We start from the raw sequence: 70,701 nt of genomic DNA, 5'->3' as shown, positions 1-70,701 counted from the left end.
GGACAGAAAGGGATATAGACTGGTGAGAGACAAAGAGAGGAGGTTGAGAGGGAATTCATGATTAATAAATAGACCTTTTCGCTGATATATATAGCATGGACGCTCACCGTTTGTGCTGGTCTGGGTTTTCAACTCCCTCTGGGCCATAAGACAGGCAGCTGCGGTTCTCCTCATAGTCGTGCATCACTTCAATCTACAGGAACCAGAAGGAGACAAGCCCTTTGAAAGCCCATCACTGACAGGGTCTTAAAGAATGTTCTGGGTTTAAATGTAAAATGAAAGGGGAAAGAAAATCTGTCATCATTCACTCACCCTCATGTTGCTCCAAACATACTTCATTTTCTTTCTTCCATGGAACACAAAAGGAGATCATTGTCAGAGTATGAGTTTCAGTCACCATTCACTTTCATTGTATGGAAAAAAGATGCAATGAAAGTAAATTGTGACTGAGACATTCTGCCAAACATGTCCTTGAAGGTGAGTAAATGATGACAGAATTTTCATCTTCGGGTGAACTATCCCTTTAAGGTCTATCAACAGTTGTCGAATACCACAGAGAAACATTTTGAATCAAGAAACAAGTAAAAATGTGCTATGCGCTTACAGTGGAAGTCTATGGGGCAAATCTACAAAGGTTGTCCCATAGACTTCCATTGTTTTACGCTTGCCCCATAGACATCCATTGTTTTACACTTGCCCCATAGACTTCCATTGAAGGACCATTTCTGTACACATGTTTATTTCTTTGATTTTGAGATTAAACAAGAACAGTCAGTCAAACCTTCTTAGTGCTGGTACTTTTCCGTGAGGCTCTTTTACCAGGGAGTGCAAGATCAAAAGAAAACCTCAAACTGGAGTTTACATCAAAGCCTTACCAAAAAAAAGAAGTAACTGTTAGTCCAAAAGAGACAGTTTACCATGAGCAAATGCAGTTGTAATAGATGTCACTCTTACAGTAATACCACTATAGACATACTGTGTTTGGGAGAGAAAAGAGGAGATTTGCAGCGTGGTGAGTTCTCAGGCCTTGGAGCGACCAGCTGGATGGGTCTGACCTGAATATCAGCCAGTTTCCTCAGACAGGCCTGTCTGTTCTGGATCATTCCTTGCACTGTGGATAACTTCTCTGTGACAGCTTCTATCTGAGACTGACAACAAAGAGCAAGAGTGGAAACAGGGGTTCAGAACTTTATGTGTGAGGAATTGGACACTGAATTTTCATTTAGCCCCAGACTCTGTATCCTGGGTGATGGGACGACTCTTAAAATTGGGGACAGATATTTAAAAAGTTGGGTCCTAGACGGAGTAGGAAAATCATCCTCAGGGGATGGAAGTCGGCTAGGGGCACCCTCATTTAGGGAGTGGTGCGGGGAGATGGGCGAGGTGGCGGTGTTTGAGGAGATGTTTTTTAGAAGGCTGGGGAAATGGGATTTGTTTGTCAGGAAGTGGGGGGTTATTTGGCTTTTTTGGAGGGTTCTCGAGGAGGGGCTGTGGAGAGGGATTTGTAGTTTATGTTGTCTGAATGTATATCTTGTTTTTTTTATTTATTTTTTTTATTTTGATGCTCTAGTTGTTGGTGACCACAATAGTGCACGTTTGTGTTGGGTGGGGTTGGGGGGGGGTGGGGTGGTAATGTGAATAACTGATTCTGTTTTTTATGTTGTGTTTGTATGTTTTTATGTTTGGAATCAATAAAATTGTTAATAAAAAAAATAAAAGAATGGAAACAGGGGGTGAGAAGAGACTTGAAAGTAGTTGATCAATGGTGAAATCTATATTTGTATGTGTGGAAAAGAAGAAATGAGCGAGGAAAGAGAGAAAGTATTGTAGAATTCCAGAGTTTAGTTTCATTTAAGTATCAACTTTTTCTCAGCTGTTTCTCCTAAATTTCCCCAAGACAAATAAAAATAAAAGCAAATGAGACTGTTATTGGTATACAGCACTATAAAATTAATCTGAATAGCATAAATGTTATGAAAAATGTTCATAAATGTGTCATAATGTGACATTGCTGAGATTTTCACTGAAACTATAAGGGAGACTAGCGATGAAGCGATGCAGCGATGTATCGGCCCATCATCCATATCGGCCAATAAAATCAATTATCTGTGCTATTTGACATCGGCAGATTGTTTCAAAACAGCAGGTGATCAAGGCCGATTATTTCCTGGATGGTTGGACAATTAGCCTACAACTCTGTGTGTGCTGTGTGTGATAGAAATTACTTCGAATTGGTTGACAATGATGGCAGTTTTCAATTGCATTTTGTAAGCTTTTGTAAAACTTTTAACAAAACTAACGTAACAAAACTAACATTCAGAAGAGGAGCTTATTAAGAATTCAGTTAATAATGTTAATAATAATAATTAATTAAAAATTAATTGATAATTATTAATAATGTGCTTTTGGTTTCAGTGTTTGTTTATTACTGAGACCAGTTACTCTGAAACATGGAAGGAATGAAGAGACAAATAGAATAACGTTTAAAAAAAATTAAAACTCTTTCGAAGTTGTATCATTAATTATCAGTGATTTGAAACAAGGTAGCATAAAAAATTAGAACCACCAAACTATCTGTCTTGGCAGATGCTGTTCTAAATAATCGGTATCAGCACATACATTTTGTATCATGCATCCCTAGGGGAGACACATGTGAGATGACTAGGGTCTTTTTTTTTTGTCTCCATTTGCTCTCCATTTAATCTCATTGCCACCTGGAAACTCTTTAAATTATATAACAATTGTGAATGAAGCTGTACAATATGTGCACATTGCAGCTGTATATTTGCGCTGCACCTGTACTGATGCAAGTACCTGCAGCTGAGGTGTGAGTATGGCCTCAAACTCCAGACTAAGAATGTCCGGACTTGACCGCAGGATTGGGGGCGCCGTCTCCATCAATCTCTCTATGTCCTGCAGGGCTGCCTGCGCCCCCTCTTTGGACTGAAACTTATCCAGCAGTTGGTTAGCCAGCAGATAAGCCCCTTCATCACACCAACGCACAGTCTGTACATACACAGAGAAATGCAAAGTCTGTGTGTGTATGTGTTCTGAATACTTGTGCCAGTGTGCATGGATCTCCACTTAACAGCATCAGTAGGTTTTGCATAAAATGTATTTACATCTAGTCTGTGCATTTGCATATGCAGTACCTCCTCCAGCCGCACCAGAAGGTCTCGTGTACGTGTCAGAGCTGCCCGTTTGGCACGCAGAGCTGTTGTGAGCATGTCACAGTGATGCCGCAGTTCGTTACAGCGTTGAACTATTAGGGCAAGAGCGTAGTGATGACTCGCTGCCAGCTGATGCCCATGCAGAATAATAATCTGAGCACGGCCCATTTCTTCCTGCAGAAACAACAGCGCACTCTAAGCTATTAATGAAACAGTTTTCTTTGCTTGTATTTATGTGTATGAGTCTGTGTGTCATTTACTACAAAAGTGGAAGTCAGTGAAAGTCTACACAATTATCACCATCTGTGGGTCTGAAATTGATTACACCAAGGACATGGCGGAAGTTCAATTTCAGTGCAAATCAGCAGCCAATCTTATTAGCATATAAAGCAATATTTCTGCTTTGTAACTACTTGTGTTGTGCAAAACAAGCCACGAATGAGCATTTTAGCTGAACCGTGCACAATCTGATGTAATGATCGAAGAAGCGGGTTTCCTATTATCTTCCCATGAATGTCTGCTAATACAAAAGGGTCAGATATTCGATCTCGACCTCTGCTGTGATCTCCAGCATCTCCAGGTCTTTGAGCAGCTGCTCCGTCTGGGATACTGTTGTCCCCACAGCTGCGATGGCTTTCTCCTGTGTACTGAGTTTCTCCAGAATGGCCTCCATCTAAACATATCAAGGCAAGTAGTTTCCAGTTATGTGGTCAGTACTTTTATTTCAGGTTTAGCAGGCTTTGCATTAATCTACTATAATATCAAAGGAGAGGGGTTTTTTCAATAATCAATAAGGGTTTTTTACTCAGTTGTTCATTATCTTTCAAAACAAATGATGACCTCGTGGAAGCTCAGCTCGTATTGGAGTAGTTGTAGGTATTGTTGGAGCTTGAGGTGGTGCTTCTCAAAAAAGCCATCGAAAGCCATTTCCATGTCCCTTAGCTGTGCCAAGAGCCTGCAAGGCACAAAGGGAGTATCATACATTTTAACACAAACACCCTAGTTTTTAAATGACCCTTTAACATTTTGAATAATTGTTGGAAGCCAACCAGTCAAATGTCAGAGGGATACAACTTTAAAGGGGCAGTGTAAACAATTAAGCAATATAATTTTTATTGCTTTTAGACAAAGTTCAACAAACAAGTAAATAACTAACATTTCAGACAAAAATTGGTCATTTATTTCATACATTTCTTCTCTGCCAGTGAAAATAGTTAAAAAAAAAGTCAAAGCATCAATCAAACGCCGCTCTCAGCACTGCTTTCTCTGCTTAGTGGTGTTTTGAAAACAAATCAGTGTATTTGAACAAATCTTTTATGTGAACAAATCTCTTTGGAGACTATTTAGCAGAGACGCGCCACTTCTATTAAAATGATTGGATGAAACCGGAACGGCAAATGGTCAACAGATTTAGAAAAGGAAGTCCCATCTAAGGAAAAAGAGGAAATTACCTTTTAGATTCAGGCATCGCCTGTCAATCAGTTCGAGAACGCGCATGCGCATTAGCAAGACAAGCTGGGAAATTTTTGTTTTTTGTGTAATCTAAGGTAAAGAAGCACAATTTATGATACCAGTGTTGCCAGATTTGACTGCTGATTTAAAATATGTTCTTTGATTGTAATCTTGACCAACTGTTTTGTGGATTTCGGTCTTTCCCCATTCAAGTAGATAGGAGCTGCATATGTATGTCGCTTGTTTACAGAGAAAAAATAGCTGCCCAGCCTGCCCAAGAGCATTCCAAAGATGGCTGCCAAAGTAAACTGACTTGCTAATAAGACTTTGGTCTCTGTCATGGACGACTTGGTGATTCAATGACAACAAAAAAACACTAATTTGTCGCCACCTGCTGGCATAAAGAATCAATCTCCAGAAATGGTCACTGAACGAATCGGTGAATAAAATCAAAATCCCCACAACTACTGTATTTGTGTAAACACAGAAAAGCAAAGTGATACAAATAGTAAAGCATCCTTGTGCTGTTATAGAAAATGTTAGCCCTCATGGAAAGCCCCTTGACTTATCAAAGTCAATGACCTGAACTAACTGTTTTATATTATTTTGCCATGAATCAATTAATTACATAACTCTGCTTTAACTCTGCTGTTGAGTTATATGTACCTTTGCACTCTTTCTTTGTCTTGACTGATGTCTCTGTCTTCAGCTGCAGCACCCTCCGCTGCCTTAGAGGCCTCAAGGTTTGAGAGCAGTTGACGTCCCTCTCTCATAACTGACCTGATGTCGTCCTATAATTGTTTTAAAATCAAGTCTCATTCTCTTGTGAATTAAATGCATTCATTCATTCATTCAGTCAGTCATTCATTCATTTGTTTATTAACTTATTCAAATTATTCATTCAGTTATTAATTTATTCATTAATGTATATATTCATACAGCATACAAATTTCATGTCAGTGGAACAATATGGGCAATTTTAGGTGATATTTATATAATTTAGTTCAAACACAATCTAAGATTCCCTTAAGGTTTCCTGTTTTGGATGGAGGACACTTTAGCAAGGAGTTGTGAAACCACTATAACATATAATAATTAGGTATTTATGTACTGTATATTGTGCATTATATATGACCTTTTCTGTTGTAATTTCTAATATCATTGCTGTTATTACTATTTTTGCTTTATTATTATTATACTTGATGTTGTTGTTGTTGTTGTTGTTGTTGTTGTTGCATTCTTATTATTGTACAGCACTTTGGCTCAAAGTCTGTTGTTTTCAAATGTGCTCTAAAAATACACTTGACTTGACTTGAATACATATCCAATACCTTCATCTTCCTGTATTTCTCAGTGTGTGATCTGAGGAGATACTCGATTCCACTGGCTTCATCTGGCAGCTCCATTTCAGACAGCTCTGTGCCGAAGGTCTGAAGCAGCTGAGCTATTTCCTTCACTGTAACTGCAAAACTCTCTATGGCCTGAAGAGGACAGCACAGACAAATAATACACATTACTCAGCATTTACTGCAATTGTATGCATTCTTATTTAAAAAAACAAAACAAAAAAGCAATCACATTCACCACAATTTAGACCTACAAATGACAAGTAATGAATAGACAGTAAACAGTGATTATTCAGTAATAATTTGTCTCTTTTATTTTGTAAGTAAATTCGATTTTTTTAAGAATATAATGACAGTTTTGTTACAGAATAAGTGCCGTATTGTCTTCCTGTCTGAAATTAATGTGCTGCTACAACACACAACTGGATGCGTACCGTTCGCAGAACTATCCAATCGCTATGGCATTGCTCCAGGGTACCACCAAACTCAGTGCTCAGTTGATTTTCATCAATAAAGCGAAGTAGATCTGTTAGTGAGCTCAGCATTACCATCTGAATAGGGCAGACAAGAGGAAGCAAATTAATTAAGCATGTCATGTTTCATGAAATTAGAGTTAAAGAGTAAGAATCTATTTTTTAACCAGGTCAGTCGGGTTATAAGAGTGGAAGGGCCTCTTTGTGGAACAGTTCACCCAAAAATGAAAATTCTGTAGTTATTTACTCAACTTGTTGTCTTTTGAAACCTGTATGGCTTTCTTTCTTCCATGGGACAAAAAAATTGTTATTTACTGCAGAACGTCCAAGCTGACCTTTTCCATAAAAGGAAAGTGATTAACAACCATGGCTGTCTAGCAAGATTTTTTAAGGCAAACTTAATTTTCTGTCTATTCCTCACACAAATTTATGGTACAGTAGGGCTTCAGAAAACTTGGAATACAAGTCATATGATTTATTTTTATTATGCTTTCATTGTGCTTTTTGTCCTTTTTGAGGCTTGGTAGCCCCTGGTCACCATTCACTTTTATTATATGGAAGAGGGCATATAATAAAAATGTGTGTGGTCACTTTAATGTCTCGTGGATAAATAGAGATGATTTAAAATGTGATTTATGTTCTTGCTGACCTATGATTTATGTTCTTATTATGTTCTTAATGGTTTTAAGGTTGTAGCTCCTGGAAGGTTTTAATATCAAGTACTTGTGGGGCCTGGATAGCACAGCGAGTAACGACGCTGACTACCACCCCTGGAGTCACGAGTTGGAATCCAGAGCATGCTGAGTGACTCCAGTCAGGTCTCCTAAGCAACCAAATTGGCCCGGTTGCTAGGGAGGGTAGAGTCACATGGGGTAACCTCCTCATGGTCGCTATAATGTGTGGTTCTCACTCTCGGTGGGGCATGTGGTGAGTTGTGCGTGGATGCCACAGAGAATAGCGTGGGCCTCCACATGCACTACGTCTCCGCGGTAACACGCTCAACAAGCCACGTGATAAGATGCACGGATTGACGGTCTCAGACGCGAAGGCAACTGAGATTCGTCCTCCGCCACCCGGATTGAGGCGAGTCACTACGCCACCACGAGGACTTAGAGCGCATTGAGAATTGGGCATTCCAAATTGGGGAGAAAAAGGGAGAAAAAAATATCTAGTACTTGATGTTTGTTTTGAGTTCCACAGCTTCAAGTATATACATTCTTATCACTATTGTATAACTTACCTGCTATTTGCTGCAGAGGGGCACAATGAGGCCTTATTATTGGTACTTACTGGCATCTTAAATGCAAAGTCGTCCTGACTGAAGCGGAAACCGAGGTCTGTTCCGGTGGTCTGGAGGTGGGTCTTCAGTCTCAGTACCAGAATTAAGTGTAGATTACCAGGGAAGGACATCTGAAGAACATTTTAAGCACAAACAATATATGTGTGTCTATATACTCAGCTCATATGAAATTACAGAATCCATAGTGATTTAATAATGATTAATAATATACAGCAAATTCATCACCATCATGAAACACCAGGCTGGCTGTTTTGTATCATCCACTTTTTCCTAGAAATCTAGGTCAGTTTGACACCCACCTGTCCCCATAGATACAAATATCTTAATTATAACAAAGTATTTGCAGATGAAATTACAGCAATTTCAAGAGTAAGAATCTGTTTTTAGCCACTAGAATTCTAAAATGAGATACAAACAAAGTCTGTATCTGTGTAACACCTTTTTTTGCTAATTAAAGCAGAAAATTCACTCAGGCAAGCAACTTCTGCACTTTTGTCAGCCCTTGAGGAGGCAATCGATGTCCATGGAAATCCAAGGCTGGATTTGTTGACTATGTTTAACTCTGGACTAATGCTGACAAGTAAACCGTAAGTGGTGTTGGCTGACTATCTTCTCCCTTTTGATGGACAGATTATCAATCAATCTCATCAGATTTCTCACTCTGATAGCTGTGCTAGTCATCTATAATTAGTTAAGTCTGACAGCTTAGTTTAAAAAGGTTAAAAATTCCCTTATGAAGACACACAAGTGTACAGTCTATTATTAGTGCGTCATTCATGATCCATGCTCACACTGGGTCGTGTTTCTTGCAAGATCTGCAGCAAAGTGGTCAGAAATAGTAGTGATTATTGTACATGGCTGTAAATTAATGCGACGCCACACTGAGAAGGATAATACCCCTGGAAATCAATCGTAACACATCACTACTGATTTCCAACTGGCGGTTGCAGTAATTATTCCAAGACACTTACAGTATAATTATCATTATTAACGCGCTGAGTGATATTGTTTACACATTCCGGTGTTTTCCAACAATGAACAGCAAACAACACTCCCACCCAATGCCCGCAGTAACGTTTGTCAGTTCTGCAGCACAGAACCGGTCCGAAAAACAAACCGAATCCATCTTACCGCAGCCCTCTGGATCCGGGGCAGTCCCCTGAGTGGATTAGCCTCCGCCATTGTTTCTAAATGGCCCTTTTCGTGGGGACGTAGACCCACTTCTCAGCCTGGCAACTTCCCTCCCTCCATGACACTGTCTGCGGGACTTTGAGCAGCCGCAGAGAGGATGCTGCAGTGCCGACGACACTTTGACCGCACTTATCTTCTCGTTACTGTCACACCTATAAAACATGGCACTCTTATACGGAACTATATCCATATAACAAACCACTGGGTTTTTTTTGTTTTTTTTTGTTTGTTTGTTTGTTTGTTTTTTTGTAATTGACAGGGGAAACACTGAATGGTACGGTCTCATATTTCAAGTGTTTTCGGTGAGGAACGCGAGTTATACAATTCAGCACCACGGACAGAGGTCGATACGCACTATATACCCACGGCAATATACCCACTTCTTAATTATAGAGATTTACACGTCTGGGGTAATAAGCAGCCTAATAGGCCTATTGCAGAATAAACGGACTATTCTCTGAAGGTAAAGTATTTTCAGAACGTCACTTTTCAGAACGTCGTCATTTCCAAAACGTCATTATTTCCAGAACGTCTAGCTGCGTTAGAAGTGTGATGGAGATGATTAATTTTTTTTAAGGATTTTACTGAACTATTTAATTAATTTTTCGTAACTAATTCTTCAGGGCCTTTTTTTTTTTTTTTAATACAAGTCTGAAAATACTCGAAATACAATTATTGTCATTCCTGAGGTCTCTTGTGAAAATAGACACTTACACTTGGGATTTTTATTTATTTATAATTATTTGTTAATTTTACATTTATTATTATTATCATTATTATTATTATTACTTTTATCCAAGACTCAGACTTAATTTTAGAAAACTGTTAGAAAAGCTAAAATTTATTGGAAAGGGATCAGCAATGTATTTACAATTATTTTTAATTATATTATATTATATTATATTATATTATATCATATTATATAGAGTATATTTATATTGTAGTTATATTTTAATTATTTAAAATATATTTTAAACAGTCTTTTTAATGAAACATAACACTCTCCTTAAAAGGCTTAGAAACACCACGGAGTCAAAGTCTGACAATGTTCCTCTTTGTGTATAGATTATTTGCCCTTTCACTTGTCTTTATGTCTAAAAAATGTACAGTACTGTGCAAAAGTCTTAGGCACATAAGATGTTTCACAAAAGCATTTGTCTTAAGATGGTTATTTATATCTTCAGCTTTAGTGTGTCAATAGAAAATATAAATGTTAGACTCCCAAACATTACTTTTGCAAATGGAAAAGATTAGAATAGAAGAACAGGGAACCCTGCAACAGATGTCATGGCCCCCACAAAACCCCCCACTGAACATTGTGTCAGTCTGAGATTACATAAATAGACAGAAGCAATTGAGACAGCCTAAATAGATAGAGGAACTGTGGCAAATTCTCCAAGAAGCTTGGGACATCCTATCTGCCAACAACCAAGAAAAACTGTGTCCAGGTGTACCTAGGAGAATTGGTGCTGTTTTAAAGGCAAAGGTGGTCACACTGAATATTGATTTAGCTTTTTTATGTTTACTGGACTTTGTATGATGTTCATTGATAAATGAAAACTATTTATGTCATTATTTTTGAAGACATCCTCACTATGCAACATTTTTCACAAGTGCCTAAAACATTTGCATAGTATTGTATTTAAAAAAGTAATGGTCATAGGCCTAATTTTACGACGTGATGGTGTTCATTACAGATGGTAGCCAGTAAAGGATACTAACATCCCTCAGGCTTTAATAACTATTTTGGTAGCAGCACTGAATACTTTGTTATGTTAAAAGCAAAATTAAGTCAAAAATAAAACCGTTCTGTTAATTTTCAGTCTTTTTAAGAGTCTTGGATTATTGATTTAGCCAATAATCCACCAAAAAAGAAATATTTGAAATATCTGTCCTTCCATTGTTTGGTGACTCTCACGTTGATGTCCAGCACAAAGATTAAAAGGGTTTATCACAGTGGCTGGCAATGACAGCCCTCAAACATGCCAGGAAGGTGCTGAGCACCATCCAAATCTTTGAGATCCTTATTATTTACTAAAGGTCAGGTCAAAGGTTGCATGTCTTTATTTGAGTGACATCAGTGTTGTACTGGCAGAACTTTCTAATAAAGAGGCAGTCCAATCTCTGTGCCCATTAGATGCAGTCCCATTAGAGAAAATGGGAGTGTAGACAGATTAAGGGAGATTAAACTCAGAAGCAATCTGTGCCAATAGTAAGTCATTTTGTATCATTACGTCACACAAGTATAGTCAAAAATATTTTAGAGACAAGCCCGCTGTTGTCTTTCAAGTGCGTTTGGAAGGGGTGGAGAAGAGGAAGGGAAAGGATGGTATGAGTGTCATGAATGGAGAGATCACGAATTAAAGCTTGATCTTTACTATGTGTTACATACTTTGATAAGACATTCTTTTCACCTGGTTGAGTCTGGTAATATCAGGTATAAGAGAGATATGAAAGATATTCTACATGTTCATGCAGAGTAAAGGAAGTAAATATAACTTACTGTAATTGTTTTCCAAAGGAATTTTCTAAATATCTGGTTTATGATATCTGGAAAGAATGCATAATTTACACATGAAAAGTACTAATTCTGTCATTATATCTGCTGTATTGTGCTCTTTGCCATTTTGTTGCCCGGGCTATGACTTTTTCACAATTGGCCTGCCCACTCCCTCCTTATACAGTGTAATTACACACACCCCTGAGCAGGTGCTCATGTAATTACCTTTGGATTAAATCCTAAATCTTCACACTTTGAACTGCTAATGGACCTCAGTTATTACAAGTCAGAAATGTGCTGCTTGCAGAAAGACTTGTTCTGTAATTAATAAAAGAATACACTTATGGTGGTTGATTATACAATCATTATTATAGTATCCTAAAATGTTTCATTTCCTAACTTGTAGATTATTTTTGCCAATAGATAAAAAAAAAAAAAAAGTTGTCCCAATGGCATTAATTAATCCAACTTTTATGAGTGTGATTTTTTAGATTTAGTTTATTCAGCTTTTGTGATAGCCTAATATATATATATATATATATATATGTATATACTTAACTTAATGTTTTGACTTGAGTGTAGCTATTTTAGTGAATGCTTAGCAATAAGTGGATTACACTCGACAAATGTCCTTATGGTGCCAATTCTTACACCGGTGAGACAGCCTAAAGGAATTGCTTTGGTTACATGTGCCACTCGCTTGATGCCTAGTATTGGTGGAAAGCTTTTACATTAACATGATGTTGTGAGAATGCCATTACCTGATAGGAGGACACGGATGGAAGGAGAGGCCATCTCAGTAAACACAGAAGGTTTGAGAGTTACCTGGCTGCAATCAAAGTGGGATTTCATAAAAAGTTAACATGATCTTACATATTTTTGTGCCTAATAGCTTTTATGTGGGAGCATATAATTACATATGAACATCTTGGAAATAATAGCTAATAGGAGGTCTGAATAAACAGGCCTTTTTATTATTATATTATATGATATTATATGATATTATTGTGTATATTATACTTAATGACCAACATTCTACTCAGGAACGCTTCATATAAAGAAAATCTTAAGAAAAGGTATCCAGGGTCACTGGATTTCCAAGTTTGTTGGCGAGCAGAGGGAGGGAACACCTGCTTTACCCCCACCAACCCTCAGCCTTCACATAATCTTTCGAGGTTTCACTACACTCAAGTCACCAGCAGACTTCATATATTCTGTGCTTTTATTCTTTGCCTCCTTAGCATGACGTATTTGTGAAATGAAAGGCACCGGTCTCCTTACCCATGTTTTATTCCTAATCTCATTTGTGAGAAAGACAGAAAACAAAGAACTAATAATAGAAATTCTACAACACACAGGTGCTCTTTCATTACTGCAATTCTGTACAAACAAAAGATTGGACACTTCTAAATTAAGGTACAGTGTGACTGGCCTGTGTTTAGCCATTGTTCTTTGTTTTGACTACCAAAATGTATTACTTGTTGTCTTAAATACCCTGAGAAGGTTGCTGTGAAGTTTGACACATACTTGTCAAAGTAATTCCATCAGGCAATATTTGTAGATGTGGTTGTCCTGCACATACAATTGTCAGAGGGTTCTTTTTTCAGATCAACTTTATTAGTTTGAATAGGGATATTTTGCATTAATATTGGTAATATTAAACAAAGGAGATCTCTTTTGCTGTATTGTGTCTCTCCTCACCTTGATAAATCCTAAATTTAGAAATTCATGAATACATTCATCAATTTACTTACTGTACTAATAGTTATCTCAAATAATAAAAAAAAACAGTTGACTCAATTTAAGATTAATTTTTTACTATTCTATAAGATTCTAGTTTTAATTAAGTAACCGTTACTCTCTAAATCCTAAACTTGCAATTAATAAAAACATTTAAGTGGCTTTGAGTACTACTTACTCAAAATGATCAAGTTTTATATTGCGGCTTTGTGGAATACCCATAAGCCCTTGCGCTTTAATAAATGATGTATGTTTGGTCAAAACAAGGGAACTTATGTCGAAAAATAATGATTGTTATTTAAAAATGTATACAGTTTTCATTCTTATGACTATTGCTGTTGTTTTGTTGCAGCTACTTGATAAGTGCTACCTCTGGTAAACTTGGAGCCTGTTAAATTGAAGTAATTCTTCTCTACTCAACTGTACCTTACCTAAGTGCAGATTTTTGTGCACTAAGAAGTATTGAGGAGAATCTAATGTGCCATAAGGCTAACATAATTTCCCTTACACTGTAAAACATGTAAGACATTTAAATAATTAAATAAAAACAATGATACTTCAATCACAGATGAGTAAAGTTTACTTGTAACTAGTTAACTTAAAGTGTAGAATATTGTTTACTCCTAGATCAAGCCCAAATGGCCCAAATGTCACTTTTAAGTCAATGAATTGTGACTCCGACTGACTAAATTCTAAATGGAACACGTAATCTTTTCTCAATCCAAAAAGACAGTGCTATATAATCTGTATTTCTATTTTTTTCATACTTTGACATTGGAAACATTCTAGATAAAACCATTAAAATCTCCCTATCCAGACAAAATCCCCATTTAATTCCCCATTTAATATTTAGAACAACATCATAGCCCTAAATAGCAGGTTAATTGTTTAATTGGATTGCCAGAACGACAGCCGTGTCCAAAACAGAGCAGCAAAAGCCAGTGGATGGGGCAAAGGTCTGAGTATAAAACCCGGTGCCTCTGAGTGTCACCCGCACTCTCTGACTACAACAGATGGGCTGCGGATTAACCAGACAGAGTCAGTAGATTGACATATCTTCAGTGAACAGGTAAGAGCAAAACAGGTTTACATTAGGCTCAGTAATAAAAGTATTCATATTAGAAATTTTCCAAAGGTTGTGTTATCCCAATGAGGAATTGTAACTGTACTGTACACCAGAAGATATATCAGTTTCATTTGTTTTCACCTGTCTTCCTGTGCAGACACCATTAATTACATTTACACTTTTGCGGATTATCACTACGCAGCAGGGGCTAGTCAAATTTCATTTAGCCTACGTATGTGACCGATGATTGGTTGCTTTAAGATTTTCTCTCTGTGAAGACTTACTCAATCAACTAAATTGATGTTTGACAGGGATAAGCAGCAGTGCATTAGGAACCACATGCTGCGCATTCAAGCATGGGGTTTACATTGGACAGAAGCATATATAGATTGGTAAAATGTCTTGTTTTTGTTTTTTAAAGAAAGAAGACAGTGCACGGAAAATTTTAAAACCAAGAAAAGTTCAATAATCATCTGTTTTTGAAATGTCTCCAAATTGCTCTTTTTCTTTCAGATGGCAAGTTACATTGTAATAAGTGTTATCCTGCAATTGTTACCTTAACAATCAATTTCTACTTAATCTAACCCTTAAAAACATTTGTGTGTGTGTGTGTGTGTGTGTGTGTGTGTGTGTGTTACCAGGCATTTCAAATAATATTTTGAGTTGAAAGAAATCAGCTAATTTATATATATAAAAAAATTAAAAAATAAATACAAATTATTATAGTGTGTGCCCAATAAATTGCAAATTATGCTATGCAAAGCCTTTTAGATATTTTTAATGTTTGTTATTTGTTGTTGAAATATTATACTGTGCACAATATTTGCATGATCTCTTTCTGTTTTCAGTCCATCAGTTTCAGTCAAAACATGTTCCTAGTTGAATGTAAGAAAAACCTTAAAGCCTGGTTAAGTTTGCATATTTAGAGAGGTTTACAGCAGAGCATCTGAGTCCATTGGATGAGCAATGCCGTACAGGTTTATCTCTGTGCCAAGATTTGGCTCAGGGAAAAATAAGAATGATACTGTAATCTCATTGGATGAGTTTATCACTACATTCAAACACTCATATACATATTATGTAATAAACATACACACAGGCACAAAAGAGTGTGGACAGACACACAATGTCACATGATGCATGCATTTACAGTAGAGATGCATCCACATAAACACAAAAACACACACACACACACTGTGGGAGAGTTACATTAAGATATCACCTTGACAACAAGCTGCACATCAATTTAAAGACCATCAAATTTACCAGTTGTTTCCAGATTTATCACTATTCACAAAATCCACTTTTCTATTTAATTCATTTCAGAGAGAGAAAAAAAAACCTTGAACGATGGCAGACACATCAAAGTAAGTGTTATTTCCCATTTACTCTCACCTTTAAGAACTGTTCTACTGCTCACATACAGACAAACAAAACAATGTTGTAGAGTCTGTTTATTGTTTTTTGAATCTCTAATTAAACTTTTTATTTTCTTGCGACACTTTTTGTTGAAAAAAAAACCCAATTTCTTTTTTATTCTTTCTTTGATTTTATGATTTTGTTCTACTAACCCTTAAAATTACTTTTCCTGATGTCAAGCAATGTGTTCGGGTTGATAATGATGTATTCAGTCATAATGGTAACACTTTACAATAAGGTTCCATTTGTTAACATGAGTTAACAACAATAGTTAACATGAACTAACAATGAACAATACTTTTACAGCATTTATTAATCTTAGTTAATGTTAATTTCAACATATACTGATACATTTTTAAAATCAAAAGTTGTATTTATTAGCACAAGTTAATGCACTACGAACTAACAACGAACAATTTTATTTTTATTAACTAACATTAATTAAGGATTAATTAATGCTGAAAAAAATAGATTGTTAATTGTTTGTTCATGATACCTAATGCATTAACTAATGTTAACGAATATAACTTATTGTAAAGTGTTACCATCATAATATATAGTATTTTTGACTAAATAACTGAATGAATAAATGCAGCTAATTTAGTTGTTACCACATGAAGCAAACTAAGTTACCAAACAAATTGTGTTGCAGTGTATCTTTTTTGTCTCTTGTTATAGTTATTTCTGTAAATACAGACCAATCATGTTTTGTCCAAGCAAGGACAGTATGTTGCATACCTAAATAAATCCAATCCAAATGTGAGAAAACTTCTAAAATGTCCAGTTCATCAGTAGACCAGTCATTATGGTAGTTTAGAAGCAGAACATATTTAAAAACAATTAACTTAGTCCTATGTCAGCATGTTCTGCAAACTTCAGAAGTTTACAATAGAATTTACTAAGTGGGAACATTCAGAGAAGTCCAACCTCATAAGCCTGCAGTCACAATCAATTACCAGGCATCCCCTTTGGAGTAAACACAAGCTGTCTCCATTCAAGGAGCCTGGATTAGAAGCACAGGGTAGCCCAGGGTGGCCCAGGGCTCAGCTTTGAAGTGTCTTAAAATACTAAGCTTAAACAATGTGATGAATGCTCGGTGGCAAGAAGGTCACACCTGCAAATGTCAAATAATGTGCCTTAGGTAAATGTGCCTTAAGAGGTTAATACCCCTGGTAGGGCTAATAAGACAAGTGACCCTATCTGACTCCTCTCTGACACCTTCTGCAACATATATATATAGTTGGGCTTTACAGATAATGGGATTCATTTTGGTAACACTAACTTGACTACAAGCACACAATAATACTAATTGTTTAAATACAAAGTGTATTTAAACCCATGCTTTCTACATGGTTGCTATGCAAATGCCTAAACAGTATGCCATCTACCATATATCTCACTATTTTTTTTCAAATTTCCCTTTTTTCTTCTTCTTCTTCTTCTTCTTCTTCTTCTTTCAATCCAGAGTTTATAAAAAGACTAGTGGAAATGGCCAGGTATGAATGAAACTCATGCTTGCTGATATTTTCTGTTTCGTCACTTATTTCTCAAACTATTCTTGTTCATGCTTGCTTGAATTTCCATACAACATTATGTGGAAACCCATGGGTTTAAACCACTGCTTATGACTCTTCTTACTCAACAGCTCACTCTTTATCTGGGGAAGAGAGACTTTGTTGACCATGTTGACACTGTGGAGCCTGTTGGTGAGAATCTGTCAGCATTTCACACTGGTAAACAAACAAAAGGGTTGGCTGTATTATCCAATTTAAATGTTTTCTATATTTTGAACAGAGGGTGTGTTGAAAATTGACCCTGCAGACCTGGGGGACAGAAAAGGTATTGTTGTATTGTTTTTAATGAAAGAAAAACAATATTTCAACACATTACATTTATTCATTTATTTTCCATGGGGAAAAAACAAAAAGATGTAAACTGTAGGTAAACTGTAAATTGGTGGATTAATGGAAATCTGGAATCTATAATGGATCTTCCTCTGCAGTCTGGATTCAGTTGGCATGTGCCTTCCGGTATGGTCGCGATGACCTCGACGTGATTGGGCTCTCCTTCAGAAAAGACATCTGGATTCAGCACATACAGTTGTATCCTGATGCAGGCCACAAACCCACCTTGACAGACATGCACGATACTCTCCTAAAGAAAGCCGGAGAGCAGGGTCATGCCTTCACTTTTAATGTAAGTCCTGTGCCAGTATTAACAGTGAGTAAGGCAGTACAATAAAACATAGAATTATTTATTTTTAACACACTTCTAAAAATGAAAATTAATTGCATGAATTTACATTTTATATATATATATATATATATATATATATATATATATATATATATATACTGTATATATATACTGTATATATACATACATATATACTGTATATATACAGTATATATGGGATCGTTCAAACTCGAATCACCCATTTAAGAAACACAGCTAAAAAAAAGAAATTATTTGAATGACTTTAAAAATATATGTAAATTTAATGTGATCAAATGTCAATGTCCTGTACCTATATATATATATATATATATATATATATATATATACATAATGTCACAAAATAATCTGCATTGAACTCCCAAGGTTTTAAAGTGAAATACACTGGTGTCTTTCCATTGTTTCAGATTCCAACCAACCTCCCCTGCTCCGTCACCCTACAACCTGGCGAAGATGACAAAGGAAAGGTGAGATAAATAAGACAGTAAGAAATGATCTTTAAATAGAAATGCATTGGATGGAACCTGCTAATGTCTCTCGGTTCTGCAGGCTTGTGGTGTTGACTTTGAGGTCAAAGCTTACTTGGCCAAATCAGCTGATGACCCCGATGAGAAAATTGACAAGAAGTGAGTGTGTTATTGGCTCTGATCTTTAGTTTTGTACATTGCATTCCTGTTAGCTTGCATGTATATTACAATCATTTACAGAATTCTTACATGTCATTTTTTATTTCCTCTCGCTCCAAAGGGATACCTGCCGCCTTGTCATTCGTAAAATCCAGTTTGCTCCTGATAGCACAGGATCGGGTCAGAAGGCAGAAATCTGCAAGAGCTTCATGATGTCTGATAAGCCTGTTTTTCTGGAGGCCTCTCTGGAAAAGGATGTAGGTTAATTTCTGAGGCACTGTATGCTTTCAACAATTTTGCCTGGATTTCCCAAGTCAGACGTCCAGTATGTAACTTATGTGTCATTTTCCTTTCAATGGCAGATCTACTACCATGGCGATCCCATCCCTATTAAAGTTAAGGTCAAGAACGAGACCAACAAAGTTGTGAAGAAAATAAAGATTACAAGTGAGATAGATCCAAAGCAATTTCAAACAATTCACAACTACTGTAGATATTGTATATGGGTTGTTGACATTACATGTCATAGTTTCAGCAGTATCCTTCAGTGTGCAATTTAATTCATCTAAATTCATCCAAAATATAATAAATTATAGAATTATATAATAAAATATAAATATAAATATTTTAAATGAATGCTTTTCCAATTCTTATAAGTTATGTGTGCAGTTTGTATGACCTCATATTAATTTAGAGACAACTCCAAATATTTGTACTTTTAAGAATTAATTTTCCATACAACCTAAAAATGAAACAAAGCAACAACAACAACAAAAAAAAGCTTCTAAAGAAATGATGACTAGTTACTAGACCTAACCCAAGATATTAACTTTCACCTGTACAGACATGTCAGTTTTGTCCTAACATCTTGATGTTGAATACAGAAAGGTTCATGGACATGTTAGTCAATATCAGCTACCCATATGCAGTATTTAATTGTATATTTTCCTCTGATATTCACACAGTTGACCAAACCACAGATGTCGTTCTCTACTCAGCCGACAAATACACCAAGAATGTGCTGTGTGAAGAATTTGGGTGAGTATTATTTTCTTCGACAGTGATAAACATACCAATGCTGCAAGTATGTTAAAAGCAGAGATCACCCAAAAAAATTCTGTCACCATTTACTCATCCTCGTGTTGTTCCAAACCTTTCTGAGTTTCTTTCTTCCGTGGAAAAAAAAAAAGAAAGAAAAGGAGATTTTAGGCAGAATGTTAACCTCAGTCACCACTCACTTTCATTGCATCTTTTCCATACAATGAAAGTGAATGGTGACTGAGAGGTATTCTGTCTAATTATTTATGTGGTATGAGTGTCATTTTGGGAACTATCCCTTTAATCAGTCTGGTGAAAGTGCTCTAAATGATTAGAATACCATCTACAGGGAAACAGTAGAAGCCAATGCAACCTATGAAAAATCCCTCACAATCACTCCTTTGCTGGCAAACAACAAGGAGAAACGTGGCCTGGCGCTGGATGGCAGGCTTAAAGACGAGGACACCAATTTGGCTTCCACCACTATGTGAGTGTTTATTTCAGCTTCATACAATGCAATAACTTTATCCTCATGTGCTCAGCAACTTATTCATGAAGTGTGTGTAATGTGTGTAACATGTAAGGTAACCATGAGTGTATATGAATGACCTTTCCAGACCATGCTCATGTGCAGTAGATACACAGTACATTGACCATTCAAAATCTTTATATTTTAGCTACTTCTCAATGCAACAATTGGCAACTTATTTCTACAACTAGTTGTCTCATAAACATAAAATCACACTGCCTATGACTACTTTTCCATCCCTTCTTCAGAATAAGGGGAGGTGTGGATAAGGAGATTTTGGGAATCCTGGTGTCCTACAAGATCAAAGTTAACCTAATGGTTTCGGGTGGAGGGTAAGGGTTCCTTTCTAAATCAAAGAGCACTGCTCTGTCCACCTTGTTCTTACAGGGATAGTTCTCCCAAAAACAAAAGTTCTGTCATCATTCACTCACCCTCATGTCATTCCAGACCAATATGACTCACTATCTTTGGTGGAAAACAAAAGGAGATGTTAGGCACAAATTAATGTTAGCCTCAGTCACTTTTCACTTTCGTTGCATCTTTTTTCTATACAATGAAAGTGAACAGTGACTGGGGCTAACATTCTGTCTAATCTCCATTTGTGTAACACTGAAGAATGAAAGTCATATGGGTTTGGAACAACATGAAGGTGAATAAATGATGACATTTTGGGGTAAACTGTTCAAGTAACTGGCTGTTTCTGCAGCATGCTACCATAGCATAACACATTACAGCGATTTGAAACGGTATTATGAGTAGTGAGACAAAAGCAATATTAATAATTAATATTCCAATTAATATTTCATTTTAAGCTTATAATATACCAGCTCATGCTAAGCTTGTAATAATACATAATTACATTTTAAATTCTTGAAATACAGTATACTGACCTACTACTGCATCTAAATCTGTGTTGTGCCTCCTTTTTTTTTTTTCTTTGCAGTATGTTGGGAGGCCTGACAGCAAGGTAAATTCAAAATAATTAAAACAAAACACTTAAAATGCATTACAGGAAATCATTATTTGCATGAATCTAACCTGTACTTTTCCCTTTCAGTGATGTCACAGTAGAGCTGCCTCTGACCCTGATGCACCCTAAACCCAAAGGTAAACAAATATATTATGATTTTTTTCTCACTGTTATTCTCATGATGCACGGCAAGTTGACAATGGCAGTATAATGATCAAAGGTCTAACTCTCCCTCTCTCTTTTCCACACTGATTATAACAGATTGAATGCCCTTACAAGACAGATGTTACCCTTGAATACATTCCCTCAGCACTTTCACAGAGACACCAGAAGAAAATGTTGCATGGCTCCCCATGAAGCAAAGGAGTATCAGAGACTATAAGGAATACCTTACAACAATCATAGAAAACACATAAGTATGAGTTAGCAAAGTAGAGCAAGAATAACAGTTTTAAGCATAATCTTAACCTTAAGATATATATGTGGGGTGAAAGGTTGCTTTGAGGTTCTCAGTCCAGGAATAACATACCACTTCTCTGAGAGAGTGCTTCCCAAGGGTTGTAATCTTATCCGTAAATTAACCAATAGGTCACAAAAAGTGTGTCTGAGTGATGCATTTCAAAATGTATGGAGGTTAATCACCTCATTATGTATGTCTGTGTTTACTCGTCTAGCCTAGTATCTAGAGTCTTTTAAACCAGCATATTTAAAACACAGCAACGTGACTTTCCAGTAATGTTTTTCTTTCCATGTTTGGAATTTTTGACTCTTGAGTTATTGTACCAAATAAAATACCTCTTAAACCTCTTTTTGTACATTTGTGTTTACATTAATTGCTAGAAATGATCAAACATGAATATATTTAAACTTTAGAGAATTTCAAAGAGAACTTGCAGCTGTCCATGGTCCTGAGCACAACACTGGAACTGATGAAAACAGGACAGTTGCAAACCACTGTTGTTTTATGATTTTTAGACACACTAAAACTTTGTTTTGTCAGAGCCTAAATTTTCAGAGTTAAAACTTTCTGCAAATTCTTGGTTAATGAAAAAAAAAGTTTTAAGTTGCTCAGCACCTAGTGTAATGCAAGCCAGTGTTCCAGTACTGTATTTTTGTGTGCATTTTGAAGGTTAACATTTTATTTTAGTGTAAAGCCAACCAAAATCCTTTAATTAACACTTTATGTTTAAGAAAACAATAAATTCCTCTGGCTTGAGTAAGTTAGACCAACAGTGTTAGTTTGGGCTGCCACAACTAGTATTACATATTTCCCAGGCCTTTATTTAGTTCTCTGTAATTACAAGAAGCTCTTTATATTTATGGGCTTACTGTTTTTGGTGACCAAGACTCCAGTGCAATATTTAGTCAAAGTAAAGAGTCATCAACGGTGTCTGGATTCTTAACTAACTCTTGAAGGTCAAAGTTTGTAATTAGCTGTTAAGATTATGAGTAGAGATGGATAACTACATTCACATGTGTAGTTACAATGTCTGTGGGATTATTTCATTATTTTATTGGCAACAGCTTACAATAAGGGTGTATAATTTCACATCAGTCAACACAATATTTAACAAAAACTAACAATGAACAATACTTTTGGAGAATTTATCAATCTTGGTTAATACTAATTACTCACTCATTCTTGAGATAAGGGACAAAACATGCCTACCATACAAAAGTCATCTTTATGTTAAAAATCAAGAAATTCATAATAATAAAATACTGGAAAAGTTCAGTCTAAAGGAAATGTGTATCTTCCGGGCATTCATTACTTATATTTTTAAATCATTTCTTTAGAAATTTTAAAAATGCATGCTTTATACTTGGAAGCACATGTAACTTAACCTGTCCTCAGCTAGAGGTCACAATGTTAAACTGCCAAAAAAACAAAGTTTTTAAAAATGCAACAAATTTATAAATATACTGTAAATATCAAATGAAAGGTAGGCATCTGTAAGATATCAAACAATACATAAAGTAAACTTTAAATTATACTGTATTTTCCATAAAAAATGGCCTATCAAAGTTGTGTTCTCACTTTGCGTCAGCTCCGTCAGATTTTTTATAATCCTGAATAAATCAGACAATGTCATGGTCAGCTATAACTATGAGTACCCCTTTCCCACTTCCTGCTCATGGTGGATGCAACAGTAGGACTCGTGGTCTGGTAAGTTTCATATTTTAAACAAACAATGTTTAAGTCTGTGCGGTCACAGCTTCAACATGTCAACTCCGTCATTCCCATTATGATCATTTCTGTTAGAATTGTGGGATAAATTTTGGCATTTTAGTTTAGGTTATAGAGGCAGCTTTAACTGAGGAACAAAAATGGCTCCAGTGTACAACACATGGTTAAGATGAAAAAAATATTCAATTTTGTCAACAGATTTTTTTTATTTTTTATAAATTGTATATTATCACTTAACTCCTTTACTGAACACCATTATTAGATCATTAAAGACTTTACACTCTTGTTGGGTGGATCAAATTAAAATGGCATGCTTTTTAGTTTGTCTGATGGAGTTGACACAAATGACAGATGTAAGTTATAAAGTTAATAATTGTCAATTAAAAAAAAAAAGAAAGTGTTTTTATAAAAACCTGTTCCCTTACATGGTTCGTTATCTGACACCTTTATCTACAAATATATCCATTTCAAATTAATTTAGTATTAAAAAAATAAAAACATGTTTTGTCTCTTATCTCAAGGATCAGTGTACTTACTAATATATTTTTACACTAAAGGTTGTATACATTAACATTAGTAAATGCATTATGAACTAACATCATCAATCAATGAAAAATAGTATTTTGATCAACTAATAAATGCTGGGAAAATGTATTGTTTGTTGTTCTTTCATGAAACCCAATGCATTTTCTAATGTTAACGAATAAAACCTTTTATTGTAAAGTGTTACCTTTATTAGTACACTAAAACTAGCAATGCAAAACTGCACTTTTCTTGCTTGGGATTTGTTTTAACTGTGTGGTATCCACACAAAATAAAAAAACAAACTTGCACTTACACTTACTGTAATTTAACAGCATTGAGTGAATGAGGCTGTCAAAGCTTAGATTTTGAATCACAGGTAGATCTGTAGTAATCTGCACTTAGGATATCTGAGCATGTGTGTTTACTTGAAGCATATGACTGGTATGAGCTCACTGAGATAGGTTCAGAACCCTGACCCAAGGGTTAGGGGTCTTTAGAGAGCACAACAAGCAATGAACAAACTCTCAGCCAAGATATCTCCTGCCTCCGGACCCTTACCTGTCACACTCCATCTGCCCACTCCATCAGGTAATTGTTTTTCAATCATTATTTATCCTCTTTTCAGTTCTTTCTTTCAGTTTCTTTTCTATTTAAAGGGAACGTTCACCCAAAAATGAATATTCCTTCATCATTTACCCTCATGTTGTAATACAGGTTTTGAACAACATGAGGATGAGTAAATGACAGCTAAATTATCCGTTTTGGATGAACTATCCCTTAAAAACTATCCAGCTGTTTGGAACTTTGTTATTGCTTAGTTATTGGTATAAAAATAAGAAAACTGTAGCCTATACGTTGCAAAAAGTGGCAATTGTGTTACTTTAAATTTCTTGTCTTTCTTTGTTCCTACTAGCCAATGAGAAGGATCTTCAGGCAGGAAAGACCTTAGCCCAAAATGTATTTCAGGATGAATCGGATACAAAACAACCCTCAAAACGCTGCTGCGCTCGATGCCCTTTCCGTGCTCTATGGAGAGTGTCATGTGGGATCATTTTAGGGGCTTGTATGGCCGTGTCCTGGGCGTGGGGTACTCACAGTGCTAAAGAGACTCTGACAAGACATCCAACCCCATTCTTCATCATTTGGTTCTGTAGCATCTGGAATATTCTCTTTTTTCCACTCTACTATCTGTGTCATCTACTCACAGAGAAACAGAAACAGTTGCCAACCACCGAGTTAAGGTAAGAAAAACCAGTTGAGAATACAGGAACTGCATTTTTAAACGCTGGATTGTTTCATATGATCTTTGACATGCTCATATCAAAATACAGTTTGGCAATCCGAAAAACCCCAGTTATTAGCTGTCTAATTGTTTTCTTTGAATATTAATTTGCTTTAAGCAAATGTTTAATGGTTTATGGCTAACTAAACATTATTGTGCATATAACTTTATATAACTTAATGTTCCAAAAAGCTGTTTAGTGAAAGCTGCTTTCAATCCCTAATCCTCCCAGCTTGTGGTAGAGCTAAACAAATAACCACTTTTCATTAATGAATCTATGCTAGGCCAATAGCCCTTTATCAGTGCAAAGTAATAACTTCTACTGGCTTGCAAATATATATACATATATATACTTTTTTTGTCCTCTTTTTACATTCAGAAAGTGTAGCCGGTTCCTTGGTGAAGATTTGACTGTGAGGGTGCTTCTGAGAGTAGCAGCTCCATTCTCTGTGCTTTGGAGTTTATCTGGTTACTTGTATTTGCTGGCACTTTGCCGCATCTCTAAAGTGGATGTAAGTGCCATTCTCTGCTGCAGTCAGGCTTTTATTTTCCTGCTTTCATGGATCGGACTCAAGGATCGCTTCATGGGTGTCAGGGTGAGCAATCAAGCAATAACTTCAAACAGCATTAAAGGGATAGTTCACCCAAAAATTTAAATTCTCTCATCATTTACTCACCCTCATGCCATCCAAGTTGACTGTCTTTCTTTTGCTGAACACAAATGAAGATTTTTAGAAGAACATTTCAGCTTTGTCGTTCTATTCAATGCAAGTGAAATGTGGCGAAAACTTTGAAGCTCAAAAAAGACCTAACGGTAGCATAAAAGCAATCAAAATGACTCCAGTGGTTTAATCCATGACTTCAGAAGTGATATGATAGGTGTGGGTGAGAAAAAGATTAATATTAAAGTATTTTTTAACTATAAATGTCCACTTTCACGTCCACATTCTTCTTCTTTTGTTTTTGCCAATTCACATTCTCCATGCCTACTGGGCAGGGAGGAGAAATTATAGTAAAAAAAAAAGGTTTTAAATATTGATCTGTTTCACCTACACACCTATAATATCACTTCAGAAGAAATGGATTAAACCACTAGAGTTGTAGGAATTACTTTTATGCTAGCTTTATGTGCGTTTTGGAGCTTCAAAGTTCTAGCCACCATTCACTTGCTTTGTATGGACCTACAGAGCTGAAATATTCTTCTAAAAACCTTAATTTGTGTTCAGCAGAATTACGAAAGTCATACACATCTGGGACTGCATGAGGGTCAGTAAATGATGAGAGAATTATCATTTTTCGTTGAACTATTCCTTTAAATAGTGTTGTGTTGTGATTGTCAAATACAAAGTTACATATGGATGTTATATTATATTATTGTATTTTATCGACTTTTATCTTTTCCTTCCACCAATTTTGTCCATTGAAGGCAGTCTTGAATCAGTCACTTTTTGCCTTTATCTGCTTTCCATTCAGATAGTGGCTGCCATCCTTTCCATCACTGGCATTGTTATGATGGCTTATGCGGATGGTTTCCATAGCGACTCGATCACAGGAGTGGCACTGGGAGTTGGCTCAGCTTCAACCTCTGCTTTTTTCAAGGTCAGCACAATTCTTGTGTCATTTATCATGTTTCGATTGTTCAGACAGGAAAGACTAGCTCATGTCCTTCTGACCTTGCCATATTTATACAATTCTGAGATCAGTTCCACTTTTGATTCATTACTATACAAAAGCAGCACTGTCCCAGATTATGTACTTCAGCTGCTCATTCTATAAATATAACAAACTAATGTACAGTATATTTCACCTTCGAGTAGCATGTAGATTTCAGTAAATTGCCCTCAGTATTCAGTAAGTACCAGAATATCATTGATTTGCTTTGGTTATGGGACTCTTTTTAAGCTGTATGTTTGTAGAACTTTATAACAAATGGTTTTTCCACGGATCTCATAATTTGTGGCTTCATGTCTCAGGTGCTTTTCAGAAAGTGTGTAGGGAATGTCCAGCCGGGCCCTGCCAGTGTGTTGCTATCCTGTGTGGGTCTGTGTAGCTTTGTCCTACACTCCTGGGTGTGTGTATTGCTTTATTTCACTCATGTGGAATACTGGCCTCCTTCTCAGCACATTCCCTGGGATAAACTCTGTGTCATGGCTTCTCTACTGCTTGGTATTTTACTCTTTTGTTTAGGTTTATCACTATACAGTTATGTATTATAATATTGATTGCGCACAATAAATGTTTGTGAGTTTTGAAGACTTGAAAATTAAGGCTTCCTGTCCTCTGTATTTTAGATTATGATCTATGATTATATAATCTTATGATTTAGATTATGTGTATGCATCCAAAAACATAGACAGCTGACTTGCTGCCTTATCAGTTAATGGCTTAACTGACAGTGTTTTTGAATGAATGGAATTTTTAAAGAAACTGGTCTCAGAACAGTTTGAAAATAACTTTATTTTCATCCTACCTCCATATACAGCCTCCGGATGCAGTCATATATTTCAAGTCTTCTTAGGCCACAGTGTTGTAGTAGAACAGGTTACATTTTTTATTTGACACATTATATGTTTATAACTCATTTCCGTCCTGTTTTCTCTTAAGTTTTCAATGTACTGGTCAATTTGGGAAGAATGTTTACGTATCCCAGTCTAATTTCATTGGGAATTCTCTTGACCATTCCAGCAAGTGCAGGTATGTATTTATTAATGGTAAGTGGACATACAGATACAGAAGCTTTATTATGGACTTTGACCCCCTAAGCAATTTTCCTCTGTTCTTCTCACCTGTAAGCTGTAGATACATTTTTGACTGTAGCTTTGCAAATCAGCCATGTGCGAGTGGCAGCAGCCAGCATCATTTCAGCAGGATATCTCATGCTGCAGCTCCCAGAGAACTGGGACGAGAGCAGTCTGCGCTGGCTCAGCGCACTGTGGCATGGAAACTGGAGAGAGGACAGTATAGTTGGAGAGGAGACTGTGGTGGAGTCTGGCGGCACTGCACGAGCAAAACCAAAACCAGCTGTAGTGGCATTCACCTAAGCCTTTTATAAGCCAGATTAATTTGTATTGAATGTTGTTGTTATATTATTCCGATAAACTCTGTTGTGAGTTTCTGTAATTTTAAATTACAAAGTTTTTTTCCTGGGCTAATCATTGAACATGTGGTAGATACTGAAAATAGATTGTAATAATAAAGGCGAAACATGTTTTCTTTATAATAATTAGTTTGACATAGTTTGACCAACTCATTAAGACTATAAATTTCTACATAACCCATGAATAATTAATGTTTATGGAAATTATATAAAAGGCAATAAAATTTGTAAATCTTTCCATAAAGCGTAGGAGGTTTCATTTAAGCTACATTTATCACGGTATATCATTAAATATCTGGAGAGGAAAATGTTTTTCTTGCATAGAAATAACCATACATTTAGTAATAGGCCTACTTCCCAACTAACAATTTTTGCTTCCCAGAACAGAGATTTAAGGTTCTTTTTTAATGGAAATATAATGTTTGTATAAATGAAAATATTGTGGGTTAAAAACAAGTTAAGCTCTGTTGACACCATTTGTGGCATAATGGCGATTACCGCATAAATTAATTTTGACTAGTCCCTCCTTTTCTTAAAAAAGAGAGCAAAAATCAAGGTTACAGAGAGGCACTTACAATGAAAGTTAATGGGGACAATACGTAAACGTTAAAATACTCACAGTTTCAAAAGTATATCCACAAGACGTAAACAATATGCATGTTAACATGATTTCAGTGTGATAAAATCAACCTTCTCTTTGTAAAGTCATATCCAATTTTACAACTTCACTGCCATGACGACAAAACATCTAAAATGACTGTATAACGACAATTTAAACAACTTTACAGCTCGAATAATGCATGAGTTTTAACAGAAGAATTAATGTAAGGGCTTTTATAAAATTATAAGCTTCACATTTCTGCCTTTAAACATTCCAAAAATTGGCCCCATTCACTTTCATTGTCAGCGCCTCACTTTAACCTACATTTTGATGTTTTGTTTTTTTGGGATGAGTCGAAATGATTTTTGTGGTAAACAACATCAGGCCACAAATGCTGACGATTGAGCTTAATTTGTACTGAAACTGGATTAATCCTATAAGGTTGTGCATGATGGTTCCCCTAATGTTCCTGTAACATTCCCTTACCCTGATGGCATATCACTCAGGTGTCTAGATGATGTGTGTTTTACATCTGGAAGATGTATTTTTTAGGTTGTTTGCTCATCTGCAATAGGTCTATAAGACGTTTCCCCTCAGATGTCAATAGGACATTCAGCAGATGTCTTTGAGACATTTCTGACTTAGAATGCTTGTAAATCTGATCTTTTTAAGATGTTTAGCAGATGTTAACTAGAATGTGATGCTTTCCAGATGAAAAGATCTAAAACATCTTGGAGATGTACACTGGCAGCCAAAAGTTTGGAGTAATGTATAGATTTTGCTCTTATGAAAATTGGTACTTTTATTCACCAAAGTGGCATTCAACTGATCACAATAGTCAGGACTTTAATAACGTGAAAAATTAATATTATAATTTGAAGAAAAAAAAACTGCTTCAAAGAGTTCTCATCAAAAAATCCTCCATGTGCAGCAATGACAGCTTTGCAGATCCTTGGCATTCTAGCTGTCAGTTTGTCCAGATACTCAGGTGACATTTCACCCCACGCTTCCTGTTGCACTTGCCATAGATGTGGCTGTCTTGTCGGGCACTTCTCACACACCTTACAGTCTAGCTGATCCCACAAAAGCTCAATGGGTTTAAGATCCATAACACTCTTTTCCAATTATCTGTTGTCAATGTCTGTGTTTCTTTGCCCACTCTAACCTTTTCTTTTTGTTTTTCTGTTTCAAAAGTGGCTTTTTCTTTGCATTTCTTCCCATAAGGCCTGCACCCCTGAGTCTTCTCTTTACTGTTGTACATTAAACTGGTGTTGAGCGGGTAGAATTCAATGAAGCTGTCAGCTGAGGACATGTGAGGCATCTATTTCTCAAACTAGAGACTCTGATGTACTTATCCTCTTGTTTAGTTGTACATCTGGGCCTTCAACATCTCTTTCTGTCCTTGTTAGAGCCAGTTGTCCTTTGTCTTTGATGACTGTATTGTACACCTTTGTATGAAATCTTCAGTTTTTTGGCAATTTCAAGCATTGTATAGCCTTCATTCCTCAAAACAATGATCGACTGACGAGTTTCTAGAGAAAGCTGTTTATTTTTTGCCATTTTGACCTAATATTGACCTTAAGACATGCCAGTCTATTGCATACTGTGGCAACTCAAAAACAAACACAAAGACAATGTTAAGCTTCATTTAATGAACCAAATAGCTATCAACTGTGTTTGATATAATGGCAAGTGATTTTCTAGTACCAAATTAGCAAATTAGCAATTTAGCATGATTCCTCAAGGATAAAGTGTTGAAGTGATGGTCAGAAAGCTTTGCTGGACCTTTTAGTCTATCCGTCCGTGTACTAAGGTACATTCAGCTCGATAGATGGCGCCAATCAGTTTTCACAGCACTTCACACATGTCACACACACGAGTTTCGAAGAGGAAGCGTTCTCTGTGTTGTCAGACGGCTGATGAGGAAAGCATGGCCCTTAACGCAGGTACAGTGTGAATAAACTCATTTATGGCTTATTCTGTTCTTAAATTCCCGAAATATGACTTTCAATAAAGTTTCGTGATGACAGATATTTTAGTGTCGCTAAAGTACTGACACGTGCAGTCCCGCTAAAATAACACACACGCTAGCAGGTCAGTGTGTGTGGGGGTCTATTGCAAACATGATATCTGGCTCTTAACAATATCTTAAATACAATGAGTGACTATTAGTAACAACATAAAGTCGCATACCTGTCTAAAAGCTCCATTTTAATGCCTACTATCCACCAAAAACTATGTATATCATTAGAGAATTAGGCCACTCACTTTCTCTCTCTCCTGTGATGAATCTTAGATGATGAGGACTTTGAATGGGAGCCTCCCTCCGAGGCGGAGATGAAGGTGATTCAGGCCCGACGGGAGCGTCAGGACAAGATCAGCAAGCTGATGGGAGGCTATCTGCTGAAAGGATATAAGATGCTGGGGGAATGCTGTGAGCTGTGTGGGGTGAGAGACATACAGATATTTCATTTATCAGTCACATCATTCTCAGTGAAAATATATGTCAGAGCATTTACTAAAAATGAATTGGTGTTTACTGTGAGGTCCAAAAGTCTGAGGCCACATAAGAGCTTTGACCACATTTTTTGTTTGCACCTGGAAATTAACTGCCTTCTTAGGATTCTTAAAAATTTAAAACAGAGGAAGGTTATGATGTAAAATGTAGCCGAAATACATGGGGGGGGGGGGGGTTGACGGTGTAATTGTGTGTAACAGTTTAAGGTCGGGCAAAGAGGAGGCGGGAACCGGCTGAACAATCAATATAAACTTTTAATGCGTAAGTGAACTTAAAACAACATAAGGAATGCAATGTGGCCACGTGCGTCTCTTTCGAACCGGCGTTCTCCAGCTGCCCCTTATCTCGCTCTCCCACTGATCAGCTGATTCAGCGCCGGCCGTGCTCCATCACGGTTCGGCCACGTCCTCCTCCTCATCACACTCCTCCCCTGCTCGATTCAGGCTCAGGCACCACCGGTCTGACCAACTCTGGGGGGGGTGATGCTGCCCTTCCGGCCGTTCTGTCAGCCGGTGGCCCACCCCACCTCCTATGAACCTGGGGGGAGAGGGAAAGGGCGAGCAGAGACACGCAGAGAGAGAGAAGAACTTGCTCGCTGGCTCCCGGACGCGGTTTTGCCTGGTCCTCAATCGCTCTTCCGCCCTCTGGCGGACGGCAGCGAGTCTTCCGGCCCCTGGCAGACGGAACCGCTCCTCCCCTTCTCGACAGACAGCTGCAGTTCCTCCGGCTCTCAGCAGCCGGCAGCGACCCCTCTGTCCCCAGGCAGACAGGCGCGGCTGCTCCCCTGGCGGATGGCAGTGGCGGGGACTCCGTGACGGCGCAACCCTCTTCCTTCCTGGGTTTCAGCACCACTGTAACAGTTAAAGGTCGGGCAAGGAGGAGGCGGGAACCGGCTGAACAATCAACATAAACCTTTAATGCATAAATTAACTTAAAACAACATAAAACATAAGGACACAGACACACATGTAACACGGCCGCGTGCGTCTCTCTCTCTCTTGAACCGGCATCTCCAGCTGCCCTTTATCTCGCTCTCCCACTGATCAGCTGATTCAGCACTGGCCGTGCTCCATCATGGCCCAGCCATGCCCTCCTCCTCATCACATTGTGATATATTTTTTATATATATATATATATATATATATATATATATATATATATTAGTTTGAACGTGAACACCGCACCGGTGTGAAAATTATGATATCGTGGCAAGTCTATTGTGCACTATTTCTAGATCACTAATCAAATGCATGCAAATTTATGATTGTGTTAACTACTTCATCCAGAAGGTCAGATTTCCTTGCTTGTTTCCATTGAAGCACACAAGATGCTCTCTGGAACATTCTCAAATCACACTGGGATAACATGGATCAGCAGGTTTTGCAGAAACTTGTGAAGTCAATTTCAGCTCGAGTGCATGCTATCAACAAAGCAAAAGTGGAACACACCAGTTATTAAACTTTAATATTGCTACATGATAATATCTAATAAAAAAAATTGCATGATATAAAAAATTAAAAAAATGCAAAATCAAAGCATTTTCACTAGTGATCTCAGACTTTCTGACCCAACTGTAATTATAATTCACATTTGTATTATTGATTACAGTGTATTTTATTTGTTTGTTTTTTTTGCAGACAATTCTTCTGCAAGATAAGCAGAAGAAAGATTACTGTGTTGCTTGTCAAGAGCTGGACTCAGATATTGACAAGGACAACCCAGGTATGTTTCCAAAGCTAATCTTCAGCTTTTTGAATTATTATTGTAAACAGTGTTAATTTCACACAGTTTGTTACTTTTAGTATACAAAAATAACATTTCAGTTGACGATAATGTTCAAAATGACAAAAACATGCGTCAAACTGTAACCAAACTTCAAGTATTCTAATATTTTAAATAAAATTATAAACTACTTACAAGTATTTAAACATGTATCAAATATTTGAAAGATGAAACTACATGAGAAAATTTGTCCTGAAAACCTGAGCTCCTGAAATAATAGCATATTATACATCCCAATTCTGAAAAAGTTGGGACAGTGTGAGAAATGCTAATACAGGTGCATCTCAATAAATTAGAATGTCGTGGAAAAGTTCATTTATTTCAGTAATTCAACTCAAATTGTGAAACTCGTGTATTAAATAAATTCAATGCACACAGACTGAAGTAGTTTAAGTCTTTGGTTCTTTTAATTGTGATGATTTTGGCTCACATTTAACAAAAACCCACCAATTCACTATCTCAAAAAATTAGAATACATCATAAGACCAATAAAAAAAAAACATTTTTAGTGAATTGTTGGCCTTCTGGAAAGTATGTTCATTTACTGTATATGTACTCAGTACTTGGTAGGGGCTCCTTTTGCTTTAATTACTGCCTCAATTCGGCGTGGCATGGAGGTGATCAGTTTGTGGCACTGCTGAGGTGGTATGGAAGCCCAGGTTTCTTTGACAGTGGCCTTCAGCTCATCTGCATTTTTTGGTCTCTTGTTTCTCATTTTCCTCTTGACAATACCCCATAGATTCTCTATGGGGTTCAGGTCTGGTGAGTTTGCTGGCCAGTCAAGCACACCAACACCATGGTCATTTAACCAACTTTTGGTGCTTTTGGCAGTGTGGGCAGGTGCCAAATCTTGCTGGAAAATGAAATCAGCATCTTTAAAAAGCTGGTCAGCAGAAGGAAGCATGAAGTGCTCCAAAATTTCTTGGTAAACGGGTGCAGTGACTTTGGTTTTCAAAAAACACAATGGACCAACACCAGCAGATGACATTGCACCCCAAATCATCACAGACTGTGGAAACTTAACACTGGACTTCAAGCAACTTGGGCTATGAGCTTCTCCACCCTTCCTCCAGACTCTAGGACCTTGGTTTCCAAATGAAATACAAAACTTGCTCTCATCTGAAAAGAGGACTTTGGACCACTGGGTAACAGTCCAGTTCTTCTTCTCCTTAGCCCAGGTAAGACAACTCTGACGTTGTCTGTGGTTCAGGAGTGGCTTAACAAGAGGAATACAACAACTGTAGTCAAATTCCTTGACACGTCTGTGTGTGGTGGCTCTTAATGCCTTGACCCCAGCCTCAGTCCATTCCTTGTGAAGTTCACCCAAATTCTTGAATCGATTTTGCTTGACAATCCTCATAAGGCTGCGGTTCTCTCGGTTGGTTGTGCATCTTTTTCTTCCACTCTTTTTCCTTCCACTCAACTTTCTGTTAACATGCTTGGATACAGCACTCTGTGAACAGCCAGCTTCTTTGGCAATGAATGTTTGTGGCTTACCCTCCTTGTGAAGGGTGTCAATGATTGTCTTCTGGACATCTATCAGATCAGCAGTCTTCCCCATGATTGTGTAGCCTAGTGAACCAAACTGAGAGACCATTTTGAAGGCTCAGGAAACCTTTGCAGGTGTTTTGAGTTGATTAGCTGATTGGCATGTCACCATATTCTAATTATTTGAGATAGTGAATTGGTGGGTTTTTGTTAAATGTGAGCCAAAATCATCACAATTAAAAGAACCAAAGACTTAAACTACTTCAGTCTGTGTGCACTGAATTTATTTAATACACGAGTTTCACAATTTGAGTTGAATTACTGAAATAAATGAACTTTTCCACGACATTCTAATTTATTGAGATGCACCTGTATAAACAAAAATTAGTAATTTGTAAATTATAATCACCCTTTGTTATATTGAAAGCACTACAACTAAACATTATATGATGAATTTTAAATGTTCAGTTTTTTTTATGTACAGTAATCAGATGATTGCAACACTCCAAAAAAGTTGGGACAGTCGAGTTTTTACCACTGTGAAACATCACCATTTCTTCTAATAACACTTATTAAGCATTTAGGCACCGCAGACACAAGTTTAAGTTTAAAAAGTGGAATTTTCCCCCATTCATCCATTATGCACGTCTTCACCTGCACAATTGTATGGGGTCTTCGTTGCCATATTGTGCACTTCATAATGCACCACATTGGAGATGGTCAGGACTGCAGCAGGCCAATCTAGCACCCGCATTCTCTGCTTATTCGGCCAGTATGTGGTTTGAAGTTGTCCTGCTGAAAAAATGCAAGGACGTCCCTGGAAAAGACGTTGCTGGATGGCAGTATATGTTGCTTTCATATGTCTGCATTCATACTGTTCTCTCAGATGTGCAAGTTACCCATGCCATGGTCACTGACACACCCCTGGCCCATACAGACACTGGCTTTTGGACCTGACGATGATAACAGCTTGGATGGTTCTCTTCCTCTTTGGCCCGGAGAACATGATGGCTTTGTTTTTCAAAAACCTTTTGAAATGTGTACTCATCAGACCAAAAAACACGGTTCCACTGTTCTACTTTCCATCTAAGATGAGAACGAGCCCAGAGAAGTCAGCAGGGCTTCTGGACTGTGTTGATGTATGGCTTCTGCTTTGCACAGTAAAGTCTTAACTTGCATCTGTGTATGCAGTGGCGAATGGTGTTGACTAACAAAGGTTTTCTAAAATAATCCCAAGCCCATGTTCATGATATCCATTACAGATGAATGATGTTTTTAAGACAGTGATGTCTGAGGGATCAGAGATCATGCACATTCAAAAGTGTTTTTTTTCGTCTTGCCCTTTACGCACCGAGATTTGACCAGATTTCTTGAATCTTTTAACTGTATTGTGCACTGTAGAGGGTGAAATGCCCAAAATCCTTCCAATTTTTCTTTGGGGAACATTGTCCTCAAAGTGCTGGATTATTTGCTGAAGCATCTGTTGGCAAATTGACAAGTCTCGAATGATTTTTGCTCTTAAATGACTAGACTGTTTTTGGAGGCTCCTTATATACTATGACATGATTGCCTCACCTGTTAACATCTCCTGTTTCACATTGCCTTGTTTTTTTAACTTGTAAAATTGTTATTAGTCTTAAATTGCCCCGTCTTTTGGAGTGTGTTTGCAATCATCTGATTTGAAATTACTGTACATAAAATATAATTATAATTTATATAATTATAATGAATATAATTTACAAATCACTCCTTTTTGTTTTTATTAGCATTTTTCATACTGTCCCAAATTTTTCAGAATTGGGGTTGTAGTTTAGAAGTTAATCTACTGTGAATTACTCGTATTTAAACAGTTTAGGATATTGCATAATGTGTTTTATGTTCTGATTTATTTTTGTCAACAGTATGTTTTAATTAAAAAAGCTTGATTTTGTCAATGCTTTTCTGACTGGTCTTCGTTATTGTTGGGAAAAAAAAAGATATATTTTTTAAATATTTACAAGCATACAATAATGATATATATATATAGGCCTTTACAATAGCAAAGTAAATAATAAATAACCTATTAAAAACCTAAATATAAAACCGAAGGTACATTCTGGCCACTTATTTGAAGTTATTTCAGATATTGTCCTCTAGTGTAATATTATCAAAATGTATCATATTTCAGGTATTGGAGCAGTTCACCAATGATGATTAATAACCATTAATTCAGTCTGACAGACTCATATGGCAATGCTTTATACACTGGTGCATGATTAAGGGCTATAAATATTTCTATTAATAATATGGAACCATATTTTGCATTTTTATTAAAAAATATGGTTTGTCTTCATGACAATGTGATTACTTAACTGTTTTAGCCTTTATATCTGTGATAAAATCACATTACATGAGTCAATCTCTGATAATACAAATTTAACCATGTATTATGCTGCATTTGCTGCATTTCCCACAAAAATGTTACCAGTCAAATGGTGAGTTAATTACTCAAACTTCGGTATCTTTTCTCCCTTGATATATCACATCTACAGAGGCAGAATAGTTGTATGAATGAACAAAGTCAGAGCTGTGTGGTTTTAAAATAGATTTGCGAGTACATATGACATGTTTTGAGCGTGCAATGTCGCACACGCACTCTCTGAGAGAGAGCAGGGAGATTTCATAGAGCAGCGTATATTTGAGAGCACGCGTCCAGTTTTGAGCGTGAGCCAAGGACGCATGCGAACAGAGAGATTTGCACTCGCGCAACCGGTACATGGATGCATTCTCACATGACATGCATGCATTCACGACGTTAACAGTGTTTGTAACAGATAAACGGGTGGGCAAGGAGGCGGCGGGAACCGGCTGAACAGTCAACTAAAATGTAATGGTAAAACTCAACTTAAAACAGCATAAAACAAACATGAACACAGACACACAATGCGGCCACTTGTGTCTCTCTCTCTCGAACTGGCGCCTCCGGCTCATCTTTATACACCCTCCCGACTGATTAGCCCAAATCAGGGCCGGCCGTGTGTCCTCACGGCCCAGCCCTGCCCTCCTCCTCGTCACAGTGTTATAACGCCAAAGAGCTATGGTCTATTAAGCGGGACTATGATTACTATTAAGCCAATAATTTGAATTTATCTTCACAATACATTTTTATAGTATTTATGTATTTTTTGCTTTCACTTGGTAAATTTATCATCAATCTCCAGTTCCGTGCCTCCCCTGACATGCTCTGGCGCCCCCCAGTTTGAAAACCATGAGTTTAAAGGATGTACAGTCTCATCTATGTCTGTTAAAGCTACACTATGTAACTTTTGGCCCTCTAGCGGTTGAAGCATAAAACTGCAAGTTACTTGCAGAGGAACGTTTTACGTGAGTTGTGTTTTGGCACTGCTCTTCTGCATGAAGGAATCTTATAGTTTCAGGACTCTGAGATTACCTGCAAAGCGGAGTCATGACATGCAGGTAATATGTTGATATTTTGTTATTGTTTAAACATTTATGACCGATAGATTACTTACTTTGAGGAAGATAAAGAAAACTTTTAATTATGTTTTAATATATTTAATATTTAATTTAATATAATTATTCAAGTGTTTTATCCACGACACAATGCACATTAATGTTTGTATTTTACTACACATCAGTTTAATATTACGGGTGTAACCCGTAAAATGGCTGATATGGGTTCAATTTAAGACATTTGTTTTGACAATCTACAGCCTCAGTGGACAATGCAAGTGAACCGTAATACTACAATAATTATAAGTCTATGTACTGCACACAATAAGACTGTTATATTAAAATGCACAACAGGGATTTAATAATGTTGAAATATATTTTATTAGACTTGAATATAAAAAGTAAATAAATGTTTGATAATTTCTTTGGAAGTAAAGTTATAATAGAGAGATGGGTTACATGCTAAAAAAAAATCATATTCATTACTGTGCTATGAAATCGGTACATTATAAACAACTTGAGATGAGCAACATTCATTGGGAACCACCTTGAACCTATAGCGGCTTTTCGATCTGTTTAAACAAGTTATCTGTTTCCGCACTCTGATTTATTGCTCCAAAATACTTTATTGGCTTACACTTGCTTGCAATGTTTGGACAATTAGGTCCAAATACATCACGATTGATAAACACATGAGTAATGTTCGATTCATTAAAGCATGACAACCAATGTAAGCTTCAACAACCCTACCAGAAAAAATGTCAGAGCATAATAGCAGGTAAAAAACTTCACCAAACAGTTAAAATGCACCACAGCCAGACCTTCTTTCTGAGCTTGCAGATGTGATGTAAACAGGCAAGGACGAATGACGTATGCCTGCGATTTTCTTGCCAAATCCGATCCGACAGCTCTAATTAAAAATAATTATTTTGGGGCCTGGGTAGCTCAGTGGTAAAAGACGCTGGCTACCACCCCTGGAGTTCGCTAGTTCGAATCCCAGGGCGTGCTGAGTGACTCCAGCCAGGTCTCCTAAGCAACCAAATTGGCCCGGTTGCTAGGGAGGGTAGAGTCACATGGGGTAACCTCCTCGTGGTCGCTATAATGTGGTTCGTTCTCGGTGGGGCGCGTGGTGAGTTGAGCACGGATGCCGCGGTGGGTGGCGTGAAGCCTCCACACGCGCTATCTCTCCGTGGCAGTGCGCTCAACAAGCCACGTGTTAAGATGCACGGGTTGACAGTCGTGGAGGCAACTGGGATTCATCCTCTGCCACCCGGATTGAGGTGAATCACTACGCCACCACGAGGACTTCAAAGCGCACTGGGAATTGGGCATTCCAAATTGGGAGAAAAAGGGGGAAATAATCCAATTAAAAAATAAATAAATAAATGTAAGCTTTCCTTTGTGAATCAGGGTAAGACAAGGACTGGGCTTTGAACATTTTTATGTACTCAATAATACATTTTTGTTAATTGTAACCAAAAAACTTACACAGCTTTAACTTGTTACATTTCCCTCTCAGCTTTAAACGCCCAAGCAGCCTTGTCACAAGTACGAGAGCGGCAACTTGCAACTCATCCTCTCCCTGAAGCTAACGGAGCCTCGTCCAGTGACCCGCCACTCGCCATCACAGGCCAGCCCAGGCCAGAGCACTGCGAGGGGGCTGCATCTGGACTGAGAGGTCCCCTTCCCACCATACAGCCCACTTCTCTTCCTGTCCCCGCCGCCAGCCCCATTTTCCTTCCACCAACCAACCCTCCTCTTCAGGCCGCAAATCCTTCGGGGTCCTTGGGCAACACCCTCCAACACCACCCAGCCCTGTCGAGCGCAGAGGAGGCCGTGCTACACAAACTCAGATGGGCCACACAGGAGCTCCAGCACTCAGTGTCAGTAGAGGCCAGTATCCAGCTCTGCAATCTGATCAGAGGCTGTGCCGAATCCCTGCGTAGCCTGAAAGAGCTGCAGCTCACATAAGACTGAATTACAGACAGGGCTGCAACAGCACACACACACATTAGGAAATACAGACAGCACTAATATACAGGATAAAGTACCATACTCAAAGGAGGTTTATTTGGTTGTGTTTATGTTTGTTCTAAAGCAGCTGAGTATGTGTCTGTGTAGTGTGTTGAAATACATTGCTTGAGCTGCAAAGGCTGGTTTCTATTTCCTTGATTTGATAAGGGTTTTTACAAGTTTGATGTTATTAGTTAATTACTTTTTTCCACATAAATCAAAGTTGAGCCTTCACATTTCATATTTACCTTGGGGGTATTTCATTCCACAAAATGCATAACAAAAGGAAAGGAAAATGAAAAGTTCACCCAAAAATGAAAATTCTCATCATTTACTCAGATATGTATGACTTTCTTCTGCTGAACACAAAGATTTTTGAAGCATATATCAGCTCTGTAGTCCACAGAATGTCAACAGGATTCAAAACTTTGAAGCACCAAAAACACACAAAGGCAGCATAAATGTAATCTATATGATTGTGGTTAAATCCAAGTGGTTAAAGTCATCCAAAAGGGGAACTCTTAGGAGAGAGGGGAGTTAAAATGAGGGCTGTTTGAAAGTTGAGATTTATAGTAAAAAAAAAGGATATAAATATTGGTCTGTTTCTTACCTACACCTATCATATCGCTTCTGAAGACATGGATTTAACCACTGGAGTTGTATGGGTTACTTTTATGCTGCTTTTTGGAGCTTCAAAGTTCTGGACACCATTCACTTGCATTGGACGGACCAACAGAGCTGAGATATTCTAAAAATCTTCATTTGTGATCAGAAGAAAAAAAAAGCCATACAAGTCTGGGATGGCATGAGGATGAGTAAATGATGGGAGAATTTTTTTGGGTGAACTTCTAAGTGATGAAATACAACTTAATACAATAATACACGTTAAGCTTGATTGACAGCATTTGTGGCGTAATGTTTATTTTGACAAAAATAAAACAAATGAATCAAATATTAATCAAGTTAACATAGATTAAAAAACAAATGTATTTAAAAAAGCAAAAATCATGGTTAAACAGTGAAAGTGAATAGGCCCAGTATATAAACATTAAAATAACCACTGTTTCAAAAGTATAGACACAAGATGTAAATATTACACATATTAACAATTTTTGTGTGATAAAATCACTTACTACCCTTATCTGTATGAAGTTTTATCCAATATTATAACTTCAATCTCGAAATGACTTAACGCTGTCAAACCCAGTAATTTGGTAAATGCGTGAACGCCTGCAAATCCCTGAATTAATCACACTAAAATCACATTAACACATTTAATGTTTGTCTTGTGGCTGTAATGTGTTTTTTAATGTTTATGGACTGGCACCATTCTCTTCCATTTAAAGTGTCTCACTGCTGGTAATTGATCTTGACCGATTGTTAATTTGAACCTGCAACAATATTATCTGAGCGTGAGAAACAGCGCCTCGCTGTGGCCAAACGGCGCATTGGGCGGAGAGATGCAGTGGTGGGCGAGGTTTAGCTGGACAAGACTCAAGAAAACGTTAAACGAAAACAAAGAATGACGCTTTGATCTCCAGACCTGGACAGTTCTGCTTATATCAAAGTGCGGGGATTTGTTTCATCTCATGTGTTGGATACATGCGCTACTTGACGAGAAAATTAAAATGGCGAAAAAAGTAAAATAAAAAATCTTAAAGAACCGAATATGAGGACTAATTCGAGAGAAATATATTTTTCTACGGAGTCAATGAGCGACTAAGTAGCTGTTATATGTGACATTAATTGGACTTCCAATCGTTTTCTGTGTATTTTAAGCGTTTTTTCTTTTCCGGAAATTAGTTTTCGGAAGTGACTGTTGCCTTTAGTTACAGGGTGAGTCGGGTAATATCATTATCTTTCTATGTTAAGGCAGTATAGCATACTTCATTATTATTGGTTAGATCGTGCTGTAAAAACAGGGTACGTGTCCAGTTTAGAGTAAAAAAACATTAAAATCGGATATGAACGGGCATCAGTCCAGTCTAGCGGATTGTCCGACTGGAAGTGTGTGCTCTATTGAAGGTTTGCCACCGTTACCCAAAGGATTGAGTGGCATCTTAAACTCAAGCGGGGGTTCCTGGAGGGACATTGAGAAAGTGTACAGCAAGAGGACGCGCATTCAGGCGGACATCAGTAAGTCCCGAGTGAGCGATTCGTTCGGCCGCAGTAAACCCGCAAGCCTTGACGCAGCGCTGGCCATGCTGCGCAAAGAGATGGTGAGTATACTATAGGAACCGCAGGACTGGTATGGGACACCGCCTCTATAGGTGCGCTTCACTGTATAAATGTCCCAGTATGAACTTAATGATTTTGCAATGTAGCATCTAAATTGACAAACCCTTACAACATTTATTACCCTGAATTGTTGTGTGTGTGTGTGTATATGTATATATATATATATATATATATATATACACATACACATAGTGCTGGGTAGTAACGGATTACTTGCTATTTGGATTACTTAAATTACAAAAATCAAGTACTTGTAATTAGATTAAATTACATTTTTAAATACTTGAATTAGTTTTATGGATTACATGATTACATATTCATTAATTGATAACTCTAATTCTTCATTCTAAATCAGAAAATGCTGAACCAATTGCATTAGTGTGGTAGTTTTGCAAATTGCTTTCATACATTTAAAAATGTACATTAATGCGCTTTTGATTTTGTGACATTGATTCACAAATATAACTGGTTTAATTTGTTACCACACATGGATGCCGTTTTTAATGCCAAAATTGCCAGAGTAAGAACATTTTAAGTGCCTTTTTATTTCACTCAGAAACTGACAAAAAGGGAGTAAAACCTGTACAAAACATCTTGTAAATTCTCATATTTTGATCCATTTATGCATTTAAGCAAAATGATACAAGCTCATCCTACTCAAATACATGTGACATCAAATAAACAGGAATTAGGATAGAAGTTATCCAAAAGTAATCAGACTAGATTTCCTTACAAATGTAATCCAAGAGATTACATGCTTACTACAATTTTAGTCATGTAATTTGTAATCAGTACCAGATAACAATTCAGACTTAATCTACCCAGCACTTTATATGCAGTATACATATATATTTATATATATATATATATATATATATATATATATATATATATATATATATATATATATATACACATTTGTGCTCAAAAGTTTGTATACCCTGGCAGAAATTGTGAAAATCTGGCATTGATTTTGAACATATGACTGGTCATGCAAAAAAAATAATATATATATATAAAACTGTCTTTTATTTAAGAATAGTGATCGTATGTAGCCATTTATTATCACATAGTTGTTTAGCTCCTTTTTAAATCATAATGATAACAGAAATCACCCAAATGGCCCTGATCAGCAGTTTACATACCCTTGAATGTTTGGCCTTGTTACAGACACACAAGGTGACACACACAGGTTTAAATGGCAATTAAAGGTTAATTTCCCACACCTGTGGCTTTTTAAATTGCAATTAGTGTCTGTGTATAAATAGTCAATGAGTTTGTTAGATCTCACATGGATGCACTGAGCAGGCTAGATACTGAGCCATGGGGAGCAGAAAAGAACTGTCAAAAGACCTGCGTAACAAGGTAATGGAACTTTATAAAGATGGAAAAGGATATAAAAAGATATCCAAAGCCTTGAAAATGCAAAAAACTGAAGGTGTACACTACAGTCTTCAAAGACAAAGGACAACTGGCTCTAACAAGGACAGAAAGAGATGTGGAAGGCCAGATGTACAATTAATCAAGAGGATAAATACATCAGAGTCTCTAGTTTGAGAAATAGACGCCTCACATGTCCTCAGCTGACAGCTTCATTGAATTCTACCCGCTCAACACAAGTTTCATGTACAACAGTAAAGAGAAGACTCAGGGGTGCAGGCCTTATGGGAAGAATTGCAAAGAAAAAGCCACTTTTGAAACAGAAAAACAAAAAGAAAAGGTTAGAATGGGCAAAGAAACACAGACATTGACAACAGATAATTGGAAAAGAGTGTTAATGGATCTTAACCCCATTGAGCTTTTGTGGGATCAGCTAGACTGTAAGGTGCATGAGAAGTGCCCGACAAGACAGCCACATCTATGGCAAGTGCTACAGGAAGCGTGGGGTGAAATGTCACCTGAGTATCTGGACAAACTGACAGCTAGAAAGCCAAGGATCTGCAAAGCTGTCATTGCTGCACGTGGAGGATTTTTTGATGAGAACTCTTTGAAGTAGTTTTTTTTTTCTTCAAATTGTAATATACATTTTTCATGTTAGTAATGTCCTGACTATTGTGATCAGTTGAATGCCACTTTGGTGAATAAAAGTACCAATTACTTCCCAAAAGAGCAAAATCTGTACATTACTCCAAACTTTTGGCCGCCAGTGTATATATTTATATATACATACACATACTGTATATAACATTTGATATATATATATTAGAAGATACATGTCTGTTTGTGTGTGTTTATATATATATACACACACACAATACCGGTCAAAAGTTTTGAAATTACGTACTCATTCTTTATTATATACATTTTTTTTTTTTTTTCACATTTTAGAATAATAGTAAAGTCATCAAAACTATGGAATAACATAAATGGAACTATGGGAATTATGTTGTGACTAAACAAAATCCAAAATAAATCAAAACTGTGTTATATTTTAGCATCTTCAAAGTAGTCACCCTTTGCCTAGAATTTGCAGACATGTACTCTTGACATTTTCTCAACCAACTTCTTGAGGTATCACCCTGGGATGCTTTTAAACAGTATTGAAGGAGTTCCCATCTATGTTGGGCACTTATTGGCTGCTTTTCTTTATTATTTGGTCCATGTCATCAATTTCAAAAACTTTTTTTTTTTTTAATTAAATTTTAGTTTTATAATTAAATAAATTAATATGGTGGCACAATTATATTTTTGTCCACAAAACTAATTTCAAACATTTAAGCATATGCCCTCAGATCAAAAGATTTTTAAGATCATGAGAAACATTTCAGCCAAGTGTTTCAAAACTTTTGACCGGTATGTGTGTGTGTGTGTGTGTGTGTGTGTGTATATATATATATGTATATATATATATATATATATACAATATTGTGTCTTTTGTAGGTGGGACTCAGACAGTTGGACATGTCCTTGCTGTGCCAGTTGTGGTCTCTATACGAGTCCATACAGGAATATAAAGGAGCTTTCCAGGACATAACCTCTTCTTTGTGTGAGAGCTCCTTCAACACTGAAAACGGCTTCTCTGAAGATGAGGAGGAGGAAGATGAAGGGGAGAGTGGGGAGACACTGTTAACCCTTCCTCAGCCCACTCAGAATTCACGGGATCAGTGGATCAAAGACTCTTTTCACATCCCAATTTAAATATTCCATGTCATGTGTGCTCTCTATTATTATCTTTATCTATATATGATATGACAGACATAGCCCCAATGTTTGAAGGGTCCTATAAGCATCTAATTGAAAGAAGGCCTTCATTACCTTAGGACACTATTACGATGGTGATTGTAAGTTTGTTTCAAAGGAAGCTTGGAAAATAGTTTTTTCACTGCCTGTTAAGTCATAATGACCAGATGTGGTTTGACAGGAAGAGGATGTTATTGCCAGAAATAGTGTTGTCTAGGGTGTGTTTTTTTTCTACACATGATAAAGGGTGTATATGAAGTTTCACTCAACTATTGTGTGAAGAACAGTATTAAAGACTTGCTTACATACTATTCTCTTAAGTCACAATTTCACTATTACGAATGTATCTAATGTTTGCATCATCACTTGTCTATTTTCTTTATCACCACCTGCATTTTTAGATGCTGTTTAAATTATTATTTTATAACAACTCTGTCTTTAGTTTGTAAGTTGAACATTGAATGTATTCTTCCTTTTTTTTAGAAAGTGAAAAAGTAATAAAGCATAGCTTACCAAAATGTATAGCTAAATGTTTTGTTGTTTGATATTTTATACACCAACAACTTGTTTATTACAACAACAGGAGCAGTAATTTAAAAAAAAAAAAAGAAGAAGCTGTCTAGTGCAGTGAACAGTACATCAACCATTAGGTGGCACTCATTTTCTTCTAAAAGTTAGTGTAAAAGTGCTGTTTTGAGCTTGCTTCTAGAATATCAGTTTTATGGGAAAGGACGTATGTGGAAGTGTTTCCTGCATTAACTTGGGACTTTTTAGAGCAAAATAAATTTGTCAGGTTATTTTCTTAGTCATACCCGACACATTCCATTTGATTTAAAAAATAAATAAATAAAAAATCCTTCTAAAATTGAGTGTTTGGATTGAGGCTTGCTCCTTATTGTTGAAAAAAGCCACTCTCCCATAGCGCCAGATGCATAAACAAATTGTCCCAATCCAGCTACTCATGTGCTTATTAGGCAATACTCCTAGCTTCTGGGGAGGGAGGGGAGGAACATGCTCAGACACAGGCCAGGCATTGCTGAAGACACTTTGTTCACATTGCTAATATAATTACAGTAATACAGTTACTACATGGCTTTGAGAAGTGATACCCTGTGATTTGCATTTACTGTAAATGTAAACTCAGGCTTTGGTTTAGGAAGTCATTCGGTCTATATTTACAACTATCCAAAACAGATTTAACTTATGTTTTTATTTAATCATGCCTTTAATAATTTAATGAAAAAAGCAATAGACATTTTCAGAGAAACATCAGTGTTTTTAAATAATTGCTAATTAACCTGAGTAAAAAAAAAAAATAATAATAATTTTCTTTTTTTCTTTTATTTTTTTTATTTTTCTTTTTTTTTTTAGGCTGAGGAGGTTGATGAACCACAATGTCTGAATTGAGATCATTACTATTCGGGGAGGTCAAGATGATTGCAGCTGCTATCAGAGTGTGTCCACAATAGAAAAAACAAACAGTTATTAAACATTTCCGTCTGGTGCTGTGACCAGGAGTTTTCAACCCCATGGGGCGCAAGATTATGGTGTTTTATAATGTCAAGTCTATTGAATCCGTTTACCAAAAGATTTGTTCAGTCACTATTTCTGCTGATATATGAATCACTGAATCATTGATTTAACTGATTTGTTCACAATTGAATAAAATGGAAGTGAATGAGAACGATTCTTTTTCTTAAAAGATTCAAGAACAATATTTTATGAGTCATTGAATCATTGATTCAATTGAATTGTTCACGACCGAAACAATGGAAGTGAATGAGAATGATTCGGTTGAGTAAACGTTTTGTTTAAAAACACAGATTCGCTCACGACCAAAGCAATGGAAGTGAATAAAAGAATGTGTTAAAAGATGAATTCAAGAACAATATTATATAGGGGAGCCTGGGTAGCTCAACAAGTAAAAACGCTGACTAGCACCCCTGGAGTCATGAGTTCGAATCCAGGGCGTGCTGAGTGACTCCAGCCAGGTCTCCTAAGCAACCAAATTGGCCCGGTTGCTAGGGAGGGTAGAGTCACATGGGGTAACCTCCTTGTGGTCGCTATAATGTGGTTTGCTCTTTGTGGGGCGCGTGGTGAGTTGTGCGTGAATGCCGCAGAGAATAGCGTGAAGCCTCCACACACGCTATGTCTCCATGGTAACACACTCAACAAGCCACATGATAAAATGCACAGATTGACAGTGTCAGACACAGAGGCAGCTGAGATTCGTCCTCCGCCACCCGGATTGAGGCAAGTCACTACACCACCACGAAGACTTAGAGTGCATTGGGAATTGGGCATTCCAAATTAGGGAGAAAAAAAGAACAATATTATATGAGTAATTGAATCATTGATTCAATTGAATTGTTCACAACCAAAACAATGGAAGTGAACCAGAAGGATTTGTTTACTTAAAAGATTCATTCTAAGGCAATATTATGTGAGTCATGGAATCATTAATTAGGTGATTTGTTTTACGACCAAAACAATGGAAGTGAAAGAGAACTTTTCGATTACCTAAAAGATTCATTTAAAAATACTGATTCGTTCATAACCAAAACAATGAAAGTAAATTGAGAATGATTTGTTTACTTAGTATTTGAGTCATTGAATCATTGATTCAGCAGATTGTTTTTATGACTGAAGCAATGGAAGTGAATGAGAAGATTTGTTTACTTAAAAGATTTATTCAAAAATGATATTGTATGAGTCACTGAATCATTGATTCAATAAAAAATAAAACATTTCACTACTGAAACACAGGAAGTGAACAAGAACGATTTGTTTACTTAAAAGATTTGTTAAAAAACATACTGTATGAGTCATTAAATCATTGATTCAACTGATTTGTTCATGACATAAACAACAGAACTGAACGAGAAGATTTGTTTACTTAAAAGATTTATTCAAAAAAACGGATACATTCACAAATAAAACACTACCCATATTTTAGGCTCAAGTGAAGTAAAACAACTTTGTATGCACAAAACAACGAAAGTATGAACTATATAAATCACAGATTCATGTGCATCATGCTACATAATGTACCACGTTCACAGTGTGTCGTATGTTCTAGCTTTGTCAGGTTGTGTATTGTGCTCTCAGAAACAGGCTCAACCATCACAGAGAATACTGTAAGTTAAGGTCTATATATTTTATGTATCAGTGTGCATATACAGTAAGAGTGTGCACCTGACCTGACATTATGTAGATAGTATGTCCCTGAGCAAGTCCTTAGGAATATTTGTCATTGGGCCAAAATCCCTTTAGATCCAACCACATGTAGATCTCTCTCGGCTCATTGAAACACACTCCTGCTGTACTTTCCACTTTGCTTACCCTGTCTTCAGGGAGACCATTTCTCTCACAGTGTGATAAACAGCACATATTTGGTATGACAGAGTGATCTGATAGCAGAATGACTGAGTGGTCAGTTACCATAAAATACCAGGGAGAAGGATGTGACATTCCTCTGTGAAGTTCTCCCATGCCTCTATAAATAAAAACACAGATGTACAAGATGTGTTAGATGCAACTCCCAAGAGGGTGTGTCTGTTGAAAGCAAACTCAAACCATAGGTAATACAATGATATTTTCTCTATCACATTAAAATGAAAAATGTGCACTTTTCTGCCCTCTGATAAATGTAAAATGTGTATATGTTATGACAGATGATTTTATAAATGCACAACCTTGTCTTCTTTTTTGTGTGCACTAACTACAAATTTGTTAGATTCCAGATTAGATTCATACTTTGTGTAAACCACCACAGTCCTATTAAGAATGCAACATATTCACTTTGTGTATGCATTTCTTTCATTCTCTAGAATAATGATGCAGTCACCTCTGCCGTCTTTAAATATCAACAAATTTCGTACCTAATGTGCTTTTCCAACCAACTGAAGTGAGTTTATCAGAGTTTGGAAGACAGCACATTTCTGGAGTGGTTAAATTGAATGAGTATGTCATCTTTATCTTCTTCAGTCTCAATGTGCTTTATAAATTAGGCATTTGGTTTGTTTATGCCCTGTACCCAAAGGTGGTGTGGCACATCTTTATAAGAATGAAGCATTCCTTGTTCCATCCAGTGAGTAGGCATGTATAATGTGTGAGCTCATGTCTTACCCAGATACAAACTCAGCCTGTGATGTCAGGGAAGAGGGAGGGGTCACATTTGGAAACTCATACTCATGACCACAAATCGCTGTTTCCCAGCAGACTTAAGTCTGTCCACTGAGTTTTACATGACATTTCAGTACCTAAAATTAGACTATAAACAGTTTCAAGACCTCTCAAAAAAGCACTGATAGTTTGTTAACACCCTGTGCTGATCAGTCAGTGTCAGTGAGCTACATACAGTACAATACATGGATACAGTACAGGTTATTTTTCTTTATTACAACTATATGCAAAGTTCATGAATATAATATTATAATAGAGTGATAGAACAGGATAAGGTTGGTGTAACAGACAGAGGGGTATGACTAAGGGGTCACTGATTTGGATTCTAGGTCATCAGCTGAGCCATAAGTTTGTACTCCTATGGCAAGCCGAATTGACTTTTAATACATTTCCAGATATCTGAAATACCAAATATAACATGTTGAAATACATTTCCAGATATAAAAATTTAGTATTTTTACTAGTTGTAATTCAGTTGTTAATATCAGGAACAGATATTAGTACTAGTAACAATGTAATATACATTATTATAATTTTTACTAGTAATAAGTGCATTGCTGATATGTGGAATTACTGTAGAATTTCAACTAGTAAGAAATTAATTATAGATATCTTTAATTGTGTTTTGAATAGGAGTAAAAGACAAATAATTGTGAAGTTCTGCTAGTGAAAATGCCATTATGGATATCAAAAATTATGGTTTTGACTTCATAATGACTTCATTTTTGATATCAAGAATTAAGATTTTTACTAGTGCAAATGTAACTGGCCTTTTGTGGGTTTATTCACATTTTAATTTTTGATAGTTGGAGTTTGAAATAAGTATCATTCTGTTGGCCCATTTGAACATTCCGTCAATGTAAGTTTTTGGGATTTTTCTGAATTTTGATCGCCCGCTGTAACCGTAAGTCTGATCATTTAGAAAAGACATAGCACACTAAGTAAAAACAGTATGAAGGTTTGGTGGATGTAGCTTAAAAGCACTAGAAGATTTTAGAGTCAGAAATGTTGGTCTCAGTTTAAGGATTTAAAAAAACAAAAAACAAAAAAAACCTATACCAGCTTTTTTCAAGCCAACATAATTACTGATATGAAAAATGTGCACTTTATCTAGTAGTAATTCCATTGCTGATATCAAGAATTAGCATTTTAACTAGTGAAAATGAGGTAACATTAACAATAAGGTTCCATTTTTTAACAATAGATAACAACATTAATTAACATGAATTTACAATGAACAATACTTTTACAGCATTTACTAAACTTAGTTAATGTTAAAGGAATTGTTCACCCCAAAAAGAAGAATTTCTAGCTAAAAAGGACTTAACTGTTGATCTGTTTCTCACCCACACCTATCATATCCCTTCAGAAGATATTAATTTAATCGCTGGAGTCATTTGGATTACTTTTATAATGCCTTTATGTGATTTTTGGAGTGTCAAAAGTTTGGCACCCATTCACTCGTATTGTCATAATTTGTGTTCTGTAGAAGTGAGAAAGTCGTACACATCTGGGATGGTATGAGGGTGAGTAAATGATGAGAGAATTTTCATTTTTGGGTGAACTATCCCTTTAATTTCAACATATATACTAACACATTTTAAAAATCAAGAGTTGTATTTGTTAACATTAGTTCATGCACAAGGAACTAACATGAACTAACAAAGAACAATTGTAGTTGTATCAACTAACATTAAAAAGATTAATTAATGCTGTAAAAACTATACTGTTAATTGTTTGTTCATGATACCTTATGCATTAACTAATGTTAATGAATGGAACCTTATTGTAAAGTGTTACCGATATTGTTGATATCTAGAATTTCTATCTTGCACATGATTAAAAGTCAGTTCAGCTTGCCATAGTACTTCCCCCATAACCCACACAACCAGAACCAGCTGCTTCTGTCTATTTATCCCTGGCTCCCAAGCATCTAAAATAGATCCTGTGAAACGTGAAAAATCCCCATGCCAGTGTCCCCTAAAAATATCCACCATGATCAAGGACTGGATAGTTCAGACTGCTGTTCCAGATCTGCATGTTTATATTTGCTTACAAATTTACTGTGCACTGAATCGTGCTTGTAATTTTCAGTGCTGGAAATAAAGTGACAGTGTGGTTCAAAATATGATCACTAGTTCAACAAATATTCAAACAGTACAGTGCATCCTCTGTAACCCATGCTGTTCTATCTGTATTTTTAGTACAGTACTGGATACAGTCAGGGAGGTTTTGCATACTGCTGCATCATATACGTGTTTTGCATAACCCTTCCCACCAACAGAAGAAGAATCAAACTGCAAGAGCAAACGAGAGGAATAGATCCTTCATCCACTGTCATCAGTTCATTTTAAGACGGCTTATTTGGGAGCATTTTGTGTCGTGCAAAGCTCCACTAAATAAAAGCGACGAAGTCACACTAGAATTGAACGCAAATGTTGTTTATTTTCGTTTCTTTGCATCAAGGCAACTAACTGAGATACATGGAGATACTGTTCCTCTTGTGTGTAACGTGATGCAGTAGTTTCCGTAAATGGTCTTTACTCGATGGCGACAGTACTGAAGGCGCGTGAGGGCTGCTCGTGCTCCTCAGCAGAAGCATTTCACTTCACAAACCACTTGACAGCCATCTGTTTCAGTAGTTTTTGACTTTCAGTTCAGTGGCCGAACTGTGAAAAGATTATTTCTTCCATGCGTCCTGCTTCATTCGCGTAGACTGCATTTTCTGTTGAAGAATGACTTCTGTATGGAAAAGATTACAAAGAGTTGGCAAAAAGGCCACTAGATTTCAATTCGTGGCGTCATATCAAGAACTCATTCTGGAATGTACAAAGAAATGGTAAGTTAAGATTTCTTTTCCGTTATAGCGCTTGCTTCCTAAACACGCAGTACAACTGAAGGACTGCTCTTCTGACTGGAACATGACCATGCGGATACAGTGTGATTTGTTTTATTGTAGCGCGGTTTTTGGATATAGTATCGGGAATAGAACAGTTAATGTAACTTGAAATGTATTTGAAATGCACTTAAAAACGTTCACACGCGCACACCTCCACTTCCGCGTCCATCATTCGCGCTGTCAACACTGATGATATAATGAGCATCCATCATGCTCACCTAAGCAGATTCAAGTCAATGCAGAGTGCTCATGCCAATGCTACTGATTCATTTTTTTAGGCTATCAATAATTGTATTGTATCAGTGTTTTTAATGTTTGTGTGGTCTTCTGTTTTTAGGTGCAGAATTTGCTTTCATTATCATTATTAAGTTATATGTTATAAGCATGTCCTATAATATATGAGCTTGTATTTAATCACAAGGTAGATTTGACTTGATTTAATGTATAGTAGGCTATAAGAGAGAGTGAGATCATTCATGATTGGATTACTTGTGCTGTCTCTGTGGTACCTTTGTGTTTTGATCAAGAGACAGCTGTTGACACTGACAGTGAGCATTTCAACAATCACTCCTGTCCACTGGATTATTAGTGACACATGTTTTATGTCTGTTCTGTGAACAAAGAGAGCAAGATCAGTAGCATAATTCAGTCTGATTGGATTTGAAAAAGCTGATGAGCTTAAAAAGATCCCCAAGAAGTACTGGCCAGTCACAAGTAAACAGCAATGGAGGAAAAAAGATCTGGTCAAACACTGTTTGTCTTTGTGCTCTAAGGAATTTTGGCGATGTATTGACTATTGGCAATATTGCCTGAACAAGTCATGGCCTGGCACATGAAGCAATTCTGTTATGCAATGGCTTGTGATCTGCATCTTGGAGAAACTGAATCACTCATTGTAATTTCTGCCTGTTACTGTTAAGTGCCATCTGAGATTTATCTCCACGACATAAGGCCTCAATCATAGGGGTTTTTGCCGGTCCTCTAGGTGATCTTTATCTCAGCATTTCAGATAGATATTTACCCTGAATAGATTTTCAAAACTAGTTTATCCTTTTATTGTTTCGTTTTATTCTAAAGAAAAGAGAATGCCGCTGAAAGTTTTGGTTAACAGAAAACCTGAACGGGTTGATTGCAGTTGTTGTTATCGCTTAATGAGCGTTCAGCTGATGTGCAATGTCCTACATTTTGCTCTGTTGCAACACTTGGAAAATACTTTCTGTGTCTTTTCCAGAGCTCTGCTGTGCACTTCCTTTTGCTGTCCTAAACACATGCATTTAAGTACTAAGCAAGTTGAGCAACACATATAAAAGTAGGCAGAGTATTTTTTACAGAAGTCCTTAGTGCAGTGCTGTAAACAAATCTGATATTGTTCACAGCTCAAGGGCTGATTTACAATATAGTTGTGATATATAATGAAGTTCTTCTTATTCTGCTAGTGGGTCAAAGTCTGTTAGATACTACGCCACAGCTGCAAAGGGTGTGAGCAAGAGATATTAGACAGCTGAAAGATAATACAGCAAAGCATTTTCTGATGGGGTAATATTTGCAAATGCCAACCTGAGCGTTGTGTGTGTCTGTGACATTTGCATCACATGTCAAAGAGACATGAAAGGAGGACTGAATGAAAACATAAGAATTACAGAAAGAGCACTCATTTTCCCAACCAGGTTGCCAATCTATTTTTGCATCCATCCCCTGTCTACCCATCTCCTCATCTCCTCCTACTAATTTATCCCTTTAGACCATTCTGCCCTGTTGCTATTACTAGCTGTAACCTGAGAGCTGGGCCTCGCTTCTCTTTGTTTAGCAATTCATGCTGCTACTGACACAGATATTAGCAGGAGTTGCTTACCTTTACAAACAGCACTGTGAACAACAGTGTATCCAGCTGCACTTGGGTACTTTCACTCATGTTCATTAAGAAACATTTTGGTATGTTTAAGGGGTAGTTCACCCAAAAATGAAAGTTTTGTCATCATTTACTTACCTTCTTGTCTTTCCAAACCCATTATTTTCTGTGGAACACAAAAGGAGATGTTAGGCAGAATGTTCGAGCTGCTCTTCTGCACAATAAAAGTGGAGAAATTTGTCAGTATGTCCGAGTTAGACTTATTATAAGGACTTTTCAAATAATGGGTCTATGTAAACATGCGTCAGATGAGCGCTTTTGGAGCGTCTCGCTTTGGTTGCGTAAACATGAACACTGTGTCAAGATAAACACAGTTTGAAACTCAGAAGAGAAAAACATGCCTCCAGACCCCTGCATTCAGAGTTGTGCTCCGTTCATCTGTGTAGGAATGCAAGAACGCATCCTAATCATGTGTTACTGTTGGTTAGTGTGGTTTGTTGTGTGTACAGCTGGAGTTACACTTACTACCCACTTATGACTGGGACTTGCAAAAACATGATGGTTGAACTTCAAGCTTGAATTGCTCTGATCACAGAGCACACATTTACTGGTGGGACAGCTGGGACATGTCCCTACCACTTTTTGCCTTTGCTTATTTTTTCCCCACCACTTTTTACATTTACATTTGGCTGACACTTTTATCCAAAACAACTTACAGTGCACTTATTACAGGGACAATCCCCCTGGAGCAACCTGGAGTTAAGTGCCTTGCTCAAGGACACAATGGTGGTGGCTGTGGGGATTGAACCAACAACCTTCCACTTACTAGTTCAGTGCTTTAGTCTACTACGCCACCACACTTTTTAAATTACTTTCATTGGGTAAGTGTCTAATGCAGAAGAAACATCTCCAGTTCTTGAGCAAGAGTTTCCTTTTTGTTTGTGTGTTATAAAAAGTGGTCATCCAGCTCTGGAGTTGGTTACTTTAGGGTTCTTATGTGACAGTGGGCGGCGATGTTCTCTCGTGCACACAGACGCATGTTGTACTTACTCTGTTGTTCCGCACTTCGCGCTCCTTTCCAGGTAAATCGCAAAGCAAACAGATGTGTCACTGCTCATGATATATATCCACTGATGTACAGATACAGTCTTTTTTTATTAAATTGAAAAGTTATAATAGGGCAAATTCTAACACCAAACTCCTTTTACTAGAGGCAAAAACATTACCATTAGACCAGTCAGTTATACTAGCTAAATTCTTACTGATCCATGTATTTATCCACTGACTAACAAAATCCCAGTACTGACTGTTTTAGATGCATGGATCAAATTATCAAATTAATCATGTGAAATATTTATTGGAGCGCTTGAATTGGTCAACAAGAATGACTGTCCAAACAATAAAAGATTATTTGACATTATCTGCACATAACTTAATTAATATTTGTGACGTCACCCCCTTACCCCCCACCCCCAAACTGTCCCCACCACTTTTTAAAACAGAGCAAAGCCCCTAGCTCCAATGGTAGGAATATTCCTTATTATGGTCTGGGGGCATGATTAATTGCGTCAACTTTTTTAATGCGTTATTTTTTTAGATAATGAATTGCACCGAATTAATGCATTAAATCGACAGCCCTACTTATTTTGTGTTTCACAAAATAAAGAAAAAATACCAGTTTGGAATGGCATGAGGCTAAGTCAATTTTGACATTATTTTTTTATTTTGTTTTGTGTGAACTATTCCTAAAGTTTCAATAAGCTTTATGGCCCTAATATCCCAAAATATAAGATGCCATGATTAAAGGTGAGAAGCTGTTTGTAAACTCACAGTGAGACTTATGCAGAGTTTACACTACACGATTTTGCCCTGATTTTCCACTCTTCAACTGTTAATGGAGCTCGGCGACAAAAGCCCAAAATTAGAGGCAAATTGGTGTTCGCTCCAGTGAGCAACGATCGCTATGTGTGAATTTCAAAGACGTGATCTGAGAGATTCTCCGATGCGTCGCAGATGCTCGAGAGATATCTAGCATGCAGGTTAAATATCTAGACCTGTCTGCGACTCCAAGTCCTGCAGTGTGAAATGTGTTTAACTATCTGTGAAATCGTGCTAATCCCAAACCTGTACTAGAAGCTGAGGGAACTGAATGTTTCACCTGCATAAGAAATAAAGTAATTACAAAATATACAGTTGTAGACCCTTAAAATGAACAATAGCTAAATAAATTCGATATTTATTTTGATATTGCTCTGGCAGACCCACCTGTTGCCAAAAACCGCATGGTTAGGCGCCCTCTTGGGGATATTGCCCGTCTCATTTTTGTGTGCTGCTTGGTTATAAGGGGTCCGACCATCCCCAGCAGGAAATCAAACTCCTCTACTGTCATCCGCAGCAGCTCCCTGAACCCAGTCTTATCATGCATCTATTTGTATGGTGAGCACAATAATATAGTTTCTATCAGAATAAATTGGCTTAAATAGAGTTTCTATCAGAATAAATTCACATACACATAAGCTTTTCAATTATTTGAAACAAAAACAAAGGACAAACATGTCCTTGTCGAGCAACAACACCAGCAGGCAGCTACTTGCATTCATTGCAAAATTATTTATTTACCTCCAACACTCTCTGCAGAACAGACAATCCTTGCTGCCCGCATCTCCACAACCATTCTCTCCTCCATATTTTTTTCTTTTTTGGGTTTTTGCTGCAAATCAGCGCACAAATAACTTGGATCGCAAGCTTCTTGTGTACCACCATTTTTAGAGAAAAGAACTCTTACGTAATTTCCTGTAACACTTCTCGCGTGCATTTTGTTGTGAAACGTAGTTTGGAGACCAGACAGAGTTGTCGGAGATTCTTCCTAGTGAAATATTTTGTAATGTGTGACCCCCTGTCAACAATCCCTCGTGTAATGTGCAAACCACAGCAACTTCAAGATACCCCATTACAGACAGACAATTGTGTAATGTGAACAGTACAGCAAGCTGACGACTTTGAAAGTTGTATAGTGTGTGGGTGGCATTAGTGGTTTAAAGATCAAGAGGCCAACACCACAAGTGTCATGAGCCAAAGTCAGCTCAGTCATGTGACCCTGCAGAGTTTCCTCCAATTCTTAATACAGGGTCCATGTCAGTGGTTGAACTGCTCAGAGGTGTACAATGGGCTCTTATCTGAACAATTCACTACCAAAGGCCAAGTTTATTTAGGAAATGTGTACCAAAGCAGAAGTGTAAATGGACAGCGCATGTGTACTGGTAAAGATTATTTTCATTTATTTGTTTTTAAAGCTCCACACTAATTGATTTGCATTTCTTTGCTGCCAACTTATCATAATATTCAGTTGTAAGGCCTATACGTTGTGACCTCTTTAAACAGACTAATGCAAACATCTAAACAGGCTCCTAACATGACTGTAACGGTAACTCATTACATGCGTTTTTGTTTTCTAACATAATCCACAGGAAGCACCCACTAGGTAGTAATGCAGGACAATAACCGCAATGGAAACCACGTCAAATTGACACAAAAGTGATACTAAAGTTATGCAAATTTTTTTTAATACCATACATAAATGTCCCCTTTACCTGACAGATATCACTGAAAGTGGTGTCTTGAGATATCATATATGTCGCTGTGACAGTCCAAGGCTCTATAAAGAGCAAATAAAGAGTCAGAAGAGCGACCCACCACTTTTTAGCTAATTAGAAAACTTCAATCAGGAAAAGCCAATCAGTGCCTGCCAGAAACATTAGCTGCATCCGAATATGCAAAATGGCTGAATTTACATACAGCACATTTAAGGTCAAGTTCCATTCCTCGACTGATTATTTGTTTAGGTTGTTGGCGCTTTTTTGTTAGTGTACAAAATGGTTCCTACCCTGAGTTGGAATTTTTCTTGTATTTGAGGCCTTGTATTTTGTTATCTTGTTTGTGTGGAGTTTGGAGCAGTTTTTTATTGATTCTTCTCTGCCTCAGGGTAACAGTGGGAGACAAGACCACAAGATCTGTTGCACTGCCTGTAGCTTTGTAGGCACACACACCCATAAACACACACTGATTCCCCACATCAAAAATGCAGTTGGTATCTCATGATAATGAGGTAATACAGTAGTGCTAATAAGCCTTAAATAGGACTTCACAAGCACATACTAAAAAAGTAGAGGTCTTTATCATTGATCCACTAGTAATAAAAGAACCAAATGCTACTTCTAAAAGCTTCTCAGCTGTCTTTTGTTTTTACTTTATAGGCAACCAGATAAACTGAGAGTGGTGTGGACAAGGAGGAACAGACGCATTTGCTCCAAGGTACAAAGATAAACCAGACTTAATTGTCAATCAATGCTGAAATTCACATAAATATTATGTTTATAGATTGGCCAAGGTTAAATCTAGACCCTATTTAAAAGTATTTATAAAAGCAAAGTTAATTTAGTCCATGACTAGACTATATCCAGGAACCCAGCCTTTCAAGACAACTGGTTACAATTGCTGTAAAATGTGCATTATTATGACTGACGGTGTCTTTTATGTTTTTCTCAGCTTCATTCATGGCAGCCAGGCATCAAGAATCCCTACAGGGGAATGGTGGTGTGGCCTGTACCTGAGAATGTGGACATTACTGTCACACTCTACAGGGTAGGACAGCTATTGAGTTAAATGCTTACTAGAAACAAAATATATAAACATCTTATGCAATACACAACTTATAAATGATTCTGGCACATGAGCAGAGGTACTTCATGCCAAAATGTACTTTAAGTGTCAGTAAGTATGCTAAATGCTTTTGCTTTACAGGATCCACATGCTGATGAATTTGAAGACAAAGAATGGACATTTGTCATTGAGAATGTGAGTTATTTAAATCTAGATGTTGTATGCATGGAAACTTTTTACAAAAGTGTAGCCTATGTGGTGAGTTTACAGACTGATCTACCTGTGAATTCGGTGGAAGTAGGTTGAAAGTTCTTCTGCTGAAACCTGTCTGTGTTAACTGAAATTCAAGCCACTGCCCCCTGTGGCCGAAGCTAGAGGTTTTGTTGACCAGTTTCCAGGTGAAACGTCCATAGAGTGGAGCCAAAAGCGACTTGTAAATTATGTAATACAGTCAACAGGAATGCATATTTTATTAACCCGATACCCTAACCCCAACCCTAAACCTAACGGTCAATGGAGTGAAAAGTTACATTTATGAGTGAAAATGCAACCTCCAAATCGCAAATTCTTCCTGGTTTCCATGGGACCAGAACCCATGTCTCAGAAATTGCTCACACAACACGCTATCAGTAGCGCCAGTGATAAAAAGTGAACATGTCTAAACTGATGGACAAATGTCTGATGGCGCTTGTCAGTAATTCGGGAGATATGGTTGATTTCCTGGTACATGAACACTTGAAAGCAGCATGATGGTGATCATTTTATTGTCTGCAAGAATTTGTCTTACAAGCACAATTTTGTTGTGTGAAAAAGAACAAATTCACTTTAATTGTTCTTAAATCTAAATTATACTGCATTCTGATGTTCTACAGGAGACGGCAAAAGGCAGTCGGAAAGTGCTGGCGTCTGTGGATTTGAACATGAAGAAGTTTGCCAGTGCCACACACTCACAGACGGACCTGACCCTCAAGATGAAGCCCTTGTCGGTGAAGGTGGTGGAGGCCACTCTGAAGCTCTCCTTATCCTGTGTGTTCCTCAAGGAGGGGAAAGCCACGTGAGTGGTCTATGCCCTTACTTTTTCCCCAGCTATTGTCTTCTGTCTCATGGAGAGCTTGGTTAGGAAGTTCTAACACTGTTCTATGTTAGCGTGTGGTGTTCAATAATATGGGTCCAATAATATGAAAATATGGCCACAGCAGACTTTATTTTGGGATTGCTCTGAAACTAGATACATATTAAGTACAAAATGGATTTCAAATAAGGCTGCTTGTTCTTTGATTTGGAGCAGGTTTTTATTATTCCTGAAAGATATGGGTAACTAACATCAGTACAGAGGTATTCAGGAGGATTAATTTACTTGTTTAAGAGTATTTGTTTTTGCATTTCACCAAAAGATCTGCACTCTACCTTAAACATGTTTTTTAGTTATAAAATTGTCTCAATCATGATAGGCCCATTCTGTTTTTGATTTTGGTAAAATGTATACTCTGGGATAGCCCAGGTTTGGCTACAACTGTGTTTGTCACTCTGTAGGGATGAGGACATGCAGAGTCTCGCCAGTCTGATGAGTGTAAAGCCAACAGATATTGGAAACCTGGACGACTTTAATGAGAGTGATGAGGAAGGTGATAAGAGATCCAGTACCGGGGCTAACCTCAGTAATGTAGTTCCAGGTATTGTACCCATAAAAAACACATGCAACCACATGCAAAAAACAAACCTTTGTAAGCACACACAAGCATGAATACTCGTGTTCCATATTCTTTGTTATATCCTTTATTCTGTACCTTCTTAAACAGGACTTGCATGGCTAATCATTGCTAATGCATGTATATTTTTCTCTTACCATAATAACCCTTCATTACATATTTGTTATTTCCTCACATGCTGGAACTTCTCCTTTTCACTGTGTCACTGTCAGCATCCCGCCCTCCTCTTCGAGCAACACGTTCCCTAGAAAAAAGACCTGCATCTTTAAAGAGCCCTTCAGCAATAGGTATTTACATAAGCTCTTTGCTTATTCTCTTATTCTCTCTTTGCTTATTTTTTTTCCTTTCAGTTACATCATGCCACTGACCTGTCACTGAATGTCTCTTTCACAGTATTGCACCTCCATAATTCATTTTACATAACCGTACCTTCTTTTTTCTGTTTGCTCTTACCTCCACCTTTATTCTTTGCCTTTTCTCTTTCCATCCATTCACTTTTAAATTTTTATCAACTTTCTTTTTCACTCTTTGTCTATACTTCCCTCTCCATCACTCATCCTAACCCTTCTCAGTCAGTGGTAAGGAGAGGCCTTCTGGTGGCGTCCTCTCCCGTCCAGTATATTGCACTATTCATAACCCTGACCTGCCATCACGTCCACCTTTGCCCACCCCACCCAGCCCAACCCCTCATACTTTGCCCTCACCCGGCCGGTCCAGACCAGCACGTCCACCACCCCCACCCCCTGCCCATCCGCAGACCCCATCTGGCTCCCACACGGAGCATAATCTTACTGATTTGCTCCCTCCGGCACTGCCCAAAATCTTCCAGCCCTCCCCTGGCTCAGGTACCACAGATAGACTTAAGTGGCATTCACACATACAGCGATTGAAACACTCTTTTGTTGGTTTTCCAGCCATTTCTACTCAAATTGTATCAGGCAGTGGATTACATAATCTCAAGTGTCTGTACCCTAGTGGCAGTTGCTTAAATATGGGAAGAACGGTTTCCCTAAAATGTCCCTAAAATAAAAGAAATGCAACAATGACGAGTTTAATGTATGTAAGAATAATCTGTTTAAATAGATTTTTATTTTACTGTTCTTGCATTTCAATATTTTGGCGAATAAAGGGTAAAATGTCAGACATCACTGTTTCACTGTTTATTCAATGCAATATACTTTTTTTTTTCCCTCCCAAATTTGGAATGCCCAATTCCCAATGCGCTTTAGGTCCTCGTGGTTGCGTAGTGACTCGCCTCAATCCGGGTGGCAGAGGACGAATCTCAGTTGCCTTTGTGTCTGAGACCGTCAATCCGCACATTTTATCACGTGGCTTGTTGAGCGCGTTACCGCAGAGACCTAGTGCGTGTGGAGGATTCACGCTATTCTCCGCGGCATCCATGCACAACTCACCATGCGCCCCACTGAGAGCGAACCACATTATAGTGACCACGAGGAGGTTAACTCAATGTGACTCTACCCACTCTAGCAACCGGGCCAATTGGTTGCTATGGAAGCCTGACTAGAGTCACTCAGCACGCTCTGGATTCGAACATGCGACTCCAGGTGTGGTAGTCAGCGTCTTTACTTGCTGAGCTACCCAGGCCCTGCAATATACTTTTTCTACATGAATATGTCCATTAAAGACAGTGGATGCACAGCCTTGTAGAGCGGTATTGAAGCCATGCTTCAGTATGGCAGATACCTGTACTTCAGTGAAGTAATTAACGATGTTCAATGGATAAGAGGCTCTAAGCACGTCATTTTATGTCCCGTCCAGACGCCGTGCTTCTCTAGGAGTCCATGGTAGCTTAAATAGTGTTATTTGCATTGGATTGCAATTGCAACTGCTTGCCTAGTGAACATTGTGCTTTCAATCAATGTTTTTTTGTCCTGCTTGAAAGCCAGTCTAAAGTTGAACTCTCTAATGGGGCAGGATGTGCAATAAACAACCAATAATTAAAACAGTGATGTACATGATTGACAGCAAATGAAATGTAAAAGCACCGCTGTCGAGCACAGAGTACTCACCAGAGACTAAAAACGGTTCGAAGAACGAAAATGAAAACCGAAAACGAATGAAATTTTTAGCAGAACGTAACAGAAAACTGGAACAAGGTGATTTTCATTTGAAAACTTTCTTTTTAAATGGCAGTAACCGGTTATAACTGGTTAATTTTGTTCCGCTAATTTTTTTCATGAAACTAAAGACCAAAAGTAAATTTTTGGAACTACACCATTTCATGTTGCCCGAAAAAATGAAACGTGTGTTTTGATCCTGAAGGAAACTGCTGCATCACATTTCTTTGCCTAATTGTCCGTTGTGGATGTTACATTCTCTGAATGAAGACCTGTATAATTACTACATATATATGCACGGCTAATCCAATTACAAGGTAAACATTATTAAAGGTAAAAAGTTAATTTCTCAGTTGTTTTTGTAAGCAATTGCAGTGCTTCCCCACTTTTGAAAAGCACCGGTTGCTATTGGTAGTCGATGCATCATGTCATTGCTCATTTGCATAAAGTTGAACTTTGCTCAACTTTGTTCCATTGCCATGTCACCGAAAATTACCAAATCTCATTGAAATGAATGACTTCTGGTAGATTCATCGCTGCAAGATGCTGTATGTGTGAAAGCCCCTTTAAGAATATGGAAAACTAAGTCACAATTTCAGTGAAGGATCTACTGTATGTCTGTAGTGCTTGGCAATAAACTTTATCCTTATGATTAGAATAGAAATCAGTTCCTTACACTGTCAGAATTATTTTTTTACTGTTGCTATGGCTACAATGTTTACAGCTTTCCACAAAGCTAAAGTTAAAATTCTTCTTTTATTGATGTAATTGCTTTTCTGATATAATCACATACTAAACTATATTTACTGTGTAATGTGTCTTTTTATGCACTATTTTCTCTATAGTTTGCTTTTTTATATCTATGTTTATCTATTTTTCCTTTGTCTTTTATGTCTGATTGTGTTCAGCACCTGTGTCTTTTCCAAGAAGACTGTCAGGTTCTGAGGCCCCATTGGAGGGTCCCGTGACCTCTGACTATCCTCTGCTCAAACTGCCTCTGGCTTCTCCCTCTGCTCCCTTTATCTCTCACCCTTCCTCTTCACCCACTGTGGTACTTAAAGGTATGGACCTTGTGCTCTTGGTTCTTAAGTGTAAAAGCTTAATACTATTTCAGTACTTGTGTAAATTAAGATGTTTTTATTGTGTAAATAAAGGTATTCTTTTGTCTCATGGAGTATGCTTGTATATCTGTTATGGAGTTTCTTCAGGGCAGTTCTAAATAAAAGAAACTATTTTTATTATCAAATTTTTAAGGTTTCATTTCCCTTTTTAAATTCTGCAAGGGGAGTACTCAAGAGAAAAAAGGTTATGTAAAATCTGGAGATTAATTGAAACTTTTAGGAATTTTCTTATTTATTTTTTATTAATTTTTTTACAGAACAACCTGATTTGTTTCTAAATAAACCTTGATATTCTAAAGAAAATGGCTTTTGGGGAAGTCAGATTAATTTTCTCTTAGCCACTATCTCTCTTGTTCTCTTGTTCCTGCGCCTTTGACCAATCTTCCTCTTTCACATTGTGTGTGTCTTCTTTCTGTCTCTTCTATATCTGTCTCAGATGCTTTTGGAGCACCTTGCACCAATGTTTTTAAGCCCAAGATTTTTCCTGGTACTCGCCCTATGTCCCCAACTCCTGTCCCCCTCCTCGAACCCAAAACTTCTTCCCTATCGCTCTCTGACACCATTAAGCTTCCTTCTGGCACAGAGCCAGGTGCTGAGAAACCATCCTCTATATTGCACAACAGTAGAAGCTCCTTCTGCATTTTCTTCATAGTCTGGTGTTTAGAACATTGTTCAGATTTATTTATTTGATTTAGTCGAACCCAGAAAGCAGAAATGACTACCTTTATTCATAAGGAAGGGTCCAAAAGTCTGAGACCACACTGAAAATCTTGGATTAAAAATATAATTTAAACCTGGAAATAAACAGAAACATTTAGTTTTTTGAAAATTATGAAACAAAGAAACATTATGTGAAATGAAGAGGAACTTTTTAGTATTCTGCTCTATTTCTAGATCCCTAATCAAATGTAAGCAAATTTGTGACATTGATTGTGTTAACTTTTTCCAATGATGCACGCAAGATGGATGTTGTTAACATTCTCAAATCATGCTGGGATGACGCTGATCGTCAGGTTTTCCACAAACTTGTGGAGTCCATGCCAGCTTAAGTGCTGTCATTAAAGCTAAAAAGGGGGATACCAAACATTTTTACATTTTGAAATTCATCTTTATTTTTTAATTCAACTTTTCCCTCAAATTGTTATGCTGAGAATATACATTTTAATGAGAAAAAAAACTATTAAATTACAAAAATGCACAATATAGTAATTTCAGTACAGTAATCTGGGACTTTTTAACCATCTGTTTCATCTGTATCTTATCTATATATAACTCAGACTAAGATTTTTCCTTTGCCTGTCGATCAAGTTGCTAATCACTTGTTTTCTTCCATCTCATATATTCTAAAATTCTTTGCTTCTTTTTCTTTTCTTTCATTGTTTTTTTTTTTTCAATTACTCACATTATCTGCAGAGCTAAACGAATGGAAGATGGCTGTTTCTACATCTCCTTACTTCTGTGCCTCTCTAAATGAACCTGTGAACCCTGTTCCTTTGCTAAGCAGTCCAGACCTTGAAGCACTATGCGAAACCTCTTGCCCTTCTAAATCACTCATCTCTTCTACCCCAGTAATGCTCTTATCTACTACCCCTGCTCTTGCCCTGTCAACCACTGATGCCCTCACAGCTGCCCCCTGCAGTTCACCTCAGCCCTCTCCATCCCGGTCAGGTACAAAGCAACCAATGCTATTGCTTTCTTTGAAAAGAGACCAGCAGCAAACCAGCATTACCCAATCAGCCTGAAAATGTAATTTGATAGATTGATTGATTGATTGTGTTGTGTGTGATAGAAATTGTTCATGTGTTCTATTTGCATTTTTTACAGAGATAACCAGGGAGCTCAACACACTAACAGAGGAGGATCAAACAAATCCATTTATACAAGGTGAATATGCCTTTCAGGGGTGTAGATTCCAGGGGGAATCTAACCTCCCCAATAATCAAGACTAGCCAGTACAAAAAATATTAATACAAAAACAAACAATTAAACATGTAGCCTACTCATAAGGAGGTAGTATAGTACTGTAATCTAGGTAATGACACTCCAGCTGTACAATAACTAGCTAGCTACTACATTGCAATTTAGTCCTCTCAACTATTAATATAAGACGTTAGCAAAAACACAATAGATCAAAACCCCTGAATGTGTCATAATAAAGCATAATCTTTTGATGATAAATGCTTGGGGACCCTTAATGTAGTACATATATGGGTTGATGGTTGACAGGGTATTGACCTATATATGTTAATGATGCAGTCCTGATATTATTACAGCATAAGAACAAATTACACTTACTTTATTTCCCAATGTTTAGGGAATGATGATTATTGTAATGACTCAAACAGATATAGAAGTAGAGGGAAATTAAGCAATGGAACTGCAATTGTTACAAAGTTTATTACCCCCCAGCCCCCCCCCCCCATGATATAATGGCCTGAAATAATAAAGGCATTGTACTAAATAACTAAGAATAAGGCCCCATCCATAGACATTGAAGCCCCACATACACACTAGAACAGTGTTTTTCTCCACCAAAAATGAGACTTTCGAAAACACTGTCTATTACTGCATACTTTGGAAAACAATGGTGTTAGAAAATTAAAGACAAGCAAAGTTTGTGTGCTTAGTGACTCCAGCTAGGTCTCCTAAGCAACCAAATTGGCCCGGTTGCTAGGGAGGGTAGAGTCACATGGGGTAACCTCCTCATGGTTACGATTAGTGGTTCTCGCTCTCAATGGGGCGCGTGGTAAGTTGTGCATGAATCGCGGGGAGTAGCATGAGCCTCCACATGCGAAGTCTCCACAGTGTCATGCACAACGAGCCACGTGATAAGATGCGTGGATTGACGGTCTCAGAAGCGGAGGCAACTGGGACTTGTCCTCCTCCACCTGGATTAAGGTGAGTAACAGCACCCCCACGATGACCTACTAAGTAGTGGGAATTGGGCATTCCAAATTGGGAGAAAATTGGATAAAAATAAAAAAATAAAAATAAAAAGACAAGCAAAGTTTACAAATGAAACCGGATTGGTGTAGACAATTTAGTTTAGATTTAGTTATTTATTTTGTATTATTATTCAAATTCTATGTTTCTTAGATTTACTTGCTGAGCAGCAGTCTCAGGTTAATCTGAAGAGTTCTGAGCCCAGACAAGAGCAGCCTCGCTCGTCTCAGATCGCTCAAGACAAAGCGACCAGGCCTGCCGCAGCTGTCGAAAGGTGAGCTATTGCTGATGAGAGTGCAATTCACTGTCAACAGTTTTCATTTTAAATGTCAGCCCTGCTGTATCAGATTGTTTGTTTTGCCATCGTATCAATATTAATACAGACAAAAAATGTTGCAATCAATTTTGTGAGTTTATGTTATATGGATATGCTTTATATATTATACGAAGTCTTGGGCAACTGCTGGCTAGAAAGCATATTTTATCATTCCTATAACATTCTTAACAACATTGCAGTCTTTAACAGGGGAAAATACTTGACCATGACATTTGCCTACACAAGCTGTCAAATGTTTAGACTCACCATTGCTTTTCCCTCACCATTGCAATCCTACATCTATCACATTTGTCCTATTTTCTCGCCACTAACATCGCCGTGTCACAACCAGAGTGCTCTCTATGGAAAAACTGCAACTAATCATACCAAATACCACCATGCTTAGTGGCCTCTCGACCCATGTTTTACAACCTAATATCTCTGTCCCCCAGTCTTGGGCCATCAGTTGACACATCTGGAGGACGGCCTTTGGAAGCTTCTGAGGATTTGGTCGTTGGGACTGTCCCTTCTCCACACTCATTCTCTGTTCCAACAACAATACAAGCCTCTTCAGTGACTTCGAAATTCACTCATAGAGAGGAACTTCCAAAGAAGAATCTGCAAGTATTTATTGCAGAAAAACCACCACTGGCTGAGGAAGAGCCTGATTTTAAATTGGATGATTTTGACACAGTGCTCATAACCTCTCAGCCCATTGAAGGTATTGGTGGCAAACGTCCTGAGAAAGCCCCGCTAGTTTCAGAAAAGTTCTTGCTCACTAAGGCAGAACCTGAGAAAACTGACTTTAAACACTCTGTGCAGTCCGGCCTGGGTCAAACTTTATCAATGACTCATGATAACTTACTAAAGCAACCAGAAAAATCAGCAGAGGAACTCACGTCAAAAGGCCAACCAACAGAGCAGAATGTGAAGAGTGTTCTGCTTTGCGCAAACCTCAACAGGTCAGATGAGGACAGAATAATCAAAAAAATTGCCTCAACTTTGGTTACCCCTACAGTACAAAATGTCCACAATATTTTATCCAGCTCAGCACCTCCAGAACAACAACTTAGATTTGAAAAAAGTTCTCCCAGGGAGAAAAGGCCAATGTGGGTTCAGGAAGTCCTTGCATCAAAGGAAGACAATAGGTTGACAGAGATCCAGTCTCAAAAGTACAATCTGGAAAAGTCTCTAACTGTCAAGGAAAGGTGAGTGTGCAGCTGACATGAAATTATTACACTGCCAAGTTGTGGCAAACTTTTACTGTCCTCTTTCTGTGTGACCATTTCACTTCCCTGTTTTAGTAAACCCATATCTATCTTCCAGAGAAGTTCATTTGAATAATAGGGCACATAAAACTTTCTTTAGAGCCATGAGCAGCAGTTATTTAATAGATAAAACTTTAAATATGATGACCTCAGAATGAGCACAGTGTTTTATATTCTTAAAACTAATGGTCATAAACTTTCATAGATAGGTTTGTTATTTGTGACCTTTCCTAATATGGGAATGCATATGCTTATTACAAGAAAAAGCATAACCCCTAATAAATTATGTTACATTTCTCTAAATACAAGACTTAATATATTATGTCATTATGCTTCTCAAGTTATTTTTCTTGTTTGGAAAATAAGACAAAAATACTCTGTAAGAAGGTTTTTTTTTTTTTTTGCGGTGAGCTTTCTCTACATTGTCCACTTTTATCTCGATTTCTCACTCTCTGTAACCTGTTTCTTCCTATCTCATTCTTTTCTTCCTTTTTCTACTCTCAGTCAAAATGAAAATGAAAAGGTCTTCTCTCAGGACTTCCCACCACCAGCTGAAAGGCCTAGCATGGATAATTTCGAAGATGTTTACCCCCAGATTTCAGATTTATCTAAGCAGCTTCCTCCCATTCATGCCCAATCCCCAGAGTCCAAAGTCATTAAAAGTGCCTCAGAACAAACTCTACCAGTCAGAGAACTAGCCAACTCAGAGCAGACTGTAAAGGAATCAGACAATACAGAATTAACCCATAAAGGTGTGGAAACTGACTCACTTCTCCTAGCAGAGGTTCCAATCTGGAGTGCTCTGGAAGACAGTGTAAAGGATCAGAAAGAGGATCAAGCCAGAGATGAGGAAATAAATATGCACAAAACACTTCACAAGATGCCAGAAGAAGAGAATAAAGCTAAAGTGTCCTCAAAAAAGGCTTTAGAAGCAGGGTAAGTATGGTGAGAGAATGAGACATTCTGACGGTGCCAAAGAAGGTCCCGACCTTGTACGCTTGTGTTCTTGTCACACCTTGAAATTGAAATCAAAGCTTAGGATAATTTGGATAAACTTGTGCCAATATTGGCTTCATATTTATGTACATAAGAGTTAATTAATGCATGATTGATCAGTGCATAAACAAGGTAGGTAAAACACTGCAGAAAACCACTATTATGGCATTTTTCCTTGCTTCACAGTGAAGACAAATCTGTTAACCGAATTGAAGATGCTGAAAATCCCAGTTTAATTGAACCAGTGTCCCATGAGCTAAGACCTTCAATTGTCTTTAAAACACAACCAGCTGAAACTATTAAGGAGGAAAAGACAAAAGAGGTTCATGTAAATGTAAGTAAACCAGTCCGTTTGAAGCCTCCATTGCCTGAGATCTCACCTGCTGTTGCTGTGAAGGAAAAGCTCAACAGGACATCACTGCTTATGGAGGAACTTTGCCCTTTGAATCCCAGCCTGTCTCTGAATGTTAAGTCTGAAGGAAAGGAATCAAAGAAAAAGGGCACATTTGAAGCAGAGTGTCTCTTATGGGCCACGGTAGAGGAGAAGGCAATAGAGAAAGAGAATGAGGGTGTTAGCACTGGCAGCTTGATGCCAAAGAAAGAGGTTCTGGATAGGGGGTAAGTGGATGAGGTTTGCTAACCTCACTGCATGGAGTGCTGTTTGTGGACTAATTGGGCTTGGTTTTGTCCATAACTATATTGACACTTTTAATATACTGTATTAGTATTAAAATGGACAGATAATTGACCAAAAAGATGATTTCTTGAAAGCACGTCTACTGTATATAAGAGCTTGTAAAAGTAACATTTTGCTTTACTTCCTGGGGGTTGAAAATGTTAGTGAGAGAAACCTCAAAGAATATTCGTGTCACTTTCACTTTTTGGTGCATGGCAGCCAACGTGGACAGAAAACATCAGACACCAAACAAGAGGAGCCAGAGGACTTAATCCACACAGAGCTTTTAGTTCCCACAACTGGGAGAGAGAAGACCACTAAAGAGGTCGATTCAGATGATGAGAAGATGCATACTGACAGTGAGACTACTTGGACCACTCAGGCTGGACATAAAGTAGAAGATAGTCAGCTGAGCCCAGCTCTTGCTTCTTTTGAGACTGAAGGTGTCTGCTCAGGGAATGGGACTGAACTTGGGCTTGAACTTGATGTTGGAACAGACAGGAGTGTAGATACATCCTTAGAAAAACAAGACTCTGTTTCTGAACAGGGACAGGTGTCCGTAGGCTTCATAAGGGGGATTTT

General features: G+C 37.4%; 7 protein-coding genes across 24 annotated transcripts in view; 6 read left to right on the top strand and 1 right to left on the bottom strand.

Moving 5' to 3' along the window:
• Window positions 1-9,117, bottom strand: part of LOC127432865 (proto-oncogene DBL-like) — a 23,120-nt gene extending 14,003 nt beyond the window's left edge. For 3 of the 4 annotated variants that reach the window (XR_007895805.1, XM_051684346.1, XM_051684348.1), the window contains exons 1-12: window positions 8,873-9,117; window positions 7,732-7,851; window positions 6,403-6,519; window positions 5,954-6,103; window positions 5,289-5,413; window positions 4,011-4,125; window positions 3,724-3,843; window positions 3,153-3,344; window positions 2,815-3,006; window positions 977-1,148; window positions 782-870; window positions 108-193 (exon numbers count right to left, since the gene is read on the bottom strand). Coding sequence is in view for 3 of the 4 variants with exons in the window: in XM_051684346.1 (XP_051540306.1) it covers window positions 108-193; window positions 782-870; window positions 977-1,148; window positions 2,815-3,006; window positions 3,153-3,344; window positions 3,724-3,843; window positions 4,011-4,125; window positions 5,289-5,413; window positions 5,954-6,103; window positions 6,403-6,519; window positions 7,732-7,851; window positions 8,873-8,923 (1,529 nt within the window). In the remaining variant the exon portion in view is untranslated. Of the gene's footprint in view, window positions 1-107; window positions 194-781; window positions 871-976; window positions 1,149-2,814; window positions 3,007-3,152; window positions 3,345-3,723; window positions 3,844-4,010; window positions 4,126-5,288; window positions 5,414-5,953; window positions 6,104-6,402; window positions 6,520-7,731; window positions 7,852-7,966; window positions 8,041-8,872 lie in introns of all 4 variants that reach the window. The other variant, XM_051684347.1, reaches the window with a different exon arrangement.
• A 5,045-nt stretch (window positions 9,118-14,162) lies between these two features.
• On the top strand, window positions 14,163-21,862 carry LOC127432979 (arrestin-C-like). The gene is made up of 16 exons (XM_051684536.1): window positions 14,163-14,241; window positions 15,565-15,605; window positions 17,123-17,153; window positions 17,303-17,363; window positions 17,452-17,496; window positions 17,660-17,853; window positions 18,300-18,359; window positions 18,442-18,518; window positions 18,640-18,775; window positions 18,881-18,965; window positions 19,484-19,556; window positions 19,906-20,043; window positions 20,334-20,417; window positions 21,029-21,052; window positions 21,143-21,192; window positions 21,317-21,862. The coding sequence occupies exons 2-16, from the start codon at window positions 15,589-15,591 to the stop codon at window positions 21,319-21,321; spliced, it is 1,080 nt and encodes a 359-aa protein (XP_051540496.1). The 5' UTR covers window positions 14,163-14,241; window positions 15,565-15,588; the 3' UTR covers window positions 21,322-21,862.
• A 2,922-nt stretch (window positions 21,863-24,784) lies between these two features.
• On the top strand, window positions 24,785-28,733 carry LOC127432805 (solute carrier family 35 member F4-like). 2 transcript variants are annotated; one of them, XM_051684228.1, is made up of 6 exons: window positions 24,785-25,009; window positions 25,430-25,646; window positions 26,524-26,649; window positions 27,024-27,216; window positions 27,655-27,744; window positions 27,850-28,733. In XM_051684228.1, exons 1-6 carry the CDS (start codon window positions 24,834-24,836, stop codon window positions 28,089-28,091), a joined length of 1,044 nt encoding a protein of 347 aa, XP_051540188.1. In that variant the 5' UTR covers window positions 24,785-24,833; the 3' UTR covers window positions 28,092-28,733. The 2 variants fall into 2 exon arrangements, with proteins under 2 accessions (XP_051540188.1, XP_051540187.1); XM_051684227.1 differs by having other exon boundaries at window positions 27,844-28,733.
• Window positions 28,734-30,588: 1,855 nt separating this feature from the next.
• LOC127432825 (protein ZNRD2-like) lies at window positions 30,589-40,120 on the top strand. Its single transcript, XM_051684262.1, has 4 exons — window positions 30,589-30,694; window positions 31,045-31,196; window positions 32,904-32,988; window positions 39,509-40,120. The coding sequence occupies exons 1-4, from the start codon at window positions 30,613-30,615 to the stop codon at window positions 39,958-39,960; spliced, it is 771 nt and encodes a 256-aa protein (XP_051540222.1). The 5' UTR covers window positions 30,589-30,612; the 3' UTR covers window positions 39,961-40,120.
• A 1,370-nt stretch (window positions 40,121-41,490) lies between these two features.
• LOC127432827 (leucine repeat adapter protein 25-like) lies at window positions 41,491-46,227 on the top strand. The gene is made up of 2 exons (XM_051684263.1): window positions 41,491-42,221; window positions 45,121-46,227. The coding sequence occupies exons 1-2, from the start codon at window positions 41,967-41,969 to the stop codon at window positions 45,376-45,378; spliced, it is 513 nt and encodes a 170-aa protein (XP_051540223.1). The 5' UTR covers window positions 41,491-41,966; the 3' UTR covers window positions 45,379-46,227.
• A 6,072-nt stretch (window positions 46,228-52,299) lies between these two features.
• The window catches only part of LOC127432422 (EH domain-binding protein 1-like protein 1), a 31,924-nt gene continuing 13,522 nt past the window's right edge, over window positions 52,300-70,701 (top strand). For 4 of the 14 annotated variants that reach the window (XM_051683489.1, XM_051683477.1, XM_051683476.1 and 1 more), the window contains exons 1-13: window positions 52,300-52,444; window positions 58,607-58,664; window positions 58,899-58,994; window positions 59,154-59,207; window positions 59,885-60,066; window positions 60,546-60,685; window positions 60,934-61,008; window positions 63,708-63,860; window positions 65,490-65,588; window positions 65,745-65,804; window positions 67,017-67,137; window positions 67,632-68,387; window positions 68,952-69,383. In XM_051683489.1, coding sequence (XP_051539449.1) covers window positions 52,341-52,444; window positions 58,607-58,664; window positions 58,899-58,994; window positions 59,154-59,207; window positions 59,885-60,066; window positions 60,546-60,685; window positions 60,934-61,008; window positions 63,708-63,860; window positions 65,490-65,588; window positions 65,745-65,804; window positions 67,017-67,137; window positions 67,632-68,387; window positions 68,952-69,383 — 2,330 coding nt within the window. In that variant the 5' untranslated portion in view covers window positions 52,300-52,340. The remainder of the gene's footprint in view (window positions 52,445-58,606; window positions 58,665-58,898; window positions 58,995-59,153; window positions 59,208-59,884; window positions 60,067-60,545; window positions 60,686-60,933; window positions 61,009-63,707; window positions 63,861-65,489; window positions 65,589-65,744; window positions 65,805-67,016; window positions 67,138-67,631; window positions 68,388-68,951; window positions 69,384-70,701) is intronic. The other 10 variants (XM_051683481.1, XM_051683480.1, XM_051683484.1 and 7 more) reach the window with 10 other exon arrangements.
• The window catches only part of LOC127432424 (uncharacterized), a 3,076-nt gene continuing 2,450 nt past the window's right edge, over window positions 70,076-70,701 (top strand). The window contains exon 1 of the mRNA XM_051683491.1: window positions 70,076-70,701. This exon is cut by the window's right edge and continues 18 nt beyond it. Coding sequence (XP_051539451.1) covers window positions 70,466-70,701 — 236 coding nt within the window. The 5' untranslated portion in view covers window positions 70,076-70,465.

Source organism: Myxocyprinus asiaticus, chromosome 42, assembly GCF_019703515.2.
Source record: "Myxocyprinus asiaticus isolate MX2 ecotype Aquarium Trade chromosome 42, UBuf_Myxa_2, whole genome shotgun sequence".
NCBI classification, from domain to species: domain Eukaryota; kingdom Metazoa; phylum Chordata; class Actinopteri; order Cypriniformes; family Catostomidae; genus Myxocyprinus; species Myxocyprinus asiaticus.
Note: the sequence above shows the minus strand (reverse complement) of the source record. Positions and strands in the feature narration are given on the sequence as shown.

Bases quoted from the DNA above. Each gene is read 5' to 3' on its own strand.
- LOC127432979 (XM_051684536.1), top strand. The intron at 17,854-18,299 runs GTAAGTCCTGTG...CCATTGTTTCAG, and splicing joins GTCATGCCTTCACTTTTAAT to ATTCCAACCAACCTCCCCTG. The intron at 18,360-18,441 runs GTGAGATAAATA...TCGGTTCTGCAG, and splicing joins GCGAAGATGACAAAGGAAAG to GCTTGTGGTGTTGACTTTGA.
- LOC127432805 (XM_051684227.1), top strand. From the start codon at position 24,834: ATGGCCGTGTCCTGGGCGTGGGGTACTCACAGTGCTAAAGAGACTCTG. The intron at 25,010-25,429 runs GTAAGAAAAACC...TTTTACATTCAG, and splicing joins TTGCCAACCACCGAGTTAAG to AAAGTGTAGCCGGTTCCTTG. The intron at 25,647-26,523 runs GTGAGCAATCAA...CTTTCCATTCAG, and splicing joins ATCGCTTCATGGGTGTCAGG to ATAGTGGCTGCCATCCTTTC.
- LOC127432825 (XM_051684262.1), top strand. From the start codon at position 30,613: ATGTCACACACACGAGTTTCGAAGAGGAAGCGTTCTCTGTGTTGTCAG. The intron at 30,695-31,044 runs GTACAGTGTGAA...GATGAATCTTAG, and splicing joins AAGCATGGCCCTTAACGCAG to ATGATGAGGACTTTGAATGG. The intron at 32,989-39,508 runs GTATGTTTCCAA...TTTCCCTCTCAG, and splicing joins TATTGACAAGGACAACCCAG to CTTTAAACGCCCAAGCAGCC.
- LOC127432827 (XM_051684263.1), top strand. From the start codon at position 41,967: ATGAACGGGCATCAGTCCAGTCTAGCGGATTGTCCGACTGGAAGTGTG. The intron at 42,222-45,120 runs GTGAGTATACTA...TGTCTTTTGTAG, and splicing joins CCATGCTGCGCAAAGAGATG to GTGGGACTCAGACAGTTGGA.